General features: G+C 41.4%; 1 protein-coding gene and 1 long non-coding RNA gene across 2 annotated transcripts; both read right to left on the reverse strand.

The window, feature by feature from the left end:
* Positions 1 to 26,964: 26,964 nt before the first annotated feature.
* LOC105726373 (uncharacterized) lies at positions 26,965 to 37,582 on the reverse strand. The gene is made up of 3 exons (XR_001109520.2): positions 37,382 to 37,582; positions 33,550 to 33,649; positions 26,965 to 27,140 (listed from the first exon to the last, which is right to left on the reverse strand). It is a non-coding gene; the product is annotated as an uncharacterized LOC105726373 (long non-coding RNA).
* A 1,839-nt stretch (positions 37,583 to 39,421) lies between these two features.
* SMIM2 (small integral membrane protein 2) lies at positions 39,422 to 40,207 on the reverse strand. The gene is made up of 2 exons (XM_012465796.1): positions 39,955 to 40,207; positions 39,422 to 39,492 (listed from the first exon to the last, which is right to left on the reverse strand). The coding sequence occupies exons 1-2, from the start codon at positions 40,205 to 40,207 to the stop codon at positions 39,422 to 39,424; spliced, it is 324 nt and encodes a 107-aa protein (XP_012321219.1).
* Between the last annotated feature and the right edge of the window lie 31,882 nt (positions 40,208 to 72,089).

Here is a 72,089-nt window from a genome sequence, read left to right on the forward strand (position 1 = left end):
TCTCTTGGTCTCAGGTCTTAGTTGAAAAAAAAAAATAGGGTTAATAATGCCCCCACTGTTAAGAAAACTAATTGTTGGGAGAATTGAGATATGTGCTTACATTTCTTAGCATATAGGCCCCCTTCCCAGATTCTTGTAGGAAGGCAAGAGAGTAATAATTCAAATTGTGAATGTGCTAGAACTATTCTAAATGCTTTCTGCACACTTACTTAATCTTCTCAAGGACCTTGTGAGCTAGAAACTGATTATTTCCATTTTACAGAGGAAGAAACTGATACATAGAGAGGTTAAGGAACTTGCACACAGTCACTTACAAGTAAGTGGGGTCAAGTTCATGCAGTTGGTTCCAGAGATTAACGTTTTTGGGTGATTTCATATGTCTGTGATTCATAAATTTTTGTGAAAGCCAGCTTCTCTTTTAATATACTCAAAGTGCTGGACAGAAGTTTAATTCTATTGGTGTAGTCTCTTTTCTCAAGAATAATACTAGATTCAAACCAAGTCAGATAAATTGCTGCCTAGGCACCTTCCCCTTCTCTACTAAATGTCCTCTTAATTTAACCAAAGTCTCAGAGAAAACCGAAATCCATCCTTTGAGTTTCAGATGAATTGCCTCACATTCCCATCTAAGGGAGGTTTGCACCCCTTTTGCCTCCTGGATTCTAAATGGAGAGGGAAGGTGTGCCTTTCCATACTGCTGGTCAAGTCCCAGTCCTTTCCACAGAAATATTAAATCTATGTATAAATATGTGTATCACCACATTGCCCACTGTGGACTGTGGGATTTCTCTAACATGTGGATCTGGATGTCAAAAATCCAGCCCCTTTTCTTGATTTAAACACACACCCACAAGTCTTTGTCCATTATGTTTTGTAATTTATATGTACTTTAGATCCTTTGCTGAAGACTTGGATAAATAAAGGGGTTTATTTGATACCAATTCCAACAAATTAAAACAATTTAAAATTGATGTTATATAATCTTTTTTCCTCAACTGGGGCCTGTACCATGTGGTTCAACACTCTCTTCACCCTTCTGTCCAGATCCTCACTAGTAAAAAATAGTACACTTTCCTTTTCTTATTCTGAGCAAGCCAACCCTGTCTTTCTCTTATCTTTTCCTTCCATAACTTTCCTTAGGCTTTTTTGCTCAGCTCTTTGCATCAGGCTGGCTCATCAAGGTAGGAGAAATTCTGAAGCCAGTTGCTTAGGTAGTATGTTTTCTTAGATGGCATTAAGATCGTCCACAACTGGAATAAGTAATGCATCTCTGAGACTGATCAACCTTGACAATTACATAGCAAGTTTCAACAACCCATTTTAATTCTCTCTCGTACAACTCAAGGCAACTGCCTCTTGTCCTTTGTTCAGAAACCCAGGGTGCAGGATTCATTAAACCTTAACTAATATTCCATTCTAGAGTTTGTGGGCTTCTTGGTGTCAATGCTGTTTTTAATTTTCTCTAACCCTTGAGGCCACTGACTGGAGGTGAGGAGACAGAAAGTGAGGCAAGAGAAGTGGTTACCTGGGAAGACTCTCAGCACTATGAGGGTGGGAAAGAAAGAGCACTGATGAAAGGACCAAGGGGCAGAGTTTAGGTGGCACCACAGAAGGTGACTCAGAGAAGGGACCATGGCAGAGAGAGGCTCAAAGCTTGACTTGGCAGGGAGCCCTGCAAGAATAATTTTCAATTTTTGGTAACTAAAAATTAGGTCCTGGTCTGCCCTGTTTTACATTTTGCTAATGTGCAGTAAGTTGCCATTTTTATTTCCTCTATCCCTTTGATTTCGTGATCAGCATTTCCAATTAATATTTGTTTAGCACCAGGCATCGGGTAGATATTTGGAGAATAGACTGACAAGAAAATGCCTGCAACCTGCCCTGGAAACTTTTGGAGATGGCTGCTGATTCTTCTGGTGCTGCTGTGATGGGTAATTTCAAAGCAAGTGTGATAGCCATTCTGCCCAGATTCAGTCCCAACCAGCTTCCTACTGGGGGAAAGAAAAACACAATAGGAATGAGTAAAATTTCCAGTTTTGCCAAATACATGGACTTTGGTGCACAATAAAATGTGTTTATAAAAGTTAAAAATGCCTTATGAGGGTGTACACTTACAAAGTAGAAAGCTGTTCAGCCAGCCCTGAGAATGCGAACATCCTGATCCTGAATGATGGTGCCCGGGGGCAGTGAGATCTTCCAGCAGCTCTTCAGAGTGGATGCTATCAGCTGGCTTCTCCTCAGGGAAACCATTTTGTCAAAGAAAACTATTTCCTCTCATTTAATTATGTGGATTTTTGCTAAGTTAAATGCACTAAGAGGCTGGGATCCAACATTTTCAAAGGGGAAATCTCAGACTCCTCTGTTTTCTGCTGGTCTGTGCTTCCTTGAAAACAGACACTGGGCAATGGAAAATGTGGTAAAAATTTTAATGCTCATGCTAAAAGGAAAAACATCTTTCCTTTCCTTTACATTGGCCAGCCACACCTGGCAAGGCAAAGACCAGCTGAGTGAAAAGTCATTTGTGCAAAATTCAGCCAAGCTGTCAGTTGAGTTTAGCAAGTAACTACTTGGAGACAAAAAAAAATTAGGGGAAAGAACCTCATCTTCAAATATATTTTATTTTTGGTGTTCAAATATGTGTGTGTGTGTGTGTGTGTGTGTGTGTGTGTATGTATATATATATATATGAAAAAGAGTAGATTGAGTTCACCTTCAAAGAAATGTTCTCAAGAAAATATCCCAAATCATACCATTTTAGTTTATATTATATTAATTCTTGACATGAAATGGGAGAAAATGAAAAGTAATGAAAACCATTTTCTATAAAGTAGGACATATTTGCTCTAAAATTTCCAATGTGATGCCAGTCCTTTATGAAACTGAAAAAAGAAAGAGGCAGAAAAGAAGGACATCTAACAATATCTGTGTCTTTCCTCTAATTCAGCCACAAAGGGATTTACATGTTGTTCTTTGCTTGATCCCAAAACATGTGTCTGCAGGTGGGAAAAGAAATCTGGTTGTAGGAAGAGGGGAAAATTCTACTCTTAGCTTTTCCACGACTTTATTAAAAAATCATTTTACTTTTTTGGAAACAATTTTTCTATAAGAAAAATAGAAACTGTGGATGGTTTATAACAGTTTCTGATAGTCACAAGCCTTGAGACTGTATTTACAAAGGTGAAGAGATAGAGATGTTTCTGTCTGCTCTTGTGTGAGTTGGGTAGTGACTGTGTGGCACCACCCCAGAACTGTCACTTCCCTGTCTTAGCACCCAGGGCAGCTTGGGATGCTTCTGAATTTGTACATAATGCTGAAGTCTGCAAAAGCCTTCTCTAACATTAAATTCCCTAGTCAACTTGTAGGCCCCTTTAAACAGTGAACAAGACGACCCTTGTTCTGGAAAATCTATCTATCTTGCCAACACACACACATATATATACAAAAACACAACTGTTGGGCAAATAAATCTTTCCAGAGAAAATAGATTCCTTTCCAATTCAGTCAACTGTACTGAGCTGGAAAGCAAGAAATGTTATTTTTCCAGGACGAAGGAAAGACAAGATCTCTCCTTGTTTACCCTGTCTAGCCCATTTCAAAAGAAGGCCAGTTTAATGCCTTCATTAAAAAAAAAAATCTCAAGTGTTGTTTATCAGAAGACACTTGGTTCCTTTCAGGCTGTGAATCACACATTGAAGCTCTGTGTTTTTTTCCCTTTGACCTACGATACACATGGCAGGACTGAATTGCCTGCTGCTCTGGAGATGTCAAAAGTATCAGGAGTGGGAAGGACAGAGTCTGGTGATGTGGGATTCTTTGCTATTGGCCAGCCTCCTGATTACCAGCCTGTGTCCCACCCCAGTCACTGAGCATGAAAGATGGAGCTTATGAATTTATCCCACTTCATTCAAGGCCACACACATTCTCCATGCTTACTTCTCCATATTCCCCATAATTTGAGAGCCTGGATAATCCCCTTGGAGAGTGAGAAAACATGGAGTTATAATGTTCCTGGCTTAGGAGCATGGATAGAATATAAATTAGACACAATGCTTGTCTATTCCCTGAGACACTCTTTAGAACTTAATGTTCAAAGTCTCAAGGAAGTCCTAACTACAGAGACAGTAACTAGAGTCTGAGGATTCCAGCTTCCTGGTTCCTCAACATAAACACAGGCTTCACATGTAAAGCATGTAGCATATAGTTGTTGTCCAGTAAAAATTTCTGTTTCTGTTTTTTCACCAAAAACTTTCTATTTGCCATTAGATATGGAAGAGAAAGGTAATTTCATATATTTTCATTTCTTCCAAGCATCATTAGTTCTTGTCTTATCTAATTTGTGGTTGCCATAAGCTTATGCAATTATACATATTTCTTCTCTGCCTCATCCCAAACCTATTCCAAACAGAATAGTCTAATATATGGCTGCTGGGTCACAATGGCACATAAGCCAGAGCCAAATGGAAAAAAAAATGCAAAATATCTTGTTAGTAGCTATATTAATTACATGTTAGCAAGATAATATCTTGTGTATACTGGATTAAATTCAATATATTATTAAAATCAATTTGACCTAATTCTTCTTACTTTTTTAATATGGCTACTAAAAATTTAAAATTACATGTGTGGCTTGCACTATATTCCCATTAGACAGTGCTGGTGTAGACTACTCTGTGAAATATATAATTAATAAGGTAACAATTGAAGGTAAGGGCCCACAATAATAACTAGCCTTTATGGCACATTTACTATGTCTGGCATTTTATATGATTTTATTTCATCTTAATAACATTTATGAAAGGTAATTATTATTAGCCCATTTGTTGAAAGTATCCTGCTTAAAATTTTATAGCATGCTAACAGAACTGGTATTTAAATTCTGGGTTTCTGGCATTAAAATACATGAGCTTTACAGTCTGAAGTGATGTCTCTTAAGTATTCTTTATCTCACTTAAAAAAAAATTCCCAAGAATGTTGACCTGGAAAAAATAGGAGTATCTACTCCTTCAGTTCCTAATTATAGCTTTCAAATTTTGATACTCAGAAATTCAGTGTTATATATATTTTTATTATTGAGAAGCAATAATAATAGAAATGTTTATCTCTAACCTATGAATTTCAACTGGAGAAAATTATGAATTAAGCTTCTGTCTTTCCTAAACACAGAATAAAAGGGAAACTTATTTGATGGGGAATAAATTATTATTCATTGAGCACCTACTGTTTCCATCCATGTCCCATAAATGCACTATTTTTAACTGGTCCAAAATGGAAAACATCATCTTTATCCCCAAACCAGCTCCTCCTCATTCTCCATTCTCTATCTTAGGTATAGTCACTTGACTCTACATACTCACCTACACCAGAAACCTCATTCTTTGCTCAGTTTCTCTCATTTCTTTACCCTCCTTTCTGTCTTGCAGTTTATAGAACACAGGTATTTTTTTTTTTTCAAGACGGAGTCTCACTCTGTTGCCCAGGCTGGAGTTCAATGGCACCATCTCAGCTCACTGTAACCTCCACCTTCTAGGTTCAAGTGATTCTCATGACTCAGCCTCCTGAGTAGCTGGGAATACAGGCGTATGCCACCATACCTGGCTAGTTTTTTTTTGTTTTTATTTTTTTTGAGACAGAGTCTCACATTGTTACCCAGGCTAGAGTGTAGTGGTGCCATCTCGGCTCACTGCAACCTCCACTTCCCGTGTTCAAGCGATTCTTTTGCCTCAGCCTCCTGAGAAGCTGAGATTACAGGTGTGCACCACCATGCCCGACTAATTTTTTGTATTTTAGAAGAGACAGGGTTTCACCATGTTGGCCAGGCTGGTCTCAAACTCCTGACCTCAGGTGATCTGCCCACCTCAAACTCCCAAAGTGTTGGGATTACAGGCATGAGCCACCATGTCCAGCCAGAACACAGGTATTCTTACTTTGCCTAAGCAGTACCGGTTGTGCTTCCCAGTGGCTATGCCAAGTTCTTCTTACCAGCAGAGCATATTCCCATATCCCCCAGCACATGGGGTTATTCAGCTTGCTAATGTTCTCCAAATAGGCATAAAATTATATCTCATTATTATGTTAATTAACTGAGCTACTTATGATTTGTTTGTTTTTTGGGTTTATTGCTTTGTAAATTGCCTGCTCATATACTTTGCCCATTTCTCTAATGAAGTTGCTGTCTTTACCTTGTTTGATTTGACTTCTTATTTGATCTGGTCTCTTCATGTATATTCTGGATACGAATGTCTTGCCTTGTTTAAACATTATCTCTGTTCCTATTTTTAAATATGTTTCTAACGTTATCCTTGTCATGTGTCTTTCTGTATAATAAAAAATTAATTTTGATATATATCAATAATCAGTGTTATACCATATGACTTTTTTGAAGTTTTTGTTTAAGTTTTGAAATGCTGTACTGCCCCAACATTATATACATTTTTAGAACAAATTTATTCTGAATTTCAGACTAGAATTTTGATGGAATTACATTGTATTTACGGGATATATGCAGAGAGGGTTAACATCTTTATGATATTAATTCTTCCCATATAACAATAAGAAATATTCTCATTCACTCAGGTTTTTTCTGTGTTACTACATTATTTAAGTTTTTGCAAGGGGACTCTATGTTTCTCATTTAATTACCAGATATTTTTAGTTGTTGTTGCTATTTTAAGTGGTATCTTGCTTTTAAAAAAATAATACTTTATAGTTACTTGCTGTTGGAAATGTTCTTATAGTTTGATCACATGTCCACCAAGTTTTTACTGTTTACCTGTTGATTCTGTTGTTTACTCTGAGTAAATGGGTATATATCATCTGCAAACACTGACAGTTAATTTCTTCCTTTCCAATCATCTTTTTTCTCTTCTTTCCTTCAATGTGGGCTAGGATTTCCAACAGTACAATATTGGTTGTATTATATAGTGACTTATCACAGTGAGAATGCTTGTCTTAACAGGAATGCACTTAAATTTTCTCCATTAACTATAATGTTTGCAAAGGTTTTGGAATATAACCAAAATCCATTTAGGGAAATTAAAGAAATCCTTTTCTACTCTTTGCTAAGATTTTTTTTTAAAATCATAAATAAGCAAAGAATTTATCAAGTACTTTTTCTGCATCAGTTGAAATTATTGTAAGATATTAAAAATTTTAATTTACTAATGTTCTTAATTTTGTTGGCAGAATCCCTAATAAGGAATCATTCATTAATCAAGCTGCATTATTTTAAAACATACTTTTGGATTTAATTAGCTAATATTTTAAGATTTTTTTAATCTACTTGATTAAGAGAAAAGGGGCTATAATTTTCTTTCTTTCTTTGTCAAACACCATCTTTGTAAAATGTTCATCTGATTACACCAATATCATCATAAAATGAACTCAGCAGCTTTTGCTCTATCTCTTTTGGAATAACTTAGAATACAGATGAGAATTTGTTGTTCCTCAAGAGTGTGACAGAACTCACCTGTAAAACCATTTGAGCCTACAATTTTTTGAGAGGAGAGGTCATTGATAGCATTTAATCTCTAAAATGTGTTGGTTTAGTCAAGTGTCCTATTCTTTATGTCCATTTTGGCATTTAATATTTTTTCATTTTGATTAAGTTTTCAAAATGTTTATATTTTAATAAGTTCATATCCCTCTTCTAGTATTTCAATTTTTTTTTGAAAATGATACCTGCCAATAGAGAATTCAAATAATGCAGAAAATTTTAAAGAAAAAATAACAAAAATCAACCCCAAATTCTATGCCCCAGAAATAATCATAATATAAACATCTATATATAGAGATATTTTTATAGCAGACATCTTTCTATGTACAGAATTATAATAATAACAACAGAAACACGTATAGTACTTATTATTATTATATACAGATACTGTATTAGTCTATTCTCGGATTGCTATAGAAATACCTGAGACTGGGTAATTTATAAGGAAAAGAAGTTAAATTGGCTCATGGTTATGTACAGGAAGCATAGCAACTTCTGCTTTTAGAGAGGGCTCAGGAAACTTACAATTATGGTGCAAGGCAAAGGGGGAATGAGGTGTCTCACATGGTGGGAGCAGAAACAAGAGAGACAGAGGGGAGGTGATACACACTTTGAAACCATCAGACCTTGCAAGAACTCACTCATTCACTTATTACCACAAGAATAGCACCAAGAGGATGGTATTAAATCATTCATGAGAAACTGCCCCTACAATCCAATCACCTCCCACCAGGCCTCACCTCCAACACTGGCGATAACAACTGAATATGAGATTTGCGTGGAGACACAGATCCAAACCATATCAGATACTGATAGAAGAATTATATACATATATACATAGAATGGATGCTTAGAAAGCTAAATGATGGATAGATAAATATATAACCCTGCATGTATTTCTAAGACCCACAAGAACTTTTTCTTTGCATTTAATGATTACAAATATATCCCCCACAGGATTCTGCACCCAATAAGAGTGGGAACACTGTTCCATGCATCAGGCTGGTTTCTGGCATTGATTCCAAGCCTATAGGATGTTTATTGAATGAGTGAGTAAATGAAGAACATGCAGTTCAATGTGTAAACATTATTCAAGCAATGATGTAAGTCTTGCTTATGTAATCCTTCCCAGCTCCTTGAAAAGAAAATGTATTATCCCCATTTTTCAGTTGAGGAACTGAAATATGAGGAAAGTAATTTGTCCAGGGCCTAAAGAACAACCTGCTGGATTCTGGCATGGGCTCTGTCTGATTCTGATACCTCCTACCCTCCGCTTTCCACTATACCACACTGATACTGAGAACAAATATCCCAAGAGGCCAAAAAATATATGACGAATCTGCAGTTTCTTCATTGAAAAAATATTTATTAAGCTCCTCCTAAACACTACGCACTGGAATAGGAACTGAGTTTCAGTGACTCCTACCCAGGGCTCCTGCGTTGTATCCCAACAAAGCAAACAAACAACCTTATGGTTATGCTGTGCTCTGGAGCATGTTGTGTGAGTGAAGGGAGAAGTACCAGAAAGAAGGTGGTTCCAAGAGGCCTCCTAGGTAAAAGAAGGAAAATAGAAGGCAAGCATTTGGAGGAGCCAGGGACCGTGCTCCAGGCCAACACGGGCCCAGCAGTGGAAATGACTGAAAAAGGAGGGCCCTATAGGAGACACAAGCAGCCCTCCTTAGAAAACAGCACCCACTTTGGGCCCACCAATTAGGGAAAAAAAGGCCCTCTCTGCTGACCAATTAGAAGAAGGTTCCGTTTCATCTTGCTGACCCAGCCCCATGCTGCAGGCACCACACTGCAGGGGCCAAACAATAGCGAGTCTCAGCCCCCACTGCACCTGCTTAGCTGGGTGCCCTTGTTGGAGCAAAACCATCATCACTCAGCCCCCTGGGAGAAGCTCTCAGTAGGGCAGCCCTCATCATAGCTCCCTTTATTTAAGGCCACTTTAACAAGTCATTAGAACAGATCCTGGTTGGTTTTATGACATCTGCCTCCTAAGGTTAACAAATACGTCAATCAAGAAGATTATAAACCAAGGAGGAAAAGGAGACAGGGTAGGTCATTTTCTGGTGACTTTCGTATTAACAGAAATCCCAATTAAGAACTTTAGATTCTTTTTTTTTTTTTTTTTTGAGACAGAGTCTCACTCTGTCACCCAGGCTGGAGTGCAGTGTCACAATCTCGGCTCACTGCAACCTCTGCCTCCCAGGTTCAAGTTATTCTCCTGCCTCAGCCTCCCTAGCAGCTGGGGTTACAAGTGCCTGCCCCCATGCCTGGCTGATTTTTGTATTTTTATAGAAACAAGGGTTTCACCATTTTGGCCATGTTGGTCTTGAACTCCTGACCTCAAGTGGTCTGCCCGACTCAGCCTCCCAAAGTGCTGGGATTACAGGAGTGAGCCATTGCACCCAGCCAAGAATTTCAGATTTCTTAACATTGTTTTCAAACATCACCAGTTCTCCAAGAAGCTATATACACTGGAGAAGAGTGTGTTTAAAAACAAATTTTTGTGCCCTGTTGTTTCTCTTCATTAAAAATTTTAAATCTTTGTTTTGAAGTTTAACATACACACAGAAAAGTGCAAAAATTTTAAGTGCATAGCTCAATAAATTTTTACAAAATGACTATATCCAAGTAACCAGTACCCAAGTCAAAAAACGGTTATTACTAGTACCCAAACCCTTTCGTATCTTCTTTCAACCACTGCTCCCTCTTCACAGGTAACCTCGGCTTTTAACTGCTAACAGCCCCGGGTCACTTTGCCTTTTTGTTAACTCTACATAAATGGAATAATTTAGTGGGTTCTCTTTCCTGTCTGGCTTCTTTTCCTCAACCTTACATTTGTGAGACTGATACATGCTCTTGCCAGAAGCAATAGTTCATTTATTCTCATTGCTGTATAGTATGCCCTTATGGGACTGTATTACAAATTATTTCATTCATTCTACTGTTGATGGACATTGGATCATTTTCAGTTTAGGGCTAATGTGAACAGTTACCGGCCTGTTTTTAATGCTTGATTGCTATTAACATACTCCTGCCAGAAGCCGTACCGTATATGAATGTGAAATTCAAGGACTGAAAAATTGCTGTGGCCATAGGAAGCAAAAATAACTGTAAAGGATCTTTTATCTTGATTAGAAAACTTAAAGATATGTTACTGTATAAGGCAATTATATGCTGTATAAGCAATTATATGCAGTTCGTTGCATAATGACAGTAGTCATTAGACTGTGAGAAGTAAACAAGATTGATTAATTTTCAGGTAAAGAATAGGGGTCTATGTGATTCTGACAACAGCTCATCAGTTTTACCCTCTGCATTTTAGCAGAGCTTGGTAACTTTTTCATGATATGACAATGTAATACTCTTAGGATTTCAGCATATAAACTGTGCTGATTGACTTCAAACTCATGTAGGTAGCAAGTAGCAACACTTTCATTTTCCAGAAAAGGGAGTTTAGGCAAATTGCTTTCCCTCCCTCTCCCCATGCTTAGGACAGGCAAGTCAGTGTCATGGCTACAGAATGCATAGGCTCCTGCCTGTGAGCTGAGCTTCTCCAACTGTCCTCCCAACATGTGTGCAATATGCAGCGGGAAGGCAGTGGGAGGAACTGCAGCCTTGAGGTGGGAGGAATTCTATTAATACCTTGGATATTTATAGTACTCTGGAGTACTTGGAGTACTTGGAGCATCTTTTCAGAAGAGCTGGCCAGAGTCTGTGACTCATATGCCAACACAAGCAGCAATGTCATTTTGGAGATGGGCTGTCACATGGCTTTTGCAACTTCTGGGACTCCTTATAGGGACCAATTCCTCATCTCTGTTTATTATGTTCAAGAAACTGATGAATTAATCAAAGAATAATCCTTGAAGATGCTTTCTGGGCATCTCCACATAGGCTGGCTCCATCCCACGGGTTCTTTGCCTTTTGTGCTGTGAATTTCTTTGGCCGGCTGGTAAAGGCTTACAGACTCCTTCTCAGAATATTGTTTTAAAATGTATAAAATAAAATACCTGGAATTACAAAGGAAACAAAGCATATTGATATACAGTTACTCAAACTGTAGAAACAAAACAAGTTTGTGATGTAATAATATGTGTGCTTCTTTGCTAACATGTTCCACAACATGTTTCTAACATGTTCTCCACCTCTCACAAGAGGTGAGAAAAGAATTAACATAATTTCAAAGTAATGATAAGTATTCACAATATTTGACAATACCTGTAATAATGTGATGTGATATTAAAATACTTTTCTTTCTATTGGTGACAGTCACAGATACTGCTACTACTTCTACTGCCTATCATCATAGTTGAAAGAGATTTAAAATTTCTATTAAAGGTTAGTAAAAACTTTAGAGGTATCCTTTTTCCCCATCTAAATTCATAGACACCTGAATTCCATCCCTCATCCCTGAAATCTATTCCTACTTTAATACCCCAAAGATGGCTCCTAGGTTAGGGGCATACACACACACACACCTCTAAACAGCATCAGCTATCAGAAACCCGGCAGCCTGTCTCCAGAAAGCTGGACTCCAGGCCAGTCCTACAGCCAGGCCAGAGAGTAGCAAGCTAAGAGCTTGTGAATCTGATTCTCAGAGTTTGCTACTACTACCAAGTAAGAATTGGCCTTAGGTGTAATCAAGATCAGTTCCCAGCCTGGCTCCTTGTGACAGGGCTGAGTAACAGGCCTTCTTTTCAATGATGTTCTAAACAATTAACAAGTTCAGATGATATCCAGGGACTACTGTTTAATATTAAGTTGATGATAATTAAGTTGATGAAAGCATTATGGTTATTAAAGAAAATGCCCACAGTTTAAAAGATACATGCTGAAATATACAAGGGTAAATAACATATCTGGGATTTAGAATTAAAGTTTTTTTTTTATGACTCTGGGTTAAAAAGGGGATGAATGAAGCAAGACTGGTGAAAAATTCAATTAAAATTTCTGGACTCTAGGTAATAGTTATATCACCTAGGGGTTAGTTATACTGTTCCCTCTGCTTTAGCTTATGTTTAAACTTTTTCTTATAAAAACCTTAAAAATAATTTTGGATCAAAAAATTCAGTGGAGAGTAGTTTTTTTATAGTGCCAGTTTGTTTTTTATAGTAATTATTACTTAATTTAGTTTGACGTACAACACAATGGCTAAGTTGTATCATTTCTCTCATAGTAAGTATACAAATTTTAAAAATTGGTTTTCCCCATACCTTTTGCCAGTTGTCAGGCATAGTTTTACCCTCCAGAAGTTCATACTTAAGCTGTGAAGACATAATGGATACACATGAGACCAGAGTTGGGAAACAATGTCAGACAGGGTATGATGTAAATGCCAAGACGAGTGATAAAGATGGAAAACGTGATACGTGTTCAGGAAAAGCGGAGATCAGGGAGGGCTGGAAGGCAGGGGTGGTGGCTTTGAGTTGCAAGTTGTTCATTGCCTATTGGTCTCAGAGTTTTGGATTCATTGCCTCTTTCCAGTTTAGGCATCTTTCTTTGCACTCATTTCTCCACGGTAGAATTCCCTCTCGATTTTTAAAGCTTGTAAGTGAAAACCTTCTTACTTTCAATATCTTCCTATGCCCTTTCCTTATGAGGCTGTATTTGACACATACTGAGTCTCCATAGATGTGTGCCCTCCATCTGCTCATGGCTGCTCCATCTCATCTTTCTGTCCCAGACGGTGAACTGCAGTACAGGTGCTACTACGACCAACATTCTTGCTGGTTCAACCCAGTGTCCCCCGTCCTTGTGTGGGAGTAATATCTGCCAGGCAGGCAGCCAGGGAGCTAACATGCCTGGACCTGACAGTGGCCTCATAGGAGAGCCTCTTCCTGCCAAGTGCTGGGGAAGGGGACAATTGTCAGCCATAAAGCAAAGTGGATACCTAAACACGATAGAAAACCCAGTTGTGCTGAAGTCACAGCCCTTCAAATGAGCTAGAATGGTCTCTGAAAACAGGAGGGAAAAAAAATCCCTAGAAACCATTCAAAGAAGACCTAAGTCCAAGTCCTGGATGATCTAAGTTAAAAAAAAATTTTTTTTTTAACCAACATTGCCTAGATCATTTACACAAACGAAAACTTTTCTTTGCTTTTTTTCCCTTTTGGCTTATTCTTATTCTGAATTATCTGAAGCGTTATGACCAGGTTACTTGGTGAGGCTGAGTTAGCAAACAGATGAAGCCAGGTGGGCGAGGAGCTGGGATGTACATGTGTATATGCCATCCACACCACACTGGGAGACTGCCGTGTCGCAGTAGCCATTGGAGCCTTTCATAGCTTAGAACCACAAGTTTGAAGTAAAAAAGAAAACATCAAATCCATGCCACTTAAGAGTGGTAGGATTCAAGAAGACTGTCCAGAACACATTCCCTGACTTACAGGCAAAACTTTAACCCAAGCAGTCATCCCTCTCTGGACCCTGCCTTCCCTGGGCTCCATATCATTCCCCACACCTCCTTAGTTATGAGGGACTCCATAGGAGACTCGAGTCTAGAGGACTAATTTCATTCCGCCTCTCGTGTACAAAAATGAAAACAAAATGCTTTAACATCAACAACAACGAAAGGACTGCTGCTGTTCTGCATCTAGGGGAGAAGCTTCTCAAAGAGATCAAGGTGTGGCCTGGCCATGATTTATGAACATGGGGTCTGAGTTTGACTCAGAGAAGCTGGGACACAGAATCATTGAACTTTTGCTGAATGAAGTAATGGGAATTTTGAGTTTTCTTCAGGGAAACAAAGAGACACCACAGAGGCTGCATCTCTGGGAACAAACAGTGTTCTCTGGTGAGAGACACGAGGGTCATGTGTGTATGGCAGGTGAGGGGCTCAAAAAAGGCCCTGAGATATTTATTAGGCCTTTTTTGAGGATGGCTATAGCATTTTAAAGAATTTTTTATTCTAAATAGTTTTCCTTCTGCACCATCTTGTCACCCTGTCCATAAACCCCAGCCCTCCCATAAATCTTTACATATGGCAGCTTTGTGTGAGGTAATCTTCAGGGACGAACAGACGTGAGGTGCTGTCTGGTGAGGGGAAGGAAGGATAGGACAGTAACTGCAGGAGCCATGAATGGCCACTAAGAAGAGGCTGTCATGTAGAGAAGGCTGGAGTAGAGGCCACCTTGCCTCAGGAGCGGATGTGAGATGACCCCCTTTCACTCAAAATACACTAGAAGAAGGTGATCCTGATGGCAAGGTGGGAGGGGAAAGCTGGTTCTTACTGGGAAAAGGGCTGTATTGGCAGGAGACACTTAGGTCCTTAGGAAACATATGAATAAAAACCACATTTCCCTGGTTTGAATGACAACCCACACACATAAACACATAATTAATCTTTGCTATTTTTTGGCTTCCCTAAAGTTTTATTTAGCTTTCATTACAGAATTTATCACATTATACTGTATTATTTCTGATACATTCATATGTTTTATAAATACACATGTGAACTTTATATCTTTTGTACCAGCAGTGTGCCTGGCATGTTATAAATTGTTTGTTGAATGAATACTTGAATAAATGGCTGCTACATATGTTTGTTAACAAGATGAAACTCTGAGTCACTCAACAGAATCAGGTCTCATTTGCCATCATGGGGCTGTGTCAGTTTTGTTCCTACCTTTCTGTACCTCCCTGATCCATTTAGATGAACCCTGGGCTTCAGGAAGCACTAGTTCTGTGATGTCCTACAATGGAATCCACAACACTCCTCTACACACCACAGTTTCTGGCTGAGGAGGAGGTGTGAACAGGCTGGCGTAGGCATGCCACTCTCACTAGGCCTGGCAGAGTTGGCCAGCTGCACTGCCCAATACAGGGGTCAGCTCATTGCCAAGAGCAGCAGTGGCCTTGTGAGTAAGCTGAGTGGGCAGATATGGCCTGAGTCATTGGGCAAGTGCCCGGAAGCTGACCATCCCACAGCCCCCCACATTGAACTTCCCATTTCCTGTTACAGTAGCCAAAACTCTACCACCATTAGCTATTCATGCTTTTGGATCTTTCAGTGATCTCAATTAGTGAGTATTTGTGTAGGCTTCTGGTATAGGGAGAGCAGGACAAGTGAGGAAGACAGAGAAAAAGAAATGAGAGGGAGACACAGATAGGCTTTGCACCCTTCCTTGTCCTTGTGCAGGGCAATACTTTCTCAAAAGAATAGCTTTAGCTCTTCCAAAGCTGCCCAACAACCGTGAGAAACCCAGAGGGTCAGGACTCTCCACACACCTTTTTAAACACATAAGAATTTCTTTCTCTGCCAGCCACACAATATCTGAAAACTCATACACATGAGAGAGAAGGGAGAGAAGGAGAAGATCAAAACGAAATGTGCTGTACAGTAAAGGCACTGTAATCTTGGCCCGAAACCCCAGGCCCACATTTCTAGGCTCCCTTTCCTATCCAGGTAAGACCTAGGATCTGAAGAAGAATCCTTTTCTAGATGAAGGTTATAAACTTATGAGGAAACACACAACTGTATTTTCCTGATCCCAAATTGGAATGTAGGATCAGACATATCTGTAAATATTTTTATCTATGAAGTCTTTAAAAAAGGAAAACAAATGAAATTGCTGCAGTTCACATGTAATAAATCTCCTTTATTGAGGAATGGATTTAACTTTATTGACCTTGGTCTGTGAATCAGGTCCTCTATCCCATCAAGGCCACTCTGGAGCTACTGCTCTTAACCACCTATACCATGGATAATATGGACAGGCTAGCCCCTGCAATCTCCATTTCATTTGCCTTTCATGACCAGCTTGAACAAGTGATTTGTTATGCTCTCACTTCTCATTCTAAGTAAATGTTCACTTTTTTTGTTTGTTTTTAAGAGATGAGGTCTTGATATGTTGCCCAGGCTGGACTCGAACTCCTGGGCTCAAGTAATCCTCCGTTTCAGCCCCCTGAGTAGCGAGACTATGGTCCTGAGCCACTGTGCCCAGCTAATATTCACTTTTCTACCTACTTGTGCATTTGTGATTTCGTGTTCCTTTTCATCAAGAGGGCCCCCATATTATGTAAGTTTCAATGCCTACAAAGTTGGATCTGCCCTTTCATATGTCTACTCATGTAGTGCATGCTCTTAGTGTGCATAATTACACAGGAAATCTCAACTAATGGCTGTCTCATAACCATGATTTTTTTTTGAGACGGAGTCTAGCTTGGTGGCCTGGGCTGGAGTACATCTTGGTTCACTGCAACCTCTGCCTCCTGGGTTCATGTCATTCTCCCACCTCAGCTTCCCAAGTAGCTGAGATTACAGGCGCCCATCACCACACCTGACCAATTTTTGTGTTTTTAGTAGACATGGGGTTCCCCCAATGTTCGCCAGGCTGGTCTCAAACTCCTGATCTCCTTGCCCACCTCAGTCTCCCAAAGTGCTGGAATTATAGGCACGAGCCACCACTCCTGGCCACCGTGATTCTTAATTAAGCAGAATGTTCTCTGCATAATGCTCTTAGAAGCAATTAATGAAATTAAAAGAATGAAAGCAGATAGCTTTTCATTTCAGAAATGCAGCAAGTATTTAACCTTGTTCCCAAATATTTGTCCACCTGTATGCATAGAAAGGCATGATAACAGCTAACACTCACATAGAGTTTACTGTGAACTAGGCCCCATTTAGTCCCCATAGCCACCCATTGAGATAGGTGCTAACTCATTTTATAGATTTGAAAAAAACTGAGGCATAGAGAAATCAAACATTTCCAAAGTTACACCTAATATAAGGCACACCTCGTTGTTGACCCAGGCCATCTAGGTCCAGAATCCAAGTCTCCACCTCTATGCTGTATCACCTATGTAGGGTCATTGGTGATGTTTGAGATGATCATCCAGTAGCACAGAAACAAAGCATTACTTTGTTATCTATTGACAAACATTGTCTTTAACTCTTAGTATTCTGGTTAAATAAAATCATGGTTCCTTTCCTTTCAGTTTCCTCCCTTCCTCAATTAGGAATGAGAGATATTCCTGGACATGCAGGGTAGTCTGACATGTTGGCAGGCATTGAAGTAGGCTGAGTAATGCCCCCCAAAGATATCAGGCCCTAATCCCCAGAATCTGAATATTCTTTTATATGGTAAAGTTTTCACAGATGCATCTAAATTAAAAATCTTGAGATGAGAAGATTATCTTGAATTATCTGGGTGAGCCCTAAATACCATCAAAAGTGTCCTTATAAAAGAATGGCAGAGGGGAGTTAAACACACAAAGGACATAGAAATGTGAAGACAAAACAGAGATTGGAGTGATGCAGCCTCAGGCCAAAGAACAGGCAAGAATGCTTCCAGGAGAAGCTAGGACAGGCAAGGGACTGATTCTCCCCCAGAGCCTCTGCAAGTAATGTGGTCCCATTGACACTTTGATTTCAGATTTCTGGCCTCCAGAGCTATGAGAGAATACATTTCTGTTGTTCTAAGGCATCAATGTTGTGGAAATTTGTTACACCAGCAATAAGAAACTAATACAGGGGTCAATACATAGCAGCCAAATAGTTTAAATGTAATAATAGTCATAACTGTCATGCCTTGCACCCTTGCAATGTACTGGGTATGTACTGTGTGACATAGTCCTCCATTTCATTCTCATAAGGTGAATGAAGAAACTGAGGCCACACAGCTACTAAATGGCAGAGGAAGGATTCGAACCAAGGTCTGTCCAACTCCAAAAACCAAATTCCAGCATCTTACATAGAGATTCATTCATCTAAAATGATAGCCGAATCCCAACAATTCTTAATGATCGCTATGGCTAGATCCCTTTTCTTTTTTTGAGATGGAATCTCACTCTGTCACCAGGCTGGAGTGCAGTGGTGTGATCTTGGCTTACTGCAACCTCTACCTCCCAGATTCAAGTAATTCTCCTGCCTCAGCCTCCTTAGTAGCTGGGACTACAGGGGCATGCCACCACACCCAGCTCGTTTTTGCATTTTTAGTAGAGATGGGGTTTCATCATGTTGGCCAGGGTGGTTTTGATCTCTTGACCTCGTGATCTGCCTGCCTTGGCCTCCCAAAGTACTGGGATTACAGGCATAAGCTACCTTGCCTGGCCTAGATTTATTTCTTAAACTTTCCCTCTTTGTTGATACACCCTCTCCCATTTTGTTATCTGTTGGTTCCTCTTAGTGCCACTTAAAAAAATGATGTCAAAATTACTATTAGCCCATTTTCCAAATGAAGAAACTGAGGCACAGAGAGGTTAACTCACTCACTGGAATTCATCCTGCAGAGCCTGGTCCTGGAAATTGTGCTCTCACTACTCTGATACATGCCCGTAAGGAATCTTGGTCTGGGTTGATAAGAAATATCTGGCAACTTTCTACTTTTTTTATGTGGCTTTTAGTTTGTAGAGTAGTCGTACCAGCTCTCTGTGCACTCTTAAAGGTTAATTAAACCACTTCAAAATGCAGAAGCAGCCAGGTCTTTGTTTCCCAGGTAGTAAAATCACAAATGATTCCTGTTCAAAAATGAAGACTATAATATTCTGTTGCTAGTGGGTTGTGTGCATTTTTTCTGTTTTAACAGTGTGTACTTCTCTCTTCACCAGAAACATTAGGTCACAAAAGCCAATCTCATCTACATCTTTACAATGTTGTTTATCATCTTTTTGCATGCGGGAGACAGAACTGGTAATGAAACAGCCAAATTGGATTCCAGCGAGGATTTGTTCTGACTTAGAATATTTTCAGAATCCATTCAGAATGCCTCTGATTTATCATTAAGTCCCCTGAAGTCATTTATTTTGGGCCAGCTTTTCAGGGATAGGACATCAATGTGTGCTAGTTATTGGGAATTATAACACAGTTGATGAAGTGTGACAACACAGAGTCTATTGGATTGGCAAAAGATTACAGAATGGTGTTACAGAAGTCAGCAGCTATTATACTTGAGAATGTCTCTGAGCAGAGAGAGAACATGAAAATAAGGAAATAGATTCTATCCTGCTGCCTGTCATTTCTCCTAGGGTCTTTGGGTTCAGTGTACATGAATTCCCCTTTCACAGTTCCTTTTCCTACCCCTGTAGTTTTTTTTTTTTTAGCATCTGCTCCCACCCACTCCCTCTCTCCCTCAAGCAAGTTATCACACAAAACTAGGAATAGAGAGGAAGGGTGTATTGATGCTTATGGTTGTGCAATGGTAGGTGGTTAATTCAGCCACATCATGGATGCAGTTATGTTAAGCAAAGCACAGATAGCAGGCTATTAAATGAGGTTTTAGCTGACCCAAATATCCAAAACACTTCAGAATCCATGAATCATAGTCTTGTCATACTCACTGCAGCATCCACTTAAAGGTGTTCTAGGTCAGCCTTTCCCCTTCCCACAGTGTATGTGGCATGCCCAGGAGAAGCTGGAGGGGCAGTGGTAAATTGTTTCAATCTCTCTGGCAATATTTTCTAAAATTACCAACGTGCACATCTAGTGACCTAAGATTACACCTCGATGATTCTTTCTTAAGAGAAAAGAAAAGCATGCCCTAGCATATAGAAAAATATGTTCAAGCATGTTTATTACATGATGCTCCATGGTTAAAAAAAAAAAATCTGGTAGGAAACAATCTGCATTTCTAGCAATAAGAAATGTTTGAAGAAAGCATGGGAAATATATATTACAGAATATCATGCAGCTATAAAAAAGAATGAGTTAGATTTATATGCATGAACTTAGAAAGATAACCACACAGATTATTAAGTGGGGAAAAAGTCAGTTACAGAGTAAAATATCATATGATCAAACTTTAAATCACTAGGGCTTTCCCCAGAGTGTTATCATGATAATATCATCTCTAAGTTTGAGGCAGCTCATTAGCATATCCATAATGCAAAAGGAAACTGGAATCACAAGTTGGGTTGGTTTCAATGCAGCTCTTCTTAGACAGGCTGATAGACTTCATAATATGCACATGTCCTACACAAGCTTATACTACCCTGGTAATCCTTATAAAGTAAATATACCTGTTAGTCTCCAGAGAAATCTCTTTAAGATGGGATTCTGGTTGGGTGTTAGGTTTAGGGGTAAGATGAAACAAAGCATTTCAGATTGGCCTTTTCTAAATACACATGCCCATCCCTCATCACAGACCTATAATGTTTTTTTTTTTTAAAGAGTTGGGATCTGATTCTGTTGCCCAGGCTGGAGTGCAGAGGCATGCTCATGGCTCACTGCAACCTTGAACTCCTGGGTTCAAGCAATCTTCTGCTTCAGCCTCCTGAATAGCTGGGACTGCAGGCACGCGTCACTACTCTTAGCTAAGTCAAAAAAAAAGGTTTTTTTAGAGATAGGTGTCTCTTTAGGTAGCCTAGGCTGGTCTCAAACTCTTGGCTTCAAGTGATCCTCTCAGAGCCTCAGCCTCCCAAGTCACCGGAATTATACATGTGAGCCACCAGGCCCAGTTCACAGACCTAAACAGTCTTAATTTCCAGAAGGGTAGAAATGGAAGATCGGGGAGGAAAGCCAGAATGTACAAAAGCACCTCAGATAATCTGGTCAATCTTTCCCTCTTTTTAAAAACCCAGTTGAAAATAACTATCTTAAAAGTATATGCTCTGCTTCAATTGCCAAGAGGCAGCTATAATGAAGATAGTGACAATACCATTAACAATGTGCTAGACACTGATCTAAGGGAATTAATATAAACGAATTCGTTTAATTCTCACAACATCCACAAGGGAGGTGTTAATTATTATTATCCCCATTTTATGAGATGGGAATAGGCAGTTAGGGTTAAGAATCATTACAAAGCTAGTTTGTGGTAGAGCCAGGGTTCAAGACCTGGGAAGTCTAGCTTCAGTCTGTAGGAACAGATGTGAATCAGAGCAAGCAAAGAAGGTGAGGCTTATGTGCTCACATCAACATCTTTCTGCCCAAGTTTCTCATTTATCTTGTCCCTTGAAAGAGACCTAAAGGGTTGTTCTATTTTTTAGAGCTCACTCACTGCTGCACTTCTAATCACTGAATTGCCCTTGCCCTTTGAATTATCAGTGTTTCTGGAGAAATAGTTCTGAGAAAATATGCTCTATTATTTCTCTCTTTCTTTCCTCCTTCAGTTCCTCCCCTGCTGTGGAAATAGACTCCTTTGATAGACAGAGAACTGTGCTGAAGTCTTCCACTAGAAGAACGTGCAAAAATGGGCTGAAATCTCAGGATGTCCAGTTCTTGACTATGTTCCTTACAGGTGCCACTTTCCATTTAGACTTGTCTGTAAAATTAGCCTGTAAATACTGGCTCGCCTCTGCAATCATTTGCCTAGGGAAGGAGGTGGTGAAAGAGACAGGTGTATATACATTCTTTTTTCTAAAGAAGGCTTGTTTTCAGTTGAAAATGTGGAAATTAAGACTTTCTTGCCTTCAAGAATGATGATGTTGTGGGAGGAAAAAAATCCTAAGGGTTAAGGGCCAGTTCTGCCACTTCGTTAAATGTCTTCAACTAAGTCGCTTAACTTTCTGAACCTCAGTCCCCTCATTTGTAAAATGGCACCATAAATTGTTGCCTTACTTATTTCACAAGGTTGTTGTGCTGATCCAAGAAAGAACTCAGATATTCTGGTGCCCATGGTGTCCATTGATCCATCCATAATTTTTTCATTTCTTCATTCATTCATTCAACATGTATTATATCTCTCAAGGGTTAGCTAAGTGAAAAATATATGCATGTTGGAGTTTGGGGGAAGAAAGGGAGAGAAGCACTCCAGGTTGGGAAAGGGCACTGAAGGCAGAGAAAATGAGGCAATTTAGAAGGGTGGTATGAGCAAGGACCCACAGCAGCCCATGACTCCACATTCTAATATTTTTCATGGTATTCCAATTCCTCTGTGGCTATTAATTCTCAAAGTTTCAAGACAAAGCCATCTTTACTTCATCTAAGCTGGGTCCCTGCTATTTCTCCAGCCTTCCCTTGTTTCTGGTCCGGCCCTGCCCCCTTAACATTCAGGAAGGAGAGTGGAAGCAGAATGCCCAGGTCCCCGGGGGTCCCGACGCCCAGATTCCATAGCCTGTGAGGGTCCCTTGGGGCGAGAGGGGGTCGAGGCCACTGGCACGACGCCGTGACTTCACCAACAGCCTGCAGTTCTCGTTAACGAGATTTCGCCAGGCCCTTGGACTAACGCCAGGATTCTCCGGTTCCTGCCGTCAGCGCTCTAGGATTAGACAAAGCCCCACAGGCGACGGCTCTCTGCAGACCCTCAGCAGCGATGAGAAGAACGCCGATTAGCCGGCGGCCGCTAGCTCTCCCATAAGGCCGAGCGCGGCCAAAGGGCAGCTCCGCTCCTGCTGTCTCCCGCAGCTCTATTGGCTAATGTGCCTGCCACTCAGCCGCGCGCCCAACCCCGACTTCGGGCCTGGAGGCGGGATCCCAATTCTCCTCAGCTGGGCTCGCCTCGCCTCACTACTCCTTGAGGGTAAATGTGTTTGGCATTGTAGTTCCAAAGCCGCCGCGGTTTTGCGACCCACAGCGGACCTGCATAAACATTTTCTAGTTGGACTCTCACTCTGCGAGGTGGCCAAGATAGTCATATTCCTGTTTAACGCCGACAGAAATAAGAGAGAGATTGAGTGACTCTCAGAACCATGTGGCGGGATTTTAAAGGGGTATCTTAACAGTGGCTCCAGACTCCAGGCAGACCAGTCTTTTCTGCTCTTAGCATTAACTACGTCGTTAAACCATTCTGAATTTATTTCGTCTGTGAAGTGGGGACAAGATAGCCATCTTGCAGAACTGGTGAAAAATTCAAAAACTAACAGAAGAATCTAGTATGAGGACTGGCCCGTGGTCTGCTCTTAATGGTGTGTGTGGGGCTGTGAGCATTCCCAGGTCTTCTGACCTCTAGTCTGGGACTCTTTCTGATAAACTAGGGAGTCTCAGAGGTCCAGAGACTTCAGGAGATCCAGGGGCATCTTCGAGGGGTTCCCTGAGTTCTAAACTGCAGAGAAACACTCTTAAGAGAGATGATAAATATTTCCACTACGCCTGTTACTGATCATGTATTTTTTTGTCATCTATTTGCCAGATATTGTTCTAAGTGCTTTTATACATTAAGTCACTTAATCTTTACAGTGAACACTAAGGTACATCCTGTTATAATTCCCATTTTATAGACAAGGAAACAGACACAGAGATGTTAAATACCTATCCAGATAAAAAGTGTGGGAGCTGTTTTACATTCATGCAATCTAGCTGATAAAACCACACACATTAATATTTGTACTATATATTATTGTACAAGAGCTGTCTTTGATAATGATTCTTGTGTCACCATTTACAAGATGCCCATGACTTTTATTAAACTCTCAAAGGGCAGGAGAAGAAGACAAAAAAAAAAAAAAAAGAAAAAAGAAACAGAAGAACCTAAACCCTAAATCATAGACTACATGCAGACATACAGAAGGATGATTAGAAACCCAAATTGTGGGTGCCATGTTTGGAATTCCATTTTAGCTGAGTGCTTCAGACTATCACATCTCTCAGTGGCTCCCTGGAGTTGCCCACTAAGGAAAAATGATTGAATGACAGGACTGGAATGGAATGTAGCCATCACCTTATCTGACCACACAAACACCTCCCAGGAGATGAATGCCTCACGTCCTCGTGATAATTTTGAAGACTTTCTGAGAAAGTGATAACACTAGCCCACTACCTCACAATCACAAGGAACACTAAAGTGACTGCAAACCCTATGTGCCTCATTCAACAGGTGTCGCAGAATAAAGGAAAGAAAGATTGGGAGAGAGATAGGAGCTGGTAGATCAGAGGAGACCAAAGATTTAAACTGAAGACTAAACCATGGGAAATGGGAACAAGGACTTATTTGCTTAGAGGGTGAAAAGGGCAAATTTACCTACAGGGGAAATCTGAAAGCAGCTCTCCCTGGGAGCCAGGTTAGAGTTCCTCCTAAGGTGTCCTTGGCCTCTGCAGCGGTGGTGGCCTTGAACTACATAGCACATTTGCACACTCAGCTTCTAAATGCCCAGAACAGTCCTGAGTCTTGCCTGAGAGAAATACTCAGGTTCTTGGGCTTCACCTCTCCCTTCTGCCTTCTCTTCCTCCACCTTTCCAGATCAGGCCTGGAGAATATGAGATGTGAGGAGGGAGGTGAGTGGAGGCTGAGTTTTGACCAATGCTATATGACATTTAAACCAGACTGATGGCAAAAGGAAGATCCTTTGGGAGTCAGACCTATGTTCCAATCCGTTTTCCTGCCCCTTTGGATTAGTTAGCTCTCAATCCTTGTCTCTGGAGGTGGTAAAGAACAGAGGGGCACCAGACAACATCAGCCCAGTAAAAGTAGTGCTGAGGGTGGGTTCCCAAGTGATCTGTCAACATCCTGAAATGATATTTTGAGTGACCAGAGAAAATGCAGTCTCCATGAAGTAGGGAAGTCTAGGGTGATTCCTGTAGAGAAACACTGGTTGTGAGATTTAAGGGGTGAAAGTGACATAGACAAGAAATGAGGCAAGAGGCTGAGAGTCAATGGCACCATTTGCTTTGGAAATGGAGCAAAGTCTCTGGCAAAGGCTGTGAAGCTCACAAAAGCTTGGTCCTGGGGCAAGGTGGGAGGATTGACCTCATAGGACAAGAACACGGCTGCAGAGTTAAAGGCCCAAGGAAAAGCAATATGAATTGGGACTTCACCAAACTACCATCCCTCAAACCCCTCCATCCAACAACTGGACAGTCTCTCTATGGCATGAATAATAGCTGTTGTGCCACTTGGTATGCAAAGACAATTATTGTACATCTGTTTTGTACTGGGCTTTTGCTAATTGGCTATAAATGCTAACCTTTCGTAAGTGACTCCAAAAAGGATGATTTCTGCACAACACTAATCATTTGTGGACCTAGCCAGGAAGGCTGAAAGAAGCAGCAGGCTTAGCAGACTCTTCTGAATAGCTTTAGAGACATAAGCAAGGGAAACCCAGAATGAGATAAGAAAACCAGTCCTCTCATTTGTAACCTGGAACATTTGAATATAGACACTTTGATGTTCACCTTGGCACCATCAGTATTGAGCAGATTTGTTAAGTATTAGTTTGAACTGTATGATGTGCTGATATTCAGCTGTTTTTGATGCACAAAACACAGCAATTTCCTATGGCTGAATCTAATACAATCCTGAGATAATAAGATATTCTAAGAGATGTTAACTTAGTTGATTGAGGGAGAAAACTGAGGAATTTTGAGGGCCTAGGTCTCTAGGAGTGAGTGTTCCCAATTGTAAACAATTCATTAAAAAGAAGCATGCAGGATCTCTAGTTAAAAATTCATTTCATTTATTTATTCATTCATTGTAACAATATTAAAGATCATTGAACATCTCCCACGCATCAATCACTGTGCTAGAGACACAGAATAAAATGATGGTCACTGCCCTGAAGAAACACACAGAATAGCAGGAAATGAGTGAGGATGGTACAATGGACAGGACTATAGGGAGGGTCCTAGGAGAATAGAAGAGGAAAACAGAGAATGATTGTGGGGAAGGAAAGGAGGAAGACAAGGAGAGGTGTGGTCTTAGCCAAAGAAGCTTTTGATGTGGGAAAGACAAGTAATAATTAACCAAATAGGCAAGGCAGGAAGGAAAGTTCCAGACAAAACCAGGCAGAGATGACCATATGATTTAAAGAAACAAGCTATATTTACAGTGAATATAGGTAAACTGGCCTGGGGGGGAAAAAAAAGCCTGAAATTGAAATATACCACAAATTTAAAAGAACCTTTTTCTTTCCTGCTCCCACTAGTCTGAATTGATGAGGTTTCAATATAGTACTTGAAATGTTATGCTTGAAAACATTCATTTGCAACCTATCTCTAGAAAGAGATGTGGTTATGTAACCTTTTAATCTGTGTGTCTAAGTAGATGTCAAAAGTATGTCTTGCCTTGAAGACTGTCCTAAGTCTGTTCATTGTTGCTATAATAGAATACCTGAGGCTAGGTAATTTAAAAAGAAAAGAGGTTTATTTAGCTCACAGCTCTGCAGTCTGGAAAGTATGAGAAGCACAGTACCAACATCTGCTCAGCATCTGGTGAGAGCCACGTGCTGGGTCAAAAAACATGGCAGAGAAGGTCAAAGGGGAGGTGGACACTTGTGAAGAGAGGCAAAACCTAAGGGGCTCCTGGTTTTATGCCAACCCACTCTTGTGGAAACTAATCCATTCTCACAAGCAGTAGTCTATCTTCCCCAGAGCAAGAACTCAGTCGCTTGGTGAGAACCACAACAAACCATTTATGAGGGATCTGCCCCCATGACCCAAACACCTCCCATTAGGCCCCACCTCCCAACACCACCACATTGGGGATCAAATTTCAACATGAGTTTGGTGGGAACAAATAAACCATATTTGGAAACAAACCATATTCCAAACCATAACAGAGCCTTTTGGTTCCTTATTTTGAATAGTTAGTGTGTACTCTCCATAGGCCAGGTGATATAACAGGCTTGTGACCACAGTGGTAAATAAGACAAATATAGACCCTGCCTTCAGGAGTTTAATATTTAGTAGATAAAACAGTTATTATCTGTTAATTTGCCTAGATGAATCAGGGAAGGCTCTCAAATGAAGCAGCCTCTGGAAGATGAGGGCATTCCAGAGAGGAAGGGCAGCATATGCACCAGCGTGGAGGTGAGAGGAGACAGCATAATGTTCCTGGAGAAGAACAAATAATGAGTGCTACACAGGGCTATTGGAAACGAGAAGAAAATGTGGAAGAAGAAGTTACAAAGATGGGCAAGGGTCAACTCTTGAAGTGTCTTGAAAAGGAGTTTGTATTTTATTTTGTAGTCAATGAAAAGCCATTGCAGAATTTTAAATAAGGAACCAAAAATAGAGTCTGAAAATAGAGGCACAGAGACCAGTAAGTTGGTGGTTGCCAATCAGTTGTCCAAGGAAATGATAAATGAGCAGAGCCATGATCAGGACCAGAGAGGAGGCAACAGAAGAGAGATGCTCAGGATACAATTGATGGACTTTGAGAGTGTCTGGAGGTGGGGCACTGGAAAATAAGTGACATGAAGAGATCTAGATTGACTTCTGGGCCTACAATTCAGGAAAGTGGGTGGGAGGTGGCATTCAGAGAGACCAGGAGCACTCTTTAGCTTTCAGAGCCAACACACAATCACCAACAGCTGACTTATGAATAAGACCTTGGGGTTCTTGAATCACCAAAACACTGATATTTTTAGAATTTTACATTCTTACAGCCCAAGAGAACCCCATGCAAAGAAAAAGAAAAAAAACTTAAGAAAAGTAAAAGCATTTAAAAGGCTCTAACTTCTCCCAAACTCCTCCTCTTTTCTGACTCTCCCCAATTGTATAGTCAAAGCAATAATAGCAGCCACATATTAAGTCATTACCATCTATAGCCAAATAACTACAAAACCACAAGAGAGCAATGAAAATGGCTGTAAAGGCACAGAGTAGTAATTATTTTCCCATTAGCACCAGCTACACTAATATCAACATAGAACAATTAACATTCCTAACCTCATAATTAGGCCGTAACCTCTGCATGTCTTGCCAGAGTAGATTGATGAATGGCAGAGGAGGAATAAGTGAAAATAAGGCCATGCAGTGAGACCACTGAATCCTGACATTGTCTGCAGGTGAGCCACAGTGCTGTTGTATAGAAAGGCAGTGGGAGAACCTAGTTGTGATTTCCACTGATCTAGCCAGTCCCCAGCTAAAAACCATCGAATTCAGCTGCACTTTCTTTGAGTCCCAGGAAGTGAGTGAGTGAGTGGGAGAAAAGCTACAGCAGTAATAACACAGGAGGCAGAGTCCTTTGCATTTATATCTCTTTATTCAGTCCATCACTAGGCAACCATTCTTTGTGCTTAAAACTACACATCTTTGTACATGTGACACCTTATTCTTTGAAGTAATCATTTTGGTTTGCAGTGTGCTAGTGGATATCTATTCTATTTATTTCTGTTTAGGTCAACTGAAATGAAGAACAAGCCATTTTGATCTCCATCCTGGTTTATCTCCTCTGTGTTCTCAAAGCATCATATTATAGAATGGCTCACGAACTCTTTTGCAATTGCCTATTTATTTGTCCATTTCTCCCTCCAGACTGGACAGAGTTCCCAGAGTTCCCAGAAAGCACATCTTATCTATGTTAGTGGCTACATCCCCAGTACCTGGCTATATGGACAACACTCCATAACTGTTGGAGGAATAAATGAATGAAGGAGTGAGTGAGTGAATGTTTTCCCTGAAATTCAAGCCTTGGTGATTGAACTTGTGATTATTTGGTTTACGGAAGAGGCTAGGCTGATTGAATGGACTTGGCCAGGCAGAATTTAGCAAAATGTAACACAAAGATGAGTATACCAGCCTCGCTGATTGAGGAGGTTAGCTGTGGATGAGCCAAGTGCCAGCTGCCAGCTGCAGTTGCAAGGCCATGTTCTTCTAGCTAGGAACATTCTGTGGCAGAGACTCACCCAGGGGTCTGAATATCAGAATCACAACCAGAAAATGGCTCATTATTGCACAGGCAAAGAATTGGGGGCTCTCTCCAAATAACGGTGTCTTAAGTTAGGTTCCCTAGAAGCAGAGCCTAAGACAAAGACTTTTGTCCAAGTGATTTATTGAGCTCAGCTCTCAGGAGAAAGGGAGTGAGAGGAGCATAATAGGCAGGGAGAAAAGCTAGAGGAGAGCTCAGCTGGATACTGGCTGCAGCCTGATCACCTGTGGATCAGCCACTGGTCCGTGGGCTATCCCCCTGGGGACAGGAACCATAACCTCCTAGTGAACATAGCTCTTATTTCAGTAGAGAGCAATTCTCTGGAAAAATGGGTAGCTGTAAGCTGTTGACACTCAGCATCCAGAGCTGGAGGATGGGAGCATGGCTTGTAAAGGTGCTCTGGGCATGGCACCTCCAGCATCTGCCAGAGTTGGATATTGTGAAATGTCATAGTGTTCACTACCGATTACTGAGCACCTACTATATGCCAAGTGCTGTGCTAAATATATGTATTTGCTCATATACTCCTTTGGATACACCTGTTAGAAAGGTAATATACAAGCATTTCCATCCGACAGATGAGGAAACTCAGATTCATGCTTAGAATATTTTTTTTCTGTCTCTACATTCCCATGATGGAATCAGGATAGTGCACAATCCAACCGGCCTGAATTCCTTGCATTCATGCTATTCATGAATTCCACTGATGCTTTTGAGCACCTATTATGTACCAAGACTAGGCTAGACCCTAGGGATATATCAGTAAAATGATAGTCTTGGACCCTGTCAGCAAAGGATAAGCCTTAGGCCTAGATCCAATGTGATCAAATTTTAAAATATTATTTGGACGTCTGCTATGTACATTCTGATTCATCAGGCCTTGATCAAGAAAGAATCCAGACTATGTGCCTCTTTAAAAATTCACTTGAATCCCTCACATAAAACATGCCACTAGATTGGGAAAACCTGTTTTTGATACTTCATACAAACCAAGCATGGCAGGCACCTTCCCCGTGCATGAAGGAGATTAAACTTGGTGATCTCTAAATTCCCTTCCAGCTATCACATCCTCACATTCCCACCTCTAACATCCACAGTGCTCATGGCTACATCTATACTGGGCACTGTGATGGTCTGTTTTATGTGTCAACTTGGCTAGGCTATAGTCAGTTAATCAAATACTCATCTAGGTATTGCTATGGCAATATTTTGTAGATGTGACTAACATTTACAGTCACTTGACTTTAAGTAAAGGACATTATTGTTACTAGTCTGGGTGGACCTTATTCAATCAGTGAAAAGCCTTAGGAGCAAAACCAAGGTTTCCTTGAGGAAGAAGAAATCCTGCCTCTGGAGTGTACCTTGACCTCTGCCTGAGTTTCCAGGCTGCCAGCCTGCACTACAAATTTTAGACTTTCAAGTCACTCCCACAATCACTTAAGTCAATTCCTTGAAATAAAACTCTCCCTCTTTCTCAACACACACACACACACACACACACACACACACACACACACCCGTCTCCTGTTGGTTCTGTTTCTCTGGAGAACACTGAATGACACAGGGACCCACTATGTACTTTTCTTCTTGTAATATCGTCTGATGTATACGGTTTTACAGCTTCTGATATGCATAGTTATGCCCCATTCGGGTTACTAGTAGGCAGATTAATCCCATGTTTAGAGCTCCAACAAAACAAGGGTACCAGAACATGATAAAAATTTATCTTCAGTTGAATTAACCAGAATTTTGCAGTAAGAACATGCAGAAATTTTGCTTACACATAAATTCTGTTTTTTTTTTTTAAATATCTGTATATGGGTGGGACGGACTATAATCATTTCAGGTTGGAGCCCCTAAATGTATTGATCCAGCTCTGTACATCTCCAAATAGAATATAAGCTCCATGAGGTCAGAGGCCAACCTTTGGTTTCTTTATGAATCTATAGTACCAAGTATGATGTTTCACAGATTATCACATACATAGGAGGTGCTGAATCAACCTATTATTTTCCTTTTGTTTTATTTTCCAGAATATATTATGGGAAATGGGAAACAGGCTCAGAGAAATGCAGACTTGCTTGTTTTTAGGCAAATTGATTTACCATCTCCAAAGGAGAGGCTATTGGCTGTTTCCTCCATATGGCTAGAGATTTATTATCTGAAAGCAGTACAGAGACCAGCCCTTCTCTTGTTTCTGTGTCCATTGGCAGGTCCTGGGAGTCCAGCTGACTGACATGTGTCAGGCTTTGTGAGTGTTTTAAGAGAGACTCATTTTACAACAGCATATAAGTAGGCTGTCCCAAGCCAGCAGCAAGCATTGTTGGCAATGGAAAGGATTAAAAGGACTTTTGCAGAGACTCAGAGTGTAGACTTTTTCTTGAACACAACCTGGAATAGCAGTACGATGTGTAAACAGCAGGTGTCCGATAAATTTGTGTTTATAGACCAGCTGACCCTTGACCCCTGAATAATTAACACCCCTGATGGAGTACACAGAAAGGGATCCAGATCCTTAAGCAAATAATTCCAGCTTCAGGTGAGAATCTGTCAACTTGAAAAGAGTCGTTTAGACCATAAGAATGGACTTCATGTTGAGTCCAGCCTGTGGTGGGAAACTTCCACTAACTTGAGTGTGCACCCTGGTGTCTCTCAACCCCAACCAAAGACAAAACTAGTCGTGCAGCCTGACATTACAGAAATAGAGGATAGAACTCAGAGCCCAATAGAAACATATGGAAAGGCTTCCTGAATAAGAAAATTAGGAGAATTATAAAACAACTGTGTGTAGGGGTACCTAAAAGGCATTGAAGAGAGAAAAGCAACAAAAGAGCCAAATGAACTCCATCTCCTATGCATCTCTGAAAGGTTTTCCTGTAGCTCCGGTAATGTTGCCCACTTCCCGGTGGGCCTTGCTGGCCCTGGCCTTCCCTCCTTCCATTCAGTCCCCTCTACACTGGCCAGAGTGAGGCTCTCTACCCGCTCTTTCTACCTAAAACCATTAATATAAAGCCCACATCCTTCACAGGACACTCAGAAGTTTTCAGAACTAGTCTCAGCCTCTCTCCAGCTGCATCCCATCACTGTGCCTTCCCCTAGATGTTCTTTGGTTGCACAGAACTATTTCATGTTACGTTAAGTATTCCATGTCCTTCCAGCTTGCAGGCCAAAAATGCCCTTAGCCAACCTTACAGAAGCTCACCAACCCTTCAAGGCCCACTTCAAAGCTAGCTCCCATCTCCTCTGGCTGAATCCATCAGCCTGTCTTTGATGCTTTCCTTCTACTCCCTACTCTCCATGGATATTGTATTCCAACTGTTTATATTTATTAACACTTCAATTCTCATCAGAGTGTGAGCACCTCAAAATCTCTGGCCAATGTTTCATTATTTTTAAAAATTATTTGTGCCTTGTTCCGTACTTGTCACTTAGTAGATCTTCAATAAATAAAGTTTGGAATTAATCAACCAAGTGACCTATATTGCCAAGCCTGCCCTGTAGCTCACACTCAGGCATTTCTCTCAAGCTCTTCCTCCATTTGACCCCATCTGAAAATTGAAGCTCGTTAGTGTGTCTGATACCACTGCCACAGATTGCCCCATGCCTTCCACACAGACTCTGTGCTCATGTTGCAGGAAATAAGCATCTCAGGCTATACCACACCCAGCACCAAGCAATGTGAATAGGGGGTGTCCAATAAACACTAATTATTTTAATGATTTGTGATATTTTTCTGCCATTCAATTACGTGCTTTGAAAAAAAGAGATAATGGCACAGAGTCAAAGGCCAATCAAATTGCAGGGAAATCCACTAATTGGCGGGGGACGTTGGGTGCACTCTCTGCCTTCCTGCAGTCATTCTCTATCCACTGTGGCGGGGAGAGGGGTAGCCCTCAGACCCACAAGGATCTATCCCACTGCAGGGCCCTGTTTGCAGAGGGGCTGGTAAGTGACCTCTCCCAAGTCAGGTATAGCCTTTAAGCCAGGAGAGAAGCAAGAAACATGCTCTGGCACCCAGCTCCAGGCCTCCAAAGATCTTGCCTCATTTGAGTGGGCATTGCTCTTCAGGTCGAACTGAGTTGTAATTCAGCTTAAATCAACATTCAGAAGGAGCCATAAGAAACGACAGCTTTTCATTGCTGCTGTAGTTCCATAAGCAAGATTATCTAAGCAATTAGAGGGTAATTATTGTCTACAATCAGAAGTGGAGAAGTGTCAGAACAAGGCAAGCAGAAGCAGTGACATGATAGATAATTTATTAGATGGTGAGTGACTGTTTTTCTCTCTCCAGGCCTTTGTGAGAAAAACACCCAAATGCCACAAGTGCATCCCCAGGGAGCTTCAGGGTGGCAGGAGCCAAGGATGCAGAAACATAATTGCCTTCTATCTACTCTGATTTGAGCTTCATCAAATCCTTTGCCTCCCAAGGCATTCTGCAGCAGATGTGTGCACAATATTCCAGCATTGGGACTTGTTTCTGCCCATACTGCTGGGGACCTGAGAGTCTGAGGGTCTGCAAAGCCTCCAAACACTTTCCTTCCCTTCCAGGCCTCAGAGTCTGTGCTGGCCACCCTCCTATATAGCCCTTACCTGGCATTCTTGCTAAGTTATTTGGGGGCTCCAACCTTGAGTCTTTTTATTCCATGCTGATTTCTTCTGGGATCTGAACCTTGTGGAGAGACTTGCACTGCTAGTAATGAACAAAGAGTATTCATGTTTAAAAAAAAATGAATTTTGCTGACCTATGAGAGAACAGCAGAGCTTAAGGGCTTTTGTAGGATTCTGAACAGCCACCTGTCTGTCCAGCCATCATCCATCCATGCATTCATCCATTCAGTAAAACCCTTTTGTGCTCACTGTGCTCAAAAAACAGGAAGGTTTTGCCCTAAGATAGTTCACAACAGAGTGAAATACAGACTAGAAACCAGATAAGCACCATGAGGTAATTGGAAGATAAAAGATCATTCTCTTCTACCATAAACCATGAGGCCTTAGAAATGGGTATACTCACACACTCCCTCATGACAAGGCAATAGCTTATACATGAGATTTCAGCTTCCCCGGAGGAGCTAAATAAGTGAAACCCACTGCTGCCAGTGTTTGGTCATATAGAAGGCACTAAAAAACCTATGGTAATCAGAAAAAGCCAGTGATTGCCCCACCCTCCAACACACACACACACACACACACACACACACACACACACACACACACACACATGCTTCTCTGATGTGACCCAGCCATACTGTTGCACCTCTCTGACACAATAAGCTGTTTTATACCTTTGCTGTCTTTATGTTTGTTTTCTAGGGCTTGATCTGCTTAGTGAGACCTCAGCAGCTTTGGAACCTGTTTTTCTAGAGACTTCTCCAGAATCTCCCAGCCAGATTCAACCTCTGTCATTACTGTGCCTTGTCCAAATCTTCCTTGCACTTAGCACCCTGGCACGTGTGTATGTGATCACAGGCCAGCCTATGAGTGTGCACTTGGAAAGCTCACTCATCCTTAAATCCATGAGGCCCAGAACAAAAACAATCAGATGTTCTGAAAAGTATCTGTGTTGAATACTCAAGTCTCTTCTTGTTAAATTATTATTCTTGATCTGTCTCTCATTTTCAATTATTCATTAACTCAAGTTCAGACATTTATTGAGCACCTACTATATGACAGACATTATGCTCAACTTACCTGTCATAGTCTCTTTTGATAAGAATCTTCTAAACCTGCATCTTAAAATTACCTTTGGGGGTTGTGCTGATAGTGTGTATTCAAGTCTTGTGATGAACAGGAGGAAAAATATATCATCTTACATTTGCACACGTGATATAGTTTTTATAAAGCATCTTCAAACCCTTTGGTTAAGACCTCTCACAGTTGAGCAAGTAGAGTTGTGCTGAATTCTAATCTAGTGAACCATGGGAGGCAGCATGGTTTGAAAATCTGAGCTGTATGTCTTTTCTGGAGTGGGCACATGCATCCCCTAGCTCCTGACCCCACTTTGAAACAGGGATGGATGACAAATGGCATCAGTGTCACTCAGAGAGTTGTAAGTGGCAGCCAGCTACTCCTCTGCATAATGATCACTTCATGTACTCATTTTCCTCTTTTCTCATTTTGCTGTCTCCCATTTCCTATCTTCCCTTGCTTTCCGCTTTCTCTATTTCTGATGACTTTATCTTCCTATATGTTCATGCCCTTGAAGGATATTGCTTAGCATCCACCACTCAGCATTTGAGAGGTTTGCTTCCCCTTTGCTTCTAGGCTAGATTAAACCCACATTCCAGCATGTAGTATGGGAGGTAAGGAGAGTCAGAACTGGCATAGCCTCTGTGTCCTCAGGCTGCTGATCATTCCATTCCACATCAGACCTTCTGAGGTGAATGAGCTAAACCAGCAGTACAGGTCTGGGCCATAAACAAGGCAGAACCCAGGAAAGAGCCATTGTTGCTTTGTCCAGTTTGCACACTCAGCTTTGTACAAGTCAGACGAGAAGCCTGGACCTGGAGCCTGGGCTTCTGCCCAGAGTTTCATTTTCACTGTCACAAAGCCACAGAATGGGAGCAGAAAGGCAGCTCTTGCTTTTCACCTCCTTGCACACAGAAAAGCCTCCTCAGCCTAGCATCAGCTTCCCCAAACACCACCCAGGGGGCAGTGAATGTTAACTGGTCCTGATTTATTGGAGCAGCAGAGGAAAAGAAATGGCAGGCCCTAAATGTCAAAGCAAGGAGGAGTGTGGCCTGGCTGTAAAGAGAGCTGAGAGTGTGCACTGGGATGGGTCATGTGACTAGGATTCTCAGGCCAGGAGAGACCAGGAGCTAATTCAAGTGGGAAGTGTTGGAAATGCAAAGTTGGCTGTAAAAATGTCAAGAGCAAGGCAGGGAATAAGGCAAGGGGAAGAGTGCCTTCTGTTTTGTGGGAGGCAGGTTTCAAAATGTTAGGAGTGCGCATTTACTTTCATGTGTCTGCTTGGTTACAAGTCAAATCTGCTGTCTGCTGGAACGCAGGAGAACTGATAGGAATGCAGCATCCAGGAACCTGATCCTACTCCAGGGAGTTCTGATGCTACCTTCCTATGCCGCAGAGAACTCTCCTGCTGCAGCGCTAAGAGAAATTTAGACAGTAAGTCAATTCAGGCATGCCTGGTGAAAGTGAGCTCTTACAGGTGTGGCTTGCCTGGTGAAACGTAATGAGGAGTAGCTGAGGCTGTACCTGCTCAGAAGCCCATGTGCTCAACAAGAAAACTCCAAGCTTGCTTCAATTTGTCATTATTTTTAAGGAACATTCACTGTTTTAATTCCATTCACTGTTTCTCATTTATTTGAGATGGGGTCTCTGTCACGCAAGCTGCAGTGCAGTCGTGTTATCTTAGCTCGCTGCAGCCTCAAACTCCTGGGCTCAAGTGATCCTCCCACCTCAGCCTCCCCAGTTGAGACCACAGGTGTGCACCCATCTTCATTCTTTGTTTCTTATCCTTGCCACCCTACTGCAGGTGTCCTCCTGGAGAGTCTCATCTCCAGGAAGACACCTGCAGTAGGGTGGCAAGGATAAGAAACAAAGATAGAGAGAGGCAGGTTAGCTGATAAAGGGGGTGTTCATGAGCAGGATGCTACAGAGAGCACTTGGGTTATACTTCCTCTGGAGTCCCTCTCAAAGGCTCAGTGGAAAACACCTTGATTTTCCTGTTGGCAGGGGGAAATAAAAAACAGAAACTCTTTTTTTTTTTTTAATCAGCTCCATCTTTCATTGGTTAAGGGTTGCTCCAGGCACCTTTAACTCTGATGCTCCTCTGGGCTGCCCCAAGCAAGGGCTTAGCAAATTTCTGTGGCCAGAAAAAGCCGTCAGGCAGAGATGCAGAAGCTTTAGGTAAGAAGCCAGTGTGTCCATGAAGCTGCAGATGACATGCAAGGGAATCTGCTCCATCCACTTGCAATAGCCATCATAACAGTAATGTCTTCTCACCTGTGTGCCCAGACATGTGCACATGTCTCATTTGTACTCCCTTTACCATTTTTCATACATTCGTACTCCCTTTACCATGACCATGTAAAAATTGAGTCTCCAAACAGTCTCAGCCCTCCTGAGCCATGATAAGCAAGCAGAAGCAATATCTGTAGCCCCCCAGGCCCCAGCCACTCCAATGGAAATCCATGCCAGTTTCCAACTTCTGCCCAGCTGGAAAAGCTAGGACTTGTGTTGGCTGTTTTGCTTAAGCCCTGCTGAAGGGCAACATGAGGTGATGGGAAAAACCGGAACAGATGTCAGGAATTTGAGGTTTCTTGCATCCCATCCGCCAGTAATTTAGATAACTTCTTTAGTTGACCTCTAGAACTTAGTTTCTCCATTGGTAGAACTAGAGTAATAACACCTGCCCTATTTACCTCCAAGAGTCATAGGAAGACTCAAAATCAGCCAACTTATATACCTGGGATAACCCTCACATGCCAGAGATGTTCCTTGCAAAGCCTTATCCTGTTCAATCTTAGCCTAATTACATTGGTTTTAGGCTTGAAGCAGGGGCCTTGTTGGCTGACCTCTCAAAGCCTCCCTTTCCCTCATTCCCATGTGTAGCATTCTGTTCTGGGAGCACAGAATGTCCTCTGCTCTAGAGGAAACTGGGCCACTGTTTGCAATCATTCCAAGCAGATCAAGTCAAGGATCAGGATATTTTGAAGGCACACAAGGAGTCCTCTTGGGAAATGGTCATGATGGGGGCTTGCTTGCAGCCTGAGTGGTGACCAGCCCCTTCTATCTCTTCATTTGCTCTGTATCAAATAGCAAATTCCAGAATCACTATACAGAGTGGTGGATGGGGCAACAAAACTTGCCCAAAATATTAATAGACACCAATGAGGGCACCAGCTGTTGTGCTTAGTCTGTGTCATTAAGGCCTGCATGATGTCAACAGAGAAGCCATTGTTGGCTGGATCTGCCTCCTCCATCTCAACCAGGGAGTGCTTGTCAGTCACTTAGGAAGAGCTGCCCTAAAGGGTGAGCATGGTTTCCAAAGGTTGGAAAAACTAACAATTCCGAAAGAGGACTCAAGGTTTATAAGACCATCAAATACTGGAGTTGATGCTAAAGTCTATAACAATGGTAACAATACCCAGTGTGTATTCACTGTGGGCCCAACCAAGATCTTAGGGAAGTAATAGTAGGGGGAGGGGTTTTAAGCCCTTCTATACAGGCTCAGAAAGAAAGGCTTTTATCATTTATTTAGAAACAATGGAAGCAAAGTAACTCTCTGGGACAGAAACTTTGTCAGTCTGGGAGAGGCTTGAAGGAGACTCTAAACCGTTCCCAGAGTGAATTCCCACGTAAACCTAAAGAATGCTGATGGAGAGAAGCCACTGCTCAATCTTTCTTTTAAGCCAAATAATATCCTCCTGCCGGAACAGAGTTGTTCTTGGCACTTGGAAATGAATGTGTGGAGGGAATCAAAATACAATGCCTGAGAAAGAAATCCATAAGAAATCTGAAGGCAGGGACTTGGTGAGAAGTAATAAAGATGGATGGGTCAGTGGCAGGAACAAAGATTAACTGTACCAGAGGAGATGGTGCTTTGGCTCTGAAAACAGGGATGAGCAAAAGCCGGAAGTGCTGCAGAGACACACGTGTCCTTTGTTTCCACCCTGAAGGCTCAAAGGAAGGCCGCTGCCCAGCCACGGGGAGGCTGCAGGACAGGATTCTGGAAGCTGGGGCCCAGTGCCTGCTACCTCCTTGCCCTAATACTGGAAGGACATCTAAATCACTGAAGCTTCATCCTGTGATGCAAAAGCTGTCCCCTTGTGAACAACCATCATAAGAAGTAGCGAAACCTGGTAGAGAGAATATTCTCTTCCCTCCACCTTTAGTTATACCAGAACTGCCTCTAGGGACTTTGGCAGGTTTGACAAATGGCAGAAGAATTTAGAAGATTTTCTTTGCTGGCAAAGGGAAGCCAATGATTGGGCACAAATGTGCCACTGCAGTTGTTTGTACAATGAAACTCTAGATTGCAGGCAGAAATGTCAGGTTCCTTTCAACTCTCTTCAGAGCTAATCTAGTTCCCATGTGCAAACTCAATCTATAGCATTCTGATAAAGAATACTCAGTCCTCTGCCATGACAAGAACAAATTCATCACCCACACCATACATTGCAGCTAAGGGCATCATTGTGCCCACATGAGTCACCAGGCAGAAACGGCTGCCAACTCTAAAATTCTTTACTCATAGAAGACTCATGTATACTAATGCTGACTATTACGCAAGCACATTTCTCCAGGTGGCCTGGAGCAGTTTACAAGATGCTGGCACATTCCTCATCATGTCACTTGGAGGGAGAGCAAAAAGTGGGAAAGAGGAATGGCCAACATCATCATTTGTATTTTATGTGGGGAAACTGAGGTTCACACAATCCATAAATGTATAGACATTTATGAGTCAGACATTGACCATGGAAGAGGCAAAATGAGCTCATCTGAATCATAAGTGGACAATTTCTTGCCCAACAATTTCATGCAGCTCTTCCAACACAACTGTTTTGATACAGCTGCCTTAAAACAGGCAAGCCAAAATTCAGACTCACTGTATTTGGTTTATAACTAATTTCCCATCTTCATTCCATCTCTGACTTCTGTCCCATTTCTGAATTTGGTTGACCATGGTTTTTTTGTTTTGTTTTGTTTTACTTTAAAAGCGCCTCAACTCTCCTGGGGTCCTGACATGCTATTTCTCTCATTTTGAACCTCTACTGATCCTTTCCCTCATCTGTTTTCAATCCATGTACCCTTGATACCTGGAGATTAGATTGACAATGGGGTGAAGATCAAGGTTGAGGCAAAGCTCACAGATGGCCTGTGAGATGCCTATTTTACTCATCATTTATTTTTTTAAAAACTGAACATTTATCAGCTGAATTTTTGAGCCATACCAAAATATCTTCATGTCAAAATAGCTGCAGTAAAGTGGCTCTATTAAAATAGATGCCTCCAAAGAACTGAGAGTGGAGATGTCACCTGCTTCTGGCACCTGACTTTGGTCCTCTTCTGCATGGCCTTGCCTTTTGCTCTGCTGGATTCTGGCATGTGGCTCATCAGAGGAGGCACTAACACCAGGGCTGCCTTTTATCCTGCTGATCCAAGCGAGGACTATGTAGGTGTCACAGATGAAACTCATCCAGAAGCCGAATAGGATGCTAATGGCATGGCCACGTGTTTCCAGCACCCTGTGAGGCAGCTGGCTGGCATCAATCCTCTCCCCAGCCTCCATCCCACCCCCAACCACCCACAAGCTCTTGTTGGGTCAGAAATGCAATTCTTTGATGGTGCCAGACAACCAGATGATGCTGGAAAGAAGAAAGAAAAAGAAAAAGCAGGTTTCTAAATTAAGCACAAGGCTCATTTATAAAAATAAATAGCCACAGCCTAGCAACGTGCTCACAGCTCAGCTTTCCTCTGTAATAAAACCTCTGTGGCTGAAGCCTGGGATGACACAGCCTTCAGAGGGCCCCACGCCCTGGCCCTCCTCATGCCGTGGCTCCTCCCAGGGTAGTACTCATCTGGAGAGTGCTGACAGTGGTACTTTGAGGGCCCCACTCTGCATTCAAGGCCAACCAAAGGCCAGGCTCCAAAAAGCAGAAGGAAGGCAGAACTTAATGAGGCCCATGAACACTTACAGACTCTTGGCAGTAACTAGCACACCTGTAGCAAAAGTGGTTGACATTTCTTGGGCTACTCTGTTGAAATAGGAACTCCTCCTTAAGACCATGCCTTCTTTGTTCATATTGAATGCCCAGTACTCAGCTTAGCACAGGGCACATATTGAGCACTCAATCACTATGTGAGGGAGGACCAGTTGGAGGCATAAATGAATGAATGAATGCTGCCATCCCATTATTGATGCTCCCCAAACTTTTCACTACAGATGGAGTCAGTTCCAGAATCCAAAGAGAGGCATTCTTCTTCTGATTATGACATGCATCAGAAAGGCATCCCCTGAGCTGGATGTTTAACCCAAGCCCACGGCTGAAGTGAGCATCAAGATGCACTGAGTAAGTGTGGGCTCTTACTGACCCAAGTGGCGAGGCTGTTACAATGGGCAGGGGCAGAGGGCATGAGATATGCAGGTAACTATTGTTAGCATTCCTGAATCTTCTGTTCTTTAGGCAACAGCAGTTCCAAGGGTGAGTTGTTGCTAAGCAGAGAAATGGCAGGACAAAATAGCACATTAGCTTCTGTGTTAGTCTTATTGGAACAGAAAAAGTGGAGTCCGCAATGCTGTTGGAGGTTCAACAGGTCAAATACATCAGTAATGGGCATGGTATGAAAGATTTAATCCTGCTGCAAACTCCCTCAAGTCATGGAATGGTTAAGTATGGCTGGAGTCATATGGAGACAGTCCTCAGAATACTGAAAATGTGATCATCCTGAATCACATAAGGATCCTTGTGAGGTTAGAAGAGACACTGTGGCTCCACTTTGACTCCTGAGAGCAGTTGCTTCGGTGAATTTCTATGTATTCCCTAGTGATCAGAGAGTGGTACAGGACAGCATGTCAAAATTATAAATCATCATCTCAGAGCAGGGCCCCTTAGTTATAGCATTAAAAAGATCAGAGAAATTGGCACACCGTATCATTTAGAAGTCTGTCTTCAGGCATCTTTTTCTGGCCTGGCTGGAAACAGTGAAACCATATTTATGTAAGTGAGAAAAAGGTTCTTAATTAAATTCAAATGTATAAGAATATATCATAGGTCTATTTTTGGAACAATAATCTGTAGGGAACAAAAAAAAATCTAAACAGCAACAAAACTGGTACAATAGCATTTAGCTTCACGTAGCAGCATACAACAGAGAAACAGGAGTTCTTGTTGACTCTGGACTCAAACTGATTCAATCCCACAAGCCAGAGCACCAAAGTCATGGCACTGGAACATTTAGGAAGAGGAACTCTAGCAGTGACCTGATTAGGAGACAGCTCCAGCAGAGTCAGCATACAGACCAGCCAAGCTACCTCCAGATCTTCACTGATATTTCTTTGGTGGGGATAAAGGAAGCCCTCTCCAGAGCAGGCTAACTATGGCATCCACAACCACAGTCCCTGCTCCAGCCTAGTGAGGACACAGTGTGTTCTCTAAGTCCCTAATGATCCATGCCCAGGGCTCCCACTTCTGACATGCTGCTCAAGGATAAGACCCCACTGACCCCATTCTCTATGAAGGGTACAGAGATCCATAAGAACAGAGCCCAATACTCAGCTCTGTGACCTTAACTACTTGGAAACTCATTTTCCTTGTTCATAAAATGGAGAGAGTAGAAACAATGCATTCTGACTCCCAAGAGTGTGTGAAGATCAAATGAAACACTATTATGTTCAAGTGCTTCCCAGTCTGCAAACTATTGTTCCATGCAACCGTGTTTCATCAAATATAAAGGCATATGGTGAAAAGTGTGCCTCTGATGTGAGGACTGAGACTTCTTTTATCACAAACATTTGGGGTGCTGCCTGGTTCCATCTTAGTCATAATCCTATTTTTTTTTTTTTTTTTTTTTTTTTTGCAAAACTCCCTGGTCAATTCCTTGGCTTTGAATACCAAAGATTTCTAGCATTTTAAAATTATGTTTCTGTAACTGCTTCTTTCCTCTTACAATCCCTTGAAAAGTGCTGCAATTCTAGAATGCATGAGGAACATTGGGGCTCACATAGTTTACCACTTCACTTTGCAGATGTACATACAGAGGCACCAAAAGGTTAAGCACTTGTCCAAGGTCACCTGTGGAGTTTCACTCACCCTAGCCTTAGCTTCTCCCACAGCCTGCCAGTGTCTGCCCTCCAGTGTGTCTTTGAAGGCTACAGTTCAGACTCCACTCTTCTAGAGCTGGGACATCCCTCTTCTGCCCTCAGACATCAGCACTTCTTGTCCTCAGGCCTTCAGACTCCAGAATTTTTACACCAGCAGCATTTCCCACCTGGTTCTCAGGCCTTTGGCCTTGGATTGAATTACACCACCAGCTTTCTTGGGTCACCAGCTTGAAGGGTGGCATACTGTGAGACTTCTCACCCTCCATAACTGCATGAGCCAATTTCTATAATAAATCTCTTCTTAAGTATCTAGATAGATAGATAGATAGATAGATAGATAGATAGATAGATAGATACATACATACATACATACATACATACATACATATCCTATTGGTTCTCTTTCTCTGGAGAACCTTAACTGATGCAGATTTTGGTGCTACTCTCCCTATATAATGACCACATTTTCCCACTTTTGAGTGAGTAATTGTTACTTAAGCTAGATGTGTTATTTAGGATTTGAGGGATGGGGAGCCAGAGGATGGTAGACAGTTGAGGGCAAGTGGATTAAAGAATGGCAGTTATGGGAACAGGCACCTCTAGTGATCATGATGCTTCATCTCAATAGAGTATATTGGGGGCATGTGACCTCTGACACATCGCCGGGGCAGCTAAAAGAGTGCTGGCATCATCCCTACGCTAACCTCAGGCTGCACAAATTATGACTCCCAAAGAGACACCTTCCTTCTTCTTGAGTAGAGGATAGGGAAGTGTGGGGAGGACTTTGTCTTGTATCTTGGATCCCAGCTCAATTATAGCAAGATAGGGCACTTGTCAGAGTTGCCAGGCCTACTTTCCAGGCCATAGTTCCCAGATGACATTTCTAGACATGCCTAGTCCAGAAGGGAATTTGCTGCCTCAAAGGGAAGGACGCAGTCCTGACTGCATTCATCACCTGCTAACTGAAGAGCACTTAGGCCCTGAATAACCAGCAGTGATACCCAGGTACTATGTCAGGGGCCTTGGGTGAGACTCTGAGACTTGGTGAGTTCAGTTCAGATTCAGCACATTCCCAGCTGTGGTGGCTATGGGGCAAGAATACGTCTGCTTGAGAAAAGCAGAGGGAAAAGTAAAGGAGACTTTGTCTTGTACCTTAGGTATTAGGTTGGCTACAGTAGGGTAGAGCACCACGTGGGCTCTTGGGATGCCTGATTCCAGGACTTGGTTCTTGGATGGCATTTCTGGACCTGACCTGGGCCACAGCAGAGCCCACAGCCTTGAAGGGTGAGTCGCAGGCCAGACAGCATTCGCCACAAGCTGACTGAAGAGTCTTGAGCCTTAAGGAAACATTAGCCATAATCTGGCAGTACTTCCTATGGGTCTGTGGTGGCAGTGGCTATGAGTGAGGCTCCTCTGCTTTTGGAAAGAGGACAGAAGAGAGGGAAGGACTATGTCTTGTGGTTTGAGTGCCAGCTCAGCCACAGTATAATAGAACACTATCTAGACGTCTAAGGCTTTTGACTCTAGTCCCTGGCTGCTGGACAGCACTTCTGGACCTGCCTGGAACATGGGTAATCTCGCTACCCTGAAGGGAAGGACACAGACTGGCTAGATTTGCCACCTGCTGATTGTAAAGCCCTAGGGTGTTGAGTGAACACAGACAGTGGCCAGGGAGTGGCTATAGCAGGCCTTGGGCAAGATCCAGTGCTGTGCTGTCTTAAGGTCTGGCTCAGTGCAGTCATTGCGCTGATGGCCACAGAGATGTTTGTGTCACAGTACCCTCAGCTTCAGGTAGCTCAGAACAGAGTGAGACTCCATTTTGGGGGGAGAAAGTAAAGGAAAAGAACAAGAGTCTCTGCCTGGTAATCCAGAGAATTTTCTTGGATCTTGTTCAAGATAATCAAAGTGGTACCTCTCCAAGTCTGCAAGAACCACAGTGTTATTGGCCTTGGGGTGCTCCCTAAAGCAGATACAGTGTAGATCACAGCACTGAAGTCCTTTTGAATATCTGGAAAACTTTGCCAAAAAAGGATGGATACAAACAAGCCCAGACCATGAAGACTATAATTAATACTTAACTTCAGTGATCTGAAACAGATGAACTTCTCCAAGCATAAAGGCAAACATGTTTTGGTGAGGAAAACATGACCTCACTAAATGAACTAAATATGGCACTGGGGTTCAATCCTGAAGAAGCAGAGGGATGTGACCTCACAGAGAATTCAAAATGACTGTTTTGAGGAAACTTAAAGACAGTCAAGATAATACAGAAGAGGAGTTCAGAAATCTATCAGATACATTTAACAAACAGATTGAAATAATTAAAAATAATCAAGCGGAAATTCTGCAGCTGAAAAAATGAAATTTATACACAGAAGAATGTATCAGCCTTTTAATAGCAGACTTGATCTAGGAGAAGAAAGAATTGCAATAAGTAATCACCTGAAGGTACAAAACTCACTAGTAATAGTAAGTACACAGGAAAACACAGAACATTATAACACTGTAACTGTGGTGTAAACTACTCTTATCCTAAGTAGAAAGACTAAATGATGAACCAACCAAAAGGAGTAACTACAACAACTTTTCAAGACATAAACAGTATAATAAGATATAAGACAGAAACAACAAAAAGTTAAACTGCAGGGGAACAAAGTTAAGGCATAGAGTTTTTATAAAGTTTTCTTTTCACTTATTTGTTTATTCAGTGTTAAGTTGTTATCAGCTTAAAGTGATGAGTTATAAGATAGCATTTGCAAGCCTCATGTTAACCTCAAATGAAAAGAAATGAATACACAAAAAATAAAAATCAAGAAACTAAATAATAGTACCATAGAAAATCACCTTCACTAAAGGAAGACAAGAAGGAAAGAAAGAAGAGAAGACCACAAAACAACTAGAAAACAACAAAATGGCAGAACTAAGTTCTTACTTACCAATAATAACAGTGGATGTAAATGAGCTAAACTCTCCAACCAAAGGACATAGAGTAGACGAACGATTTTAAAAATACATAAATAAATAAACAAACAAACAAGACCTACTGATCTGTTCACTGCAAGAAACACATTTCACCTATAAAAACACAAATAGACTGAAAATAAAGGGTTGGAAAAAAGATATTCCATGCCAACCGAAATGAAAAAAAGCAGGAGTAGCTATAACTACATCAGACAAAATAGATTTCAAGAAAGAAATTATAAGAAGAGATTAAAAAAAAACCACACCTCACTATATAATCATAAAGTAGTCAGTTTAGTAAGAGGAATTTTAAATATATATGCATCCAATCTTGGATCACCCAGATATATAAAGCAAATATTATTAGAGCTGAAGAGAGAGATAGGCCCCAATACAATAATGGCTGGAGAGTTCAACACCTCACTTTCAGCACTGGACAGATCATCAGATAGAAAATCAACTAAGAAACATCAGAATTAATCAACACTTTAGACCAAATGGATCTCATAGATATTTACAAAACATTTCATCCAACAGTAACAAAATACTTCTCCTCAGCACATTGATCATTCTCAAGGATAGACCATATGTTAGACCCCAAAGCAAGTCATAAAAAATTCAAAACCATTGAAATAATGTTAACTATCTTCTCTGACCACAATGAAATAAAACTAGAAATTAATAAGAAGAGGAATTTTGGAAACCTTACAAACAAATAGAAATTAAACAATATGCTCCCAAATCACCAGTGAGTCAGTGTAAAATTTTCTTTATTTTTTTGAGACAGAGTCAATTTAAAAATTTCTTCCTTTCTTTCTTTCTTTTCTTCTTTCTTCTTTCTTTCTTTCTTTCTTTCTCTCTTTCTTTCTCTCTCTCTCTCCTCTCTATTTCTCTCTCTTTCTTTTTTTGAGACAGGATCTCACTGTATCACCTAGGCTGGAGTGCAGTGGCGCGATTTCAGCTCACTGCAACCTTCACCTCCTGGGGCTCTGGTGATCCTCCCACCTCATCCTCTAAGTAGCTGGGACCCATGGGCATGTACCACCACACCCAGATAATTTTTATATTTTCTTTGTAGAGATGGGGTTTTGTCATGGTGCCCAGGCTGGACTCAAACTCCTGGGCTCAAACAATCCACCTGCCTTGGCCTCCCAAAGTTCTTACAGGCTTACAGATGTCAGCCGCCACACCTGGCCTAAATTTCTTAAAACAAATGAAAATGGAAGCACAGTATACCAAAACCTATGGGAAACAGCCAAAGAAGTACTAAGAGGGAAGTTTATAGCAATAAGTGCCTACATCAAAAAAGTAAAAAAAACATCAAATAAACAACCTAAACATGCGTCTTAGAGAACTGGAAAAGCAGAGCAAAAGAAACCCAAAATTAGTAGAAGGAAAAAAATAATAAATATCAGAGCAGAAATAAATGAAATTGAAATGAAAAAATACAAAAGACTAATGAAACAAAAAGTTGGTTTTTTGAAAAGATTAACAAAACGGACAAATCTTTAGTCTGACCAAGAAAAAAAAGAGAAGACTCAAATAAAATCAGAGATGAAAAAAGAGACATTACAACCAATACTGCAGGAATTCAAAGGATCAATAGAGGCTTCTGTAAGTAACTGAATGCCAATAGGTTGGGAGACCTAGAAGAAATGGATAAATTCCTAGACACATACAACCTACTGAGATTGAACCGTGAAGAAATCCAAAACCTGAACAGCCTAACAAGTACTGAGCTCTAAGCCATAATAAAAAGTCTCCCTGTAAAGAAAAGCCAGGGACCCAATCGCTTCACTGATGAGTTTTACCAGATATTTAAAGAAGAACTAATACCAATCCCACTCAAAATTCCAAAAAATAGAGGAGGAGGGAATACTTCCAAATGCATTATACCAGGCCAGTATTACTTTGATATCAAAATCAAAGACATTACATAAAGAAAACTACAGGCCAATATCCCTGATGAACATTGATGCAAAAATCCTCAACAAAATGCTAGCAAACTGAATTCAACAGCATATTAAAAAAGCATTCATTATGACCAAGTGGGATTTATGTCAAAGATGCAAGGGTGTTCAACATACACAAATCAACTGATACGATATATCATATTGACAGAACGAAAGACAGAGCCGTACAATCATTTCAGTTAATGTGGAAAAAATATTTGATAAAATTCAACATTCCTTCATGATAAAACCCTCAAAAAACTGGGCACAGAAGAAATATACCTCAACATAATAAAAGCCATATAGTATGACAGATGCACATGTAGGTAATATCATACTGAATGGGGAAAAACTGAAAGTCTTTCTTCTAAGATCTGGAATATGACAAGGATGCCCACTTTCACCAATTTTATTCAAAATAGTACTCAAAGTCCTAGCTAGAGCAATCAGACAAAAGAAAGAAATAAAGGGCATTCGAATTGGAAGGAAGAAGTCAAATTATCCTCATTGCAGATGATATGATTTTACATTTAAAGACTCTACTAAAAAGCTATTATTAATAGAATTGATAAGCAAATTCAGTAACATTGAAGGATACAAAATCAACATACAAAAATCAATAGCATTTTGATATGCCAACAGCGACTAATCTGCAAAAGAAATCAAGAAAGTAATCCCATGTACAATAACTACAAATAAAATAAATATCTAATAATTAAATTAACCAAAGAAATGAAGGATCACTATGATGAAAACCATACAACATCAATGCAAGAAATTATAGAGGGCAACAAAAAAATGCAAAGATATTCCAGTTCATGGACTGGAAGAATCAATATTATTAAAATATCCATACTATCCAAAGCAATCTACAGATTCAATGCAGTCTTTATCAAAATACCAATGACATTCTTCACAGATACAGAAAAAATAATTCTAAAATTATATGAAACCACAGAAAACCCAGAATAACCAAAGCTATTCTGAGCAAAAAGAACAAAATTGGAGAAATCACATTATCCGACTTCAAATTATTCTACAGAGCTATAGTAACCAAAACAGCAGGTACTAGCATAAAAACAGACACATAGACCAATGGAACAGAGTAGAGAACCCAGAAACAAACTGTGGGGAACAAGTTTACTGTGCCCAGACTCTGGAGTCAGGCTGTCCGTGTTTGAATCCTGACTTTGCCATTTACCATGGGTAAATAGCTAAATCTCTGTGGGCCTTAGCTTGCTTATCTGTAAAATGGGGTAATAAGAATACCTCTCTCATAGGGTAATAGATATGAGTAAATGACGTGATGAGTGAAAAGGTTTAGCAACAGTGCATGTATGTGGCAGATTAGGTATTGCAACTGTCAAATCCCACAGTGCAGTCATGATAGTAAGGAGATGAGGTGAACTGTGAGCCAGCCAGTAAGTATGGTACATAGTATATCTTAGCTTGGCAAGTGTTAATTTTTGTTTTCACATGTGGTACACAGTAGGCATACAATAAAAATTTGTTGCATCAAGTGAAAAAAAGAGAAAAAGTTCTAAAGAAGACACTGACTTTTCTGGGAAACCCTCCTTCCTCACTCCAAATGTTCCTCTCTCCAAATATTGTTCTTTAACGGATTGACTTTGTTGAAATATCCACATTTGGTTATTAGGGGAAATATATGGTTAGAAGCTTAGGAAATAGTGACAAAGGATTTTCCATGCTTTCAGCAATGGGAGATGTAGTCACTCAGTGTGTTAAACTTTGTGAAAGGAATTACGGGACTGGCTTTGCCCCTGCCCTACCTCCCCAAGCAGAGCCGAGAGATGACAGTGATTGGAAATGGTACCACTCAGCAGCTGCTCTTATTGGCTGACTCACAGTTCACCTCATCTCCTTACCATAATGACTACACTGTGGGATTTGACAGTTGCAACATCCAACCTGTCTCAAAAGCTCTTCCTCACTTCTAGGGAGTTCCACTGTCCCTCCCTTAGTTTGGCGTAAGATGTAACCACAGCTTTAATTATTAGTCTTGAGAGAAACAGGGAGGCGGTACCACGACTCCATCCACTCAGCTATGAATGAACAACCTAGTCTTTACAACTAACTCCCAAAACAAGAGTCAAACCCCAAAGCATGAATAAAATAGCTATATTCATCATACAACACAACCCGGGCATGCCTCCCTGGTTTTGCTCCTTATGCAGTATTTTTACATTCATCCAAAGCTTGAGTACAACTTTTCCCGGTGCTTTTTTCTGACTCATAAAAGCATCCCCTTAATCCCCTGTAGACAATAGAGGATTCTATTTAGCTGTAATTGTGGAAAAGGCGTCATCAAGGTTGCTTAGCAGCAAAAATTAGTTTATTGGAAACCACTTTCTGTGAGGCAAGCACCCCTTGTTTTCCCAAGGATTTGTGTCTTCTTCTTGATCAACTTGCTAACTGAATTCTGCAAAAGATTTTCCCCCTATACCTATGAGAGGACTGGGAAGGCAAAGTGTTAGAGAAAGACTCAATGTTAGAAAGCAGATGAGACACCCTTAAGCAACTAAGGGACCATGTTTCTTCTGTCCAGAAACCTCTAATTAGAAAATCTGAGGCCCAGCTTGGCTGTGTGTCCTTTGCCCTGCTGTCAGGCCTCATTATGGGCTCCACCAGGATGAGGAAGAGAAGGAACATGTGTCATGCTGAGATGGTGATCAGTCGACCCAGGAAAGGATGTGCACTGGAGCTATTACTTAGTGACTTGAAGTATCACAGTTGCCAAACTCATTTAGTTTAATTATCTAGACTAGCAGTTATGCTCATGGGACCATGAGGGTAAGAAAAACAGTAAAGCTACCTATGTAAGTGTATGTGTTGGGAGAAAGCCATTGGCATTTATTGAATTATTATTACATGATAGTTTCAAGCATTTTTGTATACAAAAATAAATACTATTAGTTTGGCAATCTTTAAAGATAAGAAACCAAGGCTCTGAGAGGGTAAGTTCATGAATACAGTTACCTGTAAGTTAGCAGGGATGGAATTTGAATCCTGGCAGCTAACACAGCTGTCTGCTGGACTATCCAGGCCCTCAGTCTTAGATGATTGTGCCCATGGGAAAACTATGGCCTCAAGCTGCTAGATCTTTCCTTTTTTTCTAAAGGAGCCACCTTATCTGAGTTTTAAATGAAAAATATCTGAGTTTTTAAATTGTTGGCAATATCTTTAAATTTTTAAAAATCTTATTTCAGGTCAACTACTGAGTATAAGCTGAGTGTAGCATAGGATTACTTCCTTCTTGCCCGAGTCATTAAGTCATTGCTCAAGCTGCAAATCTGTGCATATGTGGGATAAACCTGGACCAAGGATGAGGAAATGTAAACAGGATCCCACACCAGTTCCATTTCAGGAAATAGCCTTTGAGGAAGCTTCGCAATCAGGGACTCCTTAAGGTATCAGAAGTGGGAGGGAAGGACAGCTGGGCCAGGGCTAAAGAAGTAACTCTCCTGTGGATCTGCTCTCCACGGCTGGTAGTATCCAATCATCAAATTGAAGGAGTCCACAGGAGGCAGTGAACTTGAGTACCAGTCAAGCCAGTGTCAGTATCCAAGGAGCTTTCAGAAAGCAGTAGTGCCTGCAGTCAGATGGGTGGTCAGGTAATAGTTCTGGGTTGTCCATCCAACTGGAATCAGGACTCCACACACTAGAAAAGGGACAGGGAATTCAGCAAGAACAGAAGGATGCTAAGGGTCCTGCTAACAGGCACTAATATGGAGGGCTCCAGTTCAGCTAGACTAATAAACTCTCAACATGGCTTATAAGGTCATGATGACCTTGTCCCTGCAGACATACTCTCTTGCCACAACCATTGCTACTCCCACCTCCTGCCCTGCTCCCCCACTACACTGAACTCTTTTCCCTCTCTACAACATATGCTGTGTGCCCTTTCAACTTCACTCTTCTGCCTGAAGGCCTTTCTCCCTGGCACTCTTTCTTTACTTGAATAATGCCTACTCATCCCTCAGGTATCCACCAGGACCTTCCAGGAAGCCTTTCTTGACTTCCCTAGACTGGGTTAGGTGACCCTTCTGTGTTCTCCCAGATCAGCATGTGTGCAAGGACTATATAATGACTGGCACATAAACACTCTAAAAACAGTGGCCACTATTGATACTATTCTTCCTTGATAATACATATCATTCTGAATTATATGCCTGGGCCTCCTGGGCCTTCACTGTATCTCCAGCTTTTGGCACATTGCAGAGCATACAAAACATACCTGATAAATGTTTGTTAAAATAATGAAATTCTCAGTTGCACAGCTGGGCAAACATGGATATGACAGCATAGGGAAGGAATTGGCCAGGGCTCCTTTGCAATATCCCAGGGACTTGCCCTCAGAACAAATGCCCATAGAACAAATCTCTGCCAGGGGCTGGGGCTAAGCCCCTATCTGTGTTGGCTGTTGTACTCAAGATTGTGTAAGGAACAGGTAGGAATCAACCTGCTGGCTGAAGACTCTCAGAGCCTGCAACCAAGAAGGACCAGGGCAGTCAGGGACAGTCAAATGGGCAGGACTGCTGCTCACAGTGCAATTCCAGGATTTGTTTATTTAAGAGGCAGTGCTATTTATGGAATGAACATGGGATTTGGGGTCAGATACACCTGAATTCAAATCCCTACTCTTTACCCTAGAGCTATGGAGTGAAGGTTAAGTTCAGAATCTTTGGGGCAAGACTTCTTGGGATTGAATCCCAGCTTCTCCACTTCCTGACTGTGTGACATTAGAGACATTATGTAACCTGTCTGTGTCTCAATTTTCTCATCTGTAAAACAAAGAATAACAATTCCTGCTTCATAGGGCTACTATGAGGGTTAAGGAGTTAGTAATTATAAAATTCTTAGAACTGGATTTGGCAAACAGTAAGTACTATACCTAGGTTTACCCAATCATTCTGAGCCTCAATTTTCTCATTAGAAAAAATAGATGTATGTAGAACACTTGGTACAATGTCTTACATGTGGGTCACTCTCAGTAATTATATTATTTCTATTACTGTTACTTCTCTTGTAAGTGGAAGATCCTTTCTTGGGATAAACTAAATTGATTAATAGAAAGCTTCCTATGGATACTTCTGGTCTCTACAGACAATTTCAGGAGAAAGACTTTTTCTTCCTGGTTCTGGGCCAATCACTTCCCTTTTGCCTTGCCTTCTTTGTCTAATGTTCTGAGAACCTTCTTCTTATACCCAAACCCTCCAATGCATACCCGTATCTCTGGCAGAGAAGCAAAGGAGGGATGCATTAGTTTCCAAGGGTTGTCTTGAGAAAATACCACAAATTTGTTGGCTTAAAGCAACTGAAATTTATTCTCTCACAGTTCTGGAACCAGAAGTCTGAAATCAAGGTGTCAGCAGGGCTATGCTCCTCTTAAGGATCTAGAGGAGAATGTACTTGCCTCTTCTGGCTTCTGGTGGCTCCAGGCATTCCTTGGCTTTAGGCAGCATAACGACAATCTGTTTTTGTCTTCACTTGGCCTTCTCCCTCTCTCTGTTTCTGTCCCAAATCTCTTGCCTTTTTCTTATTACCTGTCTTTGAATTAAGGGTTCACCCTAAATTCTGGATAATCTCAATATCCTTAATCACACCTGCAAAGACAATTTTCTAAATAGGTTCATATTTACAAGAACTAGGGGTTAGAATGTGGCCACATCTTTGGGGGTCAACTATTGAACTCACTATAAGGTGTATATTAGCCCCTAATTGGGGCTGCATAGAAATGCATCCCTTTACCTTATGTGGGCCTACCTGTACCTCCTTTTCCTTTTTTCTTTTCCCTGAACACTTGTTCCAGTTTTGTCTATTTCCCATAGAAGGGATGGTCACAGCCAGAGGAGCAAGCAAGAGTTCACAACCAACAGATCTGCTTATTTCTGTGCTACACCCTGGCTCACACCTGCAACTGCTTCTTGCCTCAGAGTTTGCTGTGGGCAGTACATGAGATACTTGACCCAATACTCATGTGAAAGTTTATTCTGCTTGGCCCTCCCAGTTGCCTTGCAGATATCCAGGAGAGTTGGGTATCACTCGAGACCTGACAGTGCCGGCTTGCCCTGCCTGGATCTTCACCAGGGTTGCCTTGGTCACATATTAGATTTCATACATGGGGCCAAACCAGGAGACATTGGTGAGCTGGAACAAGAAAAGGCAGTGGATCTGGGTCAGAGCAGGAATTATACTTGTAGTTGGACTGGGCAAATAGGCTCAGAGAAGGAATCTGGGTCAAAAGCTTGGCAGACTGGCAGGAAACCTGAAGCCTGATGCACAAATTAAAATGAATACTAGCTTTCCACCTCTACAGGTCAGTTCTTGGTTCTCATAAGTCTGACTGGGGAGTTCTGTGACATGTGGCATATCATGGATTGCAAGGGCCAACTAAATTTTTTCTTCTTTCTTTTTGAGACAGAGTCTCTCTCTGTCACCCAGGCTGTAGTACAGCGGCACAATCTTGGCTCACTGCAACCTCCACCTCTTGGATTCAAGCCATTCTCCTACCTCAGCCCTGAGTAGCTGGGGTTACAGGCACATGCCACCACACCTGGCTAATTTTTTTGTATTTTTGGTAGAGATGGGATTTCACCATTTTGGCCATGCTGGTCTCGAACTCCTGACCTCAAGTGATCTGCCTCCCTCGACCTCCCAAAGTGCTGGGATTACAGGCATGAGCCACTGCCCCCAGCAAGGCTCAACTTAATTTAGCATATATTTATTAAGGATTTGCTACGTGCCAGAATCTAGTAATACAGAGGTCAGACAATCCTTGTCTTCAATTAGATGAAAGTATAGCAATGGATACCCACGTATAAAATTAATTGCCATAAAATGTGATAACTATATGTGTGCAGTGTTCTAAGAGGCCAAAAGTAAGAAAAAATAATTCTGCCTTGGGCTGGGAAATGGGTCATGATGGGAGCACAGAAGAGGTAACACTTGATCTGGATCTTAAAGAATTCAGTAAGGAATGGCTGAGAAGAACAGCCCAGGAAACTTGTCCAGCTGACCAAGTGGGTACCTCTTCTTTTTTGTGTTTATCTCATCCATAGCCTAGACCTTGGGTGGAAAGAACAACCTTCATACAAGAGCTGTTTTAAAAGACAAATATTACAGAGACAGATAGTAAACATATCCCACAAATGAGTCATGCTCAGGGAAAGAATCAACCACAAAGGACTCCTTTTGTAAGGAACTGGCTTAGTAGTTACTAACCTGACATCAGAGGCCCACAGCCATTACTACTATTATTCCTACTATTATGTATTAGTTTTAGACTTCAGGGTAACATGATGTTTCAATGACTTATTACTATTGAGCATTTCATGTGGCCTATTTGGATGTCTTTCTTATTAAAAATATTTTCCATTTATTTTACATATATTTTTGGTGTAAGACACTTATAATCTCAATCTCTGGTAAAGGTGAAGATATTTTTAGTACTATTGAATATCTCTTTGAACTTTTTGGGGGGTGTCTTCTAATCCAACATCTTTATAATTGGTAGAGATGTTGTTAAATTTGGAAATGATGCACCTTCACAGAGTATTAATTTTGTTTGATTATTATTAGGTTGCATTTCAGTAATTTAATTGTGCAAGTTTTAAATATAAGGCTTAAATGTATTCCAATGCTAGAAAAAACATAGATATATTACTCAACTTTTGATATATATAGCATATATGTCAGAATTGAATATAAAATTCAAATAGTTTCTAGAATCATAAAACAAATCTCTTTTAGATTAAAAAAAAAGAACATCCAAACTGGAAAGAAGTGAAATTATCCTTGTTTACAGATAAAATGATCTCATATTTAGACAAGAACTAAATACTCCACCAAAAAACTGTTAGAGCTGATAAACTAAGTAAATTTGCAGGATACAAAAATCAAATACAAAAATCAGTAGCAATTCCCATAAGCCAACCGTGAACGATCTGAAAAAAAATAAATCAAGAAACCAATCCCATTTATAGTAACTAGGAAAAAATAAAATGCCTAGGAATAAAATTAAGCAAAGAAGAGAAGTAATTTTTTTTTTTAAGATGGAGTCTCTCTCTGTCATCCAGACTGGAGTGTAGTGGCACAATCTCGGCTCACTGTAACCTCTATCTCCTGGGTTCAAGCTAATCCCCTGCCTCAACCTCCCAAGTAGCTGGGATTACAGGCACCTGCCAGCACACCAGCTATTTTTTTTTTTTTTTTTTTTTTTGAGACGGAGTCTTGCTCTATTGCCAGGCTGGAGTGCAGTGGCGCAATCTCGACTCACTGCAACCTCCGGCTCCTGGATTCAAGCGATTCTTCCACCTCAGCCTCCCGAGTAGCTGGGACCACAGGCATGTGCCACCATGCCCGCTGTTTTTTGTATTTTTAGTAGAGAGAGGGTTTCATCATGTGGCCAGGCTGGTCTCAGACTCTTGACCTCAAGTGTTTCACCCACCTCAGCTTCCCAAAATGCTTAAGATTACAGGTGTGAACCACCATGCCCAGCCCAAAGAAGAGAAAGATTTCTACAGGAAAAAGATAAAGCACTGATGAAAGAAATTGAAGATGATATACCCCTCAAAATGGAAAGATAGCCGATGTTCATGGATTAGAAGAACTAATATTGTTAAAATGTCCAGGCTACCCAAAGTAATCTACAGATGCAATGCAAACCCTATCCAAATACCAATTACATTGTTCATAGAAATAGAAAAAAAAGTCCAAAAATTCATATCAACTCTGATTAGCTAAACCAATCCTGAGCAAAAAGCACAAAGTTGGAGGCATTAAACTATTTGACTTCAAAATATACTACAAAGTTAGAGTAACCAAAGCAGCATGGTACTGGCATAAAAACAGACACATAAACCAATGGAACAGAATAGAAAATCCAGAAATAAACTCATGCATTTGCAGCCACCTAATTTTCAACAAAGGTGCCAAGAACATACATTGGGGAAATTATTATCTCTTCAATAAATGGTGCTAGGAAAATAGGATACCCATATAGAGAAGAATAAAACTAGGCTTCTATCTCTAATCATATATAATCAAATTAAAATTAATTAAAAACTTAAATGTAAGACCTGAAACCATAAAACTCTTAGGAGAAAACATTGGGAAAATGTTTCAGAACATTTTTCTGGGCAAAGATTTTTCTTTTTTTATTAAGACCCAAAAGGATAGGCAACAAAAGCAAAAATGGATAAATGGGATTGCATCAATCTAAAAATCTTCTGCATAGCAAAGGAAACAATTAACAAAGTGAAGAGACAGCCTACAGAACGGTGGAAAAAATGTACAAATTATCCATCTGACAAGAAATTAATAACCATAATATATAAAGAACTCAACTCAATAGCAATAAAACAAATAATCTGATTTTATAATGAGCAAAAGATGTGAATAGACATTTTTCAAAAGAAGACATTCAAGTGACCAACAGGTCTATGAAAAAATATTCAAAATCACTGGCTGTCAGAGAAAAGCAAATCAAAACCATAATGAGATATCACCTTATCCCAACTGAAGAATGCAAAGAGGAACACTTTTACACTATTGGTGGGAATGTAAACTAGTACATTTACAAAAAACAGTAGGGAGATTCCTCAAAAAACTAAAAACAGAATTACCATATGATCCAGCAATCCCACTGCTATTACCCAAAAGAAAGGTAATCAGTATATGAAGGAGATAATCTGCATTCCCATGTTTATTACAGCACTATTCACAATAGCCAAGACATGGAATCAGCCTAAGTGTACATCAACAGATGAATGGATAAAGAAAATGAGGTATATATACATAGTGGAATATTATTTGCCCGTGAAAAAGGATGAAATCCTGTCATTTGCAGCAACATGGATGAAACTAGAAGTTATTAAGTGAAATAAGCCAGGCACATAAATGCAAATACTATGTGTTGTCACTCATATATGAGAGTGAAAAATAATTGATCTCATGGAGGTAGTAAACAGAACAGTGGTTACCAGAGGCTAGAAAGGGGAGAGGAAAGGGGAATGAAGAGAGGTTGGTTAATAGGTACAATAACATAGTTAAATAAAAGGAGTAAGTTCTAGCACTTGATAGCACAGTAGAGCAACTACAGTTAACCATAATTTGTCATAAATTTCAAAATAGCTAGAAGATTGGGAATCTTCTCAATGAAAAGAAAAGATAAATGTTTAGGTAAGTGTTTGAGGCGATGGATATCCCAATTACTCTGATTTGAGCATTGAACATTGTATGCTTGTATGAAAACATCCATGTACCCCACAAATACGTACAAGTATTATGTACCAATAAAAAAGGGGAAGACAGGCCTTCAAAAATACAAGAAAAAAAATCCAGACACAAAAGGCTGCATACTGTCTACATCCATTTATATTTTGAAAAAGGCAAAATTACAGGGGTACAAATTAGCTCAGTGGTTGCCAAGGGCTGGGAGTAGAGGAGGGAAATTGACTGCAAAGGAGCATAAGGAAATTTGGGCATTATGAAAATACCTTTACCTTCATTGTGATGGTGGTTACATGATTGAATGTATTTGCAAAAATTCAACCAATTATACAATAAAAATTTTAATTATGTAAATTATGTCTCAAACCTAACTTTAAGGAAAGTCGGGTTACTCCAGGTTCCCTTTCCAGACAAATTCACTGCTACATCCATTTTTTTCTAATCTGCTTTTATGAATACCTAGAAGGAAGAGTTTGAGAATTACTCATTTAATATCTCTTTAAAAGAGGGGTCTTAGAGTATAATTCTGCATGAGTTAAACCCCAAGATCTTGAACAATTTAAACTTGAATAATAATTTTAGGCATAGAGGTATAGGGCACTTCTGAATTGTATAAAATACCAACATGCCTACACACAATATTTTATAGATACATAATCATTTATCTCAGCATTGCCTAGCTTCTTTATTTGTGAAATATTCACTTGGGACTACATACCAGCAAGAGATGTGCATTAGTTTGCTAGGGCTGCTGTGAAAATGTACCATAGACTAGATGGCTTAAGTAACAGAAATTTATTTTCTCACAATTCTGGAGGATGGAAGTCCAAGATCAAGGTGTCAGCAGAGTTAATCTCTTTTGAGGTCTCTCTCCTAGGCTTATAGATGACCACCTTTTTTCTGTGTCTTCACATGGTCTTCCTTCTGTGTTCTAATCACCTCTTCTTATAAGGACATCATTCATATTGGATTAGAGTCCACCTTAATGAGTTCATTTTTAACTTAATTACCTCTTTAAAAACACTATCTCCAAATGCAGTCACATTCTGAGGTATTCGGGGTTAGGACTTCAATATATGAAATTTGGGGAGACACATTCAGCATGCTTCCCACCCCTTACCCCTTCCACCATGTACATTTTTCCTATTCCAGCCACTCTCCAACCATAGTGCCTCTCCCAAGATGTAGCTTTCTTCTTGATTTGCCATGGTTACTTCCACATGTTGGTCAAACATCTGTAAGAGGTAAAAGGAAATCAAAGTGCTAAGAACTGTAAAGATGCCAAGACACTGTATGTAAGCCCAGGTGGAAAAAAATGTGTCATTTAATGTTGATGTGTATTTGTTTGCTTTGGTATATTTCTACAGATCCTTTTCTTGAAAGGCTATATGGAGCAGCTTTGAACACCTAAACTATATCAGGAACATACCAAATATGTGGAACAGAATCTTAAGTGCTGCCCATACCACACAGCCTTGTACTCACTGCTCCTACACATATAAATGGGTGAAGAATGGTTGAATAGCAAATATGCAGCAAGGCAACAATAATCCAGTTTTTAACCCCAGCTTCTCTGTAGCTAACATGAATAATTCATGATAAGCTGAGTCCTTACATTAATTTATCTATGAGCAGTGTAATTATTTATTTCAAGCGGAAAACATTTCTCTGGCTCTGCTTCCTCCACTGCAAGATATTCCCAGGCAGCTCTGGGAGAACTGGAAGCATGTTTTTCCTCCAGTATTTGCCTGGCCTCATAGAGCAGCAAACAGAAACATAAACAGCCCAATCTGCATGTACAAAAGCAGTTGATGTAGACTACGTTTAGGTTCAAGTTTTGAGCAAACAAAATACAGACAAATCTTCGCAATTAATACTAAGACTAGGAAGTGATGAGCCCATTAAGGTTGGGTGTGAGGTATGGATAAGGATCGGTGAAGAACACAAGGTCAGGGTGATAACAAGCAAACAGGACCTAGATAAGACAGAAGCCAGAAACATTTCAGGTTACACCATAATGTCATCAGGAAGGGAATGGATGAATAATCGCAGCACTGGCTACCTTCTATGGGGTGTTTCTTCCTCTTCAAGGCCTGCACTAGGTGCTCTACATATCATAGGCTTAAGCTGAGCACAGCTACTGCCATTAGCCTTGTAGGATCCCTCATTTGCCAATAAAGATAGTGAAGCTCTGTAAGATGCACTACATGGTGGAGTTAGAACCCAAGCACCAAGTTTCCCCTGATGCCCAAGCCCATTCTCTTATGATTTCCATCATAATGGTCCCACACTGTGGCTATAGCATTATGTTGTATTATGTGTTACTCAGTTCATCATATTGAGTAAACAGAATGGACTTTGAGTAAACCGGGCAGAGTTTGTTTCTAAGTATGGTTTCAATTTATCTCAAAAAAATTTTTAATTGCCTATATAAAGATCAAAGAAACCCTAACATGCAGATTCTGCTAAGAAGAAGATGCTTCAAGAGAAGAAATGCAGTTGCATTCAGGGTTCTGATGTCCAGAGTAGGCTAACTTTATTAATGAGTATAGCCCCTTTATTGAAAGGGGTGAGACAGGTTCTATTTTGCAGCAGTTGGGAAGGCATCGTCTCTCCACAGGTGAGGCTACTGTCTAATGGGAGATAGAACAGACTGGATTTCTGAATAAGTACGTGAATACATTTGATTACAGTATTCCAAGAGTGATTGAAGGGATTGCTATAATGCTTGATGCAAATTGGCAAGGTCAGTAGGGACAAGGGGGAAGAATCCAGAAAGAAGAAACTTGATAAAGGAAAGTGAATGAAAGAGAAGAAGGAGCACCAGGGGATGGCCACGGTGGCTGTTGTAAGTGCTTTTGACCCAGGCACTCAACAGAGCACCTACACCTAGATCATAGAGCTGAGATCGCTTTTGATGCCTGGGTTGGATCCAAAACTTCCAGCCAGGTCTCCCCTTACTCGGGTGTCTTGACTTTTGCATTCCCACCGCTGTGACTCAGACCTGTGTTTTCTGGGCTGGGAAAGGAGTATGGCAAATTATCAGGTCTGAAAGGAAAGAAGAATAACTGACAACCATTATTCCTGCACCCTGGGAAGAGGGTCCTGCCTGCCTGGCCCTGCCTCTCTTGCTGACTCATGCTGTAGTCATCACAGTGCCTTTGACTCATCCAGCCTAGGAACCCAAGAATCAACTCTGACACCTCATTCCCATGCATGGCATACCTGGCCATCAACACTGAGGAATTTTAACCCTAGACTCTTTTTTGAGCCTGTTCCCTACTCCATTCCACTACCAATGTGTTGAGTCAGGCCTTCCTCCGCTCTTATTTGGAGCATTAAGAACTTCCCAATTGGTCCTCCTGCCTCCAGTCCACCCAGACAGTCCATTGTCTGACCTTCCACCTGAGTGATCTTTCTGGAAAACAAACCAATCCTGTCACTCCTATGCTTCTTAAAGAGTAGGATTCTCAACTGAAGACTCTTCTGAACTTCAAGAATCCAGGGACAAAATTGTACCTTTATGCCATGTAGCAGAGGTAGTTAGTGATTAACAAATATTCCTTGTGTATCCCCATATATCTCAGCCTCCCTTGCAATCAAGTTGGGGCATGAGACTAATTTGATCAACTCAGTATAGTAACATGCTATATTTCATGCTTATCTGTGGCTCTGATTGGAAGTCATGAAGGTTGGATGACTTTTTTGAATGGGGAAACAAATTAGTTACTTCTTTAGTTACTTCTTACTAATTGCAGTATTTGGGGGGACTAAAAACAAATCTATGAGACATGCAAGCTATAGGAAATAAAACATTAAAAGACAGTCCTTAAGAATGAATATTGTGGACCACTGGCATACAGAATAAAGTCCAAACATGACACTCACATCAAAGCAGATGAGACACAAAAGCCATTTTGGTTTTATTGATGATAAAGTCTTGTTGCCCTGTGCCTTGCCAATCTGGACCTTGACTCATTATTTCCCAGTCACGTCTTATATTTCCATGTGTGCCTGCCCTTGCAACCTCCAGTACCTGATCCCCAGCCTATCCAATTCCCCCTTTATCCTGCAAGACCCAGCTGAAATGTTGAGCTCAACCTTCCCTGTTGAGTTCCCATCGCCCTCAGCCATAATTTTACTCACAGTGCTTCTTACATCATATTGGTCTTTTATATCTGCATTGCTAACTGTTCGTTAAAACATGAACTTCTCACACACAGGTGGTGTCTCCTTCCCATCTCCATGCCCTCTAATGCCTAGGATAGTGCCTGGCACAAAGCGGGTCATTCACCAACTACAGTCTCCTTGAGGGTACTCTTCTAGGCTCCTCAGATGAGTGGGTTGCATGTAGCGATGAGTAAACTATTTATCTAAGTGCCCCTTTGCTATTCTTCAAGTGTGCCAAGCCTGCTCTCCCCCAGAGCCCTCACGTTTGCATCTATCTCTGCCCAGTACTCTCTCCAGACCTCACATAGCCCTCTCCCCCACATCAGTCAGAGGGGCTTTCCCTGGTCATTCTCCCTTTCTCTCCTTATTTTGCCTTATGTCTTCATACACATCTGGTACATTTTATTTTGCATTTACTGTTAAGTCTTTTCATTGTTGCCCCCAAGTAGACTATAGACTCTGTGAGGTCAAGGGCTTTGTCTTATTCATAACAATTAGTTGGTACTCAAAAAAAAATTTTTGAATGAAGAAACAATAAAATTATCATATTTTAACACATCAAATCTGAAACCAAGCCTCATTTTCCAAGCGTTCTTTTCATAAAGCCATAAAGCTTTAGATTAAAAAAGGAATTTAGAGGGTTTACTTGAGCTCAGGATTCTCATTCAACTGAAGTGGAAGCAGAGATTTCTGACAGCAAAGTAACTATGCAGGGCTGAAGCTAGAACCCTTGTCTGACTTCTGGGTCTTGACTCCTAGCACAGTGTCTTGTATGTGGCAAGCATTCAGTTAATCAATGAGTGTTAAGTTGAATTAAAACTAGAAAAGCCTGAACAATTTGAAGCCTGTGTGTGCAGCTTTCTGCTCTGTAATAAACTGAACTCAAAAGACATGGGCCTCTAAGGAGTTACTTGGGAAAACAGAAGTATAGCAGCTGGGGATCCAGGTTCTTACCCTGACATACGGACTTTGTTGGGCAGACCCTGACCAATGAACCACACAACTACCTGACCCTCTACAGTGCATGTCCCCCCAATCTATAGACATAGCTGGCACTGTTTGCTGGTCACCAATGGATGTTGAGGGCCAAAAGAGAAAAGGATCTCTCTTTTATCCAGGAGCACTGAGTAGGTGACTGCTAGGGAAAAGCAAGGAATGCAACGTCAGCCCAGCATGGTAGGTAGTGGTTGAGGAGCCTGGGAACTAAAGCTCCTTCCCTTCTCAACCTCATAGTCTGGGCCAGTTACTGAAATTGTCTAGACCATCACTTCAAAAATATATCCTATAGTTAGGAACCAAGGTTTCATTACAAAGTTCTTGGCACATACTCCAGGAGTAAATTATATAAGGTAGTGGTGCAAACTGCCAACCCAACAGTGCCTTCCACAATGAGGGGCAAACATAATGAAACCTTAGTCTGGTAGATCATAACAAAATTGCTTATATTATTCCTTCATCTCTCCTTTAGATGGAAAAGCATCACTTTTTCTGTATGTTCTATGCCCATTTCAGCTTCTGCCCTCAGACTCTCAGAATACAAAGAACTCTTTCTCTAAACACTCATGATTAAACAAATTAGGAGATTTCCTAGCCTGATGTACGGTTGTCCAGTAAGGACCCAGGTTCCACCACTCTCTTCTTCTGCAGCATGACAGACAATCATCAATGACCACGGGGTCCCAATCCCAACCCTTGGAGATCACCTCATAATTCCTCACAGTCCAGAGAGTCTTGATAATCAATTCGAACTGTTAGATGAAATGAAATTATTTACCATCCTCAGTTTCAGTTGTATAAAGCCAGGATCAGAATGTACAAACTGTTCTCAAACTTTTATCTATCTCTAGGTCATGCATTTCTAAATCAAACGTGGTGCCTGTCTTGCAGGATTTGTTTTCTTTCTTTTTTGTTTTTCTATTTTCCTCTAAGCATACAAGGAAGAACAGAGATTTCAACCATTATTTCTCAGTGAACTAAACATCAAACTGTAAGTTTTCAAGTCTGCTGTGACATAGTATTTCTCCCTCTGTCTTTTGAAAACAAAGCCAGACAATCGATGGCACAGTCTCCTTAAGCTGTGTCCTAAATATACAGGGTCCGGCAAGATGCAATGTTTTGGTCAGTCACTAGGTGGCATCTAATTGAGGCAATGGGTGAAGTCTCCCAGAAAGAGCGTTTCTGAGAGCACACCACAGTTCTCCATTTTGGCTGCCATTGTTTGGTGGGTGTGTTGGAGTTAATCCATTGCCATCTGTCTTTATTTTGCTAACTTACTCAGTCGGACGCCACACAATTGAGTTCTGCAAATATCGGCTCTCCAGTACAGCAATTACCGTCTCTCTCTAAACAATATCACCACACAGCATTCTTCCTGCCTTGCCTAGAGCTTGAAGCATTCAGGCTCATTTTGACTGGTTTTGTTTATAGCATTTGTCATCTTCAAAGATGAAAGAAAAATGGTCTGAACTCAAAGCCACAACAAGGCATGGCTTCTCTTTCCAAACTGAGAACATACCAATCAACATGTTCCTATTACATAAAAACCCCAGGAAGCACAGCCAAAGATGTGGGCTTGTGCTTGTGCAGTCCACGAAGACACCACCACCTCCTCCAGGATGCAGGATGCAGACAGAATGCATTTTGTTGTTGATGATGATGTTCTTTTAATATTTGAGGGACTGGTGAGAGGGGTGGCAAGTGAGGCACATGGAAGTAATAGGGGAAGCAAAAAAAAAAAGAAAGAATAGAAAGAAGAAAGAAAAAAGAGAGAAAGAAAAGAAAAGAAGGATAGAAGAGGAGTGGTGGAGTGAGCTGATATTTGAAGGAACTTTCATTGCTGTTCCAGAAGAGGGATGAATTAATCATCTGAATAACCTAGAAGTTGTGTTTGTCTTCCATTGTTTGCTCATTTCATCCATTCATGCATTGTGTATTGAAGACCTACTCTATGTTTCAGGCAGTGTATGAGATGTTCCAGATGGGATCGGTTCACCAAGAATCATTGTCCTCTTGGAGCTTACAATCTGTGAGGAGACACATATTGATCAAGAAAACACAAGCACAATAGCTGTTGTGAAATAGACGCAAAAACACACAGGGTGTTGCACAAGACACAATGGGTGCCCTTACCTAGTCTTGGAGCCAGGAAAGGATCTCTGAGATAGGTGAAGATGAAGGGGTTTTTAGAGTATCATTCTTCTTGATTGTACTCCCACGGGCTAAGTACTCTGCTTTGCAATTAGCAGATGCTAGATTCATATTTGGTGACCAACTAGCAAGTGAGAAAGATGTAGCAGAATGAGAACCAGTGAAAACACAGCTCAGTCCCTAATGGGACTACTTCCTCCTTTATCGTTTGCTTTTGCCTTTTTTCCCCACCAAAATTATATTAAGATTTCTATCCATCTTTTATCTTTAAGTCCAATTTGTTCAAAGTTTTCAATGCCTGGCAAACCGAAAGTGAATTAACCATTAACATATTAGTTTACATTGCTATTTAGGGTATTTCTTCAGAATCGATTCACTGTTAAAATTTTAGAAAATATGAGGCAATTTGGGGAGCAAAGAGGAGGCAAGAAAAAAGGGAATATACTATGTTTGACTTCTCCACTGTATTACTGTATTTTCACATGTAATTTCTATTTTCAGGGTTTCACTATGAAGCAGAGGGAGTCCATATCCTATGTATTGACGTAAGAGTCAAGCAAGGGCAAACCCACTAATATGCAGTTTTTGGGAACTGTAAGCTCCCTGAGTTTCATCGTAGGTGCTGGAATAGGTGGATATTGTAAGGATTTAATGTGGTCTCACTACTTACCAGTGCATTTGTGAGTGACCCAGTCTTGTAGGACTTTATCTTGACAAACAAGTCTATTTGTCATTAAATATTTGCAATCTGAGTCTTTTAAAGTCATCTCCTGGGAGAATTGCATTACCAGGCAGTTTGAAGACCAACCCCAACTACATACATAAGGAGCCTTTGCTTTGCTTTATTTTGGTCTTAACTCATTGTGCCCCTAAGCTGAATCAGGTGTGTCAGGCAGCTGTCTTTCATAACAGTGAGATTCTCCCGCCTGAGGCCAAAACCTTCCAGAAGGCTCAGGTGGCTGGGGCCTTCCTCGGGGAGTGACTAGGTCTGTGAGATGGCTGGTGGCTAGAGCTGGGGTAGTCTCTTCCAGCTGCCTCTCTGGAATCTGCCTATACTGTGGACCTGGTGGTGTCCTGGGGTGGGGGTGCAGAGGGCAAATGGGGATACCAGGGGAAGAAGAAATGTCACTTGATTTGTGGCAGACACTGGAGGGCCAGGTCCTGCGCAACAGCCACTGTTACCATGGAAACTTCCAAGGAGACCGCTGAAGGCCACTAGAAGCAGCCCTGGCAACATTCTTCCATTTCTGACCTCTTATTACATTTGACATAACTGACCAAACTCATTCCTGAGCCTTCTCCTTCTTTGGTTTATGTGATATGAACCCTTTTAGTTCTGCTCCTCTCACCCCAACTGACCTCTGTCAGCCTCCTTTGCAGAACTTACTTCACTCTCTCTTCATTTACTCATTAACCATGATTACAAAAACCTGGTCTTAGGACCCCTGCTTTCTCTCTCCAATTTTTTGAGATGTTTCTTCATTTTTCTGGTTTGAGCTATAAGTTTTCTAAAGAAGATATAAGTGGAGTTCAGCAAAGACAGGGAGGAAACTAGTATTCACTGGTCAGTTGCTGTTTCCTTTATGCCTGTGGCCCCACTGCCCTGCACGTGGTGTCTCTGCTCATCCCCAAGAAAACCCTGCAAGGGCGGTGGGTCCTTAGCCTTTGCTCTTTTGTACATGATGTCCCTTTTGTCTGTGGTGTTCCCTTTGTTCATGATGTTCCTTTTATCTGAAATTCTTTTTGCTTTCTCCCTCCACTCGCCTTCCAAATTTCTACTCCTTTTCAAAGCCCAGTTCAATTACTATTTCCTTTGTGGCATCTGCCTGAACTCCCCAAGCCTCATTAATCCCTTTGTCTGAATTTCATGGCACGAACGTCATCCTTCTATTAGATTATTTACCACATTACAGTACACAGTGTAGTTTGCAAATTTCCTTCCCCTCCCCTAAGGTTGTCTTTGGGGTGCTAGAGGACAAGATGAGGTCTTATCTGTCTTGGCATCCTGACATCTATCACAGTGCCTAACACATAGGCAGGTGCTTCACAAACATTCCTTTATCGTGTAATAGCTAGTGTTTGTTAGTTCAGCGCATTATCTCAGACAGTCCTCCATATAACCCTATGGAGTTGGTCATTATCCAATGGGGAGAATGAGCTTTAGAGAAGTTAAATAAATTGCCCCGAACCACACAGACAGAATCAGGACGTGAACCAGTGCTGACGGAATCTCGAGTCCACACTGTGCTGCATAGCCACCCTCTGGAGGCTTGTGGTGTCGCCTCTGGCTGCTGCCCTACAGCCAGCAGAGATGATCACTGAGCACAGGCACTTGCACACCCAGTGCTGAAGAAGTCAGGTGTGGATGCATGAATGAAAGGCAAAGGAGCAAATGAGTAAACCCACTCTCTGGGTCTTTCATACAATCCAGCTTTCATTCCTGCTCATTCACCCTACCTCCTGTTCCTCCCTTTTATTCCCATAAGTGCCCCTCCACAGCTGACCTCCCTTGTCTCATGCTGAATTCCTGCAGCACCTCGTTGGTGGGTTCCTCAGCCCACAGTCTCTTTCCTCCTCTCTCCCTCCCTGTGCCGCACAACACACACAACACCTAAAAATTAGTTCTTAAGCCCTGTTGTCAGATCCACACTTCAGGATTGATTTTGGCTTCTGACTCATTGTTAAGTAAAATCGAAGCACTCAAGTCATTTCCTTACACATATCTAACATTCTAAACAAAGCAACATTGTTGACTGCTTCTGGCCTGTGATTTGCCTGTGTCGTCTCCAGATCTTTGCCCGAGCCTTTCTTCTGTGTTTTGAACACCTCTCCCATATCAGGAACTGAGCTGGATTCTAAGATTAAAGTTTCAGTCTCTGACGCTCCTAGATGAGTGTAAGACAGCTGAAAGAGCAATAACAAGATCCCATCACTGTGGCAGGCGATTTGGAGGAAAGCCCAGGTTGCTATAAAAGCACCTAGGTCATCTACCTTCCCCATCTCCAATAATCTCAGCCCTCTGCTCCTTCTCCATCTAACCCAACTTACCTCTCCTAGAGGGGTTTTCTGTTCATGACCCTTCATCTACTCCCCTGATTTATGCAAAACCTTCAGAATATATCTGTATCTGTTGATTTGTTCATCTGCAAAAGTATATTTGCTTAAACGTGCCTCCTCAACTGTTGAACTGTAATGGGGGAGGAGAGGATAAAAGAAGGCCAACTGGAAGAAAGGAAAATGGTGTTTCTTCCCAAGGAGGCTGGATCCTAGAGAAGGAAGATAATGGGAGAGAGAGAGGAGTGGCTTTTGTTGGGCTTCACCCTAGCTATCCATTTTGGTGGTGGCTGAGTGTGTCCTGAAGAGAAAGGATTATATGTAACTCAAACCTGATCCACAAAACTTCTGTAGTCCAAGCAACTTCGTTTGGGACCCTTTAAAAGAGCAGACCACAAAGATAGGATGCAGTGTCCATATAGCTGAGCTGACCACCAAGCACAGGAGACACTACCTTGGAACTCTCAGAGATACTGAAGCGGGGCGTGGGGTGTTCGGGTGGGCTCGGACAGTGAAAGGAGGACCAGGGTCCCACAGAGGCATGCAGCTGAGCAGGCAAAATCTGGTCTGCACTTGGGTCTACGGTTAATGAGGCCTGAGGAACACTCACGAGGAGTCTAGTTATGGCTCTGTAGTGGTTTACCCACTGACTGAGGGGAAGCAGGCTCCACAGAAAATGATCCCAGGAGAAACAGAACAGCTGGCCAGGCTCACCTAGCTAGTCCCACCATCCTGCCAGGCAAGCCTTGGCATCCCAGCACCTGGATCCAAGACACTTTGCTGTCATGTTCCCTCACATCTTATCCTCTCTCCCTCCTTGGTCTGAATTCCATTCTGACCTGCATTTGACAACACTCAATGTTGTCATACCAACCAACATCTATGCTTCAGCCTTCTTGCCCTCAAGTCCAGCATGTTCCTCTCTGGCTCCAAGCCCCTTTCACTCCAGCCTTTTACAACCATGTCATTCCATGTAAGTCACTTGTCCTTTGAACCGATCTGCAGGCTGAGAAAAGTCTATACTTTCCTCACAGAGGAAAGGGTGCGGGGAGCTGAACTGTAGATGTTCTCTTTGCTGTCTGTCATTCTAGGGGCTTGCCCACATTGGGCAGAATCTCCTGCTGGCTGAAACTCTCTCACCACAAGGGATTTCATTTTATGTCAGCAGTTTCATAGGCTGAGGGGGTGATAGAAATAAGAGAAACATAAAGAGAATATGCCACAAGTGACTAAACTCAAGATAGACTTGGGGCAGAGATGTAGAGATTTGGTAAAGGTCCAGAAATCTAAATGCTGGGTGTGCTTACTAAGTGTACCTATGCATTAAACTAAGCAAACAGATTCCCTGTCTCCTTGACGACCAGAATACAAACATGTCTTACCTGCATTATCCATTTTTTTTGCCAAAGCCAGTCCATAATTAGTTGGGGAAAAAATATACATGCAAGATGAAGGAATCCACAGCTCTTAAACAATATTTATTCTTCATTGCTCTCTGCTGAAGAGTTCACCTACTCAACCTCACTAACATCTCCCTTGTCTCATTTATCAGCCATGCCTTTCACTTACTGGTGGAAAGCTAATACCGCCTTGCTTCTCCCTTTGACTCAACACTGTTTAAGAGACTGATAAACAAATTCACTAGGAAGGTTTTTCTGGAAATCTCTCTATTTACAGAGACACACTGGGATGGCCATAGACACCAACTGTTAAATAGCCTGTGTGGGAAGGCCATGTTGTCACCATCTTAGAAAAAGAGGAAAGACCTTTCCTCCTCCTCATGGAGACCATACTCCTGCTTGCTCTCTCGGCATGCAACACCAACCATGTCAGTTACAGAGTGACATGAACCAAGCCAAGGGATTTGTCTAACAAGCTGGACGATTTCCAGGATATGGAAGCCAGAAGCCTCTAAATGCTTAGAGGTTTTAGGGGCACAGCCTCCTAAAACAAGCAGCAACCAGAGTAAAGAAGTCAGCCCTGAGAAGATAGAATCTCAGCTTTCTAGTCTGGAATGTGCCTTCCCCTGTGCCTATCCTCACCACCACAGCCTGGGGCTAATGGGTGGGCTGTCAGCGTGGGAGGACCATGTTCTGACTCCCTCCCGGTGGGACACAAAGGGCCTGAAGGCTGCATTTAGAAGGAGTCATCACACTGAGCACGCACTCATACACCCTAGCCTTGTGCCCGCAGGGTGTAACCTCCCCAGGAGTGGCAGAGGAGAGGATGGGAGCCAAGTGGGTGAGAGGAAGAGAATAAACATCAGGGTAGGGGCCCCGATTCTTCAAAACAAGTATGAAGCAACAGGATGAAGGAATTACAGTGGATTGTGCTCTGAGGCTCCACTCCTTGGTCGCTATGTCAGGTCTTTTCAGGATAAGTCTGAACCTTGTGTGAAGAAGAGAAGGGGCATGAACGTGTGTATGTGCAGTGGGGTATGTACACCACCCCATGTGGATCCTGTGTACATGTGCTGGTGCCTCTCGACGTGTATAAACCCATATGATGCTGCAAACTATACAAGCACTCCACATGTTAGCCTGACCACAGAACCATTGCCAAATCCAGCTCTGATGCAAAAAAAGCCTCTTACAGGAGTTGACAGAAACCATATTCAGGTTCACATTCTGGGAATCACAGCATAGCTGGGAGAAGGAGGAAAGTTAAGTAATGAGATGGAATGGAACAAAGAAGAATGCTACCAATTGTAATCACCGACATCCTGGTGGGGAGGTCACTTGGCGAGGAAAAAATAGGACCTATTAGGAATGAGTTGGGACTGGATTCCAGGTGGCTTTCCCAGAAAGCATTCGACTGTCTTGTGAGAAGCAGGAACAACAGACAGAGAGGCTGGCTGTGTGGTGGATTCCTTGCAACCCTGCCAGCAGTGGCTTAGTGTGAGGTGCAGGTGGATTTCTTGACAGGGATACATATCTTGGAAGTGGTAACAGATTTATGGCAACTAATTGCACAATAATAGCTGGCCTGAACAGAGCTCTTGTGCAATTGCCAGAACTCTGTACTATTACTATTAATTTACATAACAAACATTTTACACCTACTTATTGAGAATAACTTTTATTGAAGGTCACATACTGTTCTGAGCTCTACATATCTACTAATCCGCATTAGAAGTCTATAAAGTGGGTACTGTTGTTACCACTTGAATTCTACAGAGGAGGAAACTGAAGCAAAGTGAGCTTAAGTGACTTCCCCAGTCTCTCACTGTATGCAAAAGACAGGGTTAGAACATAGGAAATTTTTTTCCAAATCCCACACTGTAAGTCAGCAAACATATCTGCTTCCTGTATTTACTTTTGTACAAAGCTAGTACAAATACTAGCATTCTAAAGAAGCTAAGAAAATGTCATGATCCCTATCTTTAAAGGAGTTTATAGTCTTGGGGGAGAAACAGACAATGTTGCCTTCTGACTTAAGCAAATTTAGCCATTCAGAAAATTTCAGATTCTTTTTTTTTTTTTTTTTTTTTTTTTGACGTGGAGTCTTGCTCTGTCACCAGGCTAGAATGCAGTGGCAATATCTCAGCTCACTGCAACCTCCGCCTGCCAGGTTCAAGCAATTCTCCTGCCTCAACCTCCTGAGTAGCAGGGACTACAGGTGCACACCACCGCGCCCAGCTAACTTCTGCATTTTTAGTAGAGTCAGGGTTTTACCATGTTGGCCAGGATGGTCCACCTGCCTTGGCCTCCCAAAGTGCTGGGATTAGCAGGCATGAGCCACTGAGCCCAGCCTCAGATTCTTTTTATAACTACTGCTAGCCTCTTGAGGTTAGAGACATGTGGGGAACTATAAAT

This window comes from Aotus nancymaae, unplaced genomic scaffold, assembly GCF_030222135.1.
Source record: "Aotus nancymaae isolate 86718 unplaced genomic scaffold, 86718_ANA_hifiasm-v0.15.2.pri h1tg000009l, whole genome shotgun sequence".
Lineage (NCBI taxonomy): Eukaryota > Metazoa > Chordata > Mammalia > Primates > Aotidae > Aotus > Aotus nancymaae.

Excerpts from the sequence above, each read along its gene's own strand:
- SMIM2 (XM_012465796.1), bottom strand. The coding sequence starts at position 40,207 with ATGGAGGCTGGGGAGAGGATTGATGCCAGCCAGCTGCCTCACAGGGTG. Across the intron at positions 39,493-39,954 it reads AAGTCAGGTGCCAGAAGCAG|GCAGCTGTATCAAAACAGTT; the intron begins GTGACATCTCCA and ends GCCTGTTTTAAG.